This window comes from Macrotis lagotis, chromosome 8 (genome assembly GCF_037893015.1).
Source record: "Macrotis lagotis isolate mMagLag1 chromosome 8, bilby.v1.9.chrom.fasta, whole genome shotgun sequence".
In the NCBI taxonomy this organism is placed as follows: Eukaryota; Metazoa; Chordata; class Mammalia; order Peramelemorphia; family Peramelidae; genus Macrotis; species Macrotis lagotis.
The window spans coordinates 169,866,501-169,938,379 of record NC_133665.1 but is presented as its reverse complement, the minus strand read 5'-3'; the positions used below and the strand labels follow the sequence as shown (position 1 = coordinate 169,938,379).

General features: G+C 39.8%; 3 protein-coding genes across 4 annotated transcripts in view; 1 reads left to right on the top strand and 2 right to left on the bottom strand.

Annotated features, from left to right (window-relative positions):
- Positions 1-18,020, bottom strand: part of LOC141496577 (cadherin-related family member 3-like) — a 96,692-nt gene extending 78,672 nt beyond the window's left edge. Inside the window, exons 1-2 of the mRNA XM_074199056.1 lie at positions 17,914-18,020; positions 4,054-4,250 (exon numbers count right to left, since the gene is read on the bottom strand). Of these exons, the coding sequence (XP_074055157.1) occupies positions 4,054-4,250; positions 17,914-17,959 (243 nt within the window). The 5' untranslated portion in view covers positions 17,960-18,020. The remainder of the gene's footprint in view (positions 1-4,053; positions 4,251-17,913) is intronic.
- A 6,813-nt stretch (positions 18,021-24,833) lies between these two features.
- C8H3orf49 (chromosome 8 C3orf49 homolog) lies at positions 24,834-43,073 on the top strand. Its single transcript, XM_074199055.1, has 5 exons — positions 24,834-24,958; positions 29,394-29,716; positions 31,930-32,054; positions 40,315-40,428; positions 42,876-43,073. The coding sequence occupies exons 1-5, from the start codon at positions 24,834-24,836 to the stop codon at positions 43,071-43,073; spliced, it is 885 nt and encodes a 294-aa protein (XP_074055156.1).
- A 14,163-nt stretch (positions 43,074-57,236) lies between these two features.
- On the bottom strand, positions 57,237-63,711 carry THOC7 (THO complex subunit 7). 2 transcript variants are annotated; one of them, XM_074198826.1, is made up of 9 exons: positions 63,605-63,668; positions 62,638-62,772; positions 61,098-61,215; positions 59,972-60,099; positions 59,613-59,699; positions 58,706-58,763; positions 58,208-58,274; positions 57,782-57,851; positions 57,237-57,459 (listed from the first exon to the last, which is right to left on the bottom strand). In XM_074198826.1, the coding sequence occupies exons 4-9, from the start codon at positions 60,078-60,080 to the stop codon at positions 57,392-57,394; spliced, it is 459 nt and encodes a 152-aa protein (XP_074054927.1). In that variant the 5' UTR covers positions 60,081-60,099; positions 61,098-61,215; positions 62,638-62,772; positions 63,605-63,668; the 3' UTR covers positions 57,237-57,391. The 2 variants fall into 2 exon arrangements, with proteins under 2 accessions (XP_074054927.1, XP_074054926.1); XM_074198825.1 differs by lacking the exon at positions 62,638-62,772 and having other exon boundaries at positions 63,605-63,711.
- Between the last annotated feature and the right edge of the window lie 8,168 nt (positions 63,712-71,879).

The window sequence follows — 71,879 nt, the reverse complement described above, 5'->3', positions numbered from 1 at the left end:
TCTATTGTTTCTAGTTGTTCAGGGGCTGAAAATGCTGTTAACTGCCTTCAGAATTTGATACCCTATGGAAAAACCCCAGTCCTTTCATCATAATTTTAACTTTTTTTATCTAAAGTTAAATGGCATACTTAATGACATAAGGATTAGTCCAGTACACTGAACTATTCTACACTATCATTGCTTCTCCACCAGTAGATTTTGTAAAATTCCGCTATGTACAATGCTTCCATCAGTTATGAATATTGTACTAAACGGAATAGTGATACCAATAATAATAAAAACAACAAAACAACAGGAGCCAACATTTACTTAGATCAGAAGCTCCTTGACAGCCCGGACTAATGCTTTTTTTTAAATCCCCAGTGCTCGGTCCGGTACCTGAAACATTTGTTGTTGCTCTTTTTCAGTCATGTCTGACTCTTGGGGTTTTCTTAGCAAAGATCCTGGAGCAGTTTGCCACTGCCTTCTCCAGTTTATTTTATAGATGAGAAACTAAGATAAACAGGATTAAGTGACTTGCCCAGGGTCACACAGAGAGTAATTGTCTGAGGACAGATTTGAAATCAGGAAGATGAGTTATCCTAACTCCAGACCAGGCAGCTTATCCTCTATGCCACTTTGAATTGAATATAGCATTCTGTGGCAGATATTTTGTTAGAACTTTTCAGTTATTAACTCATTTGATCTTCACAACAACCCTGGGAGGTACCTGTAAGTGGGTAGATTATAAAGGGAGGAGAAAGCAAACCAGGATAATGACAGGCTGTGTTTACATATACCCTGCTGCTAGAATTATTTGATTGATTAATTGATTAATATGACTGATTATAAATCAAAATAGTTTAAAGGGTCAAATCAGTGTGTGCCTGTGTGTAGGTGTGTGTGTTTGTAGAAAGAATCAACTACATATGGACATACACCTATACAATAAGCCACTTTGGGTTGCTTTGATGCAGAAAGGTAAGATGGAGTAAGAGAAAAGCCTGAATCAATAAATAATTATTGTGGCAGCTAGGTGGTGAAGTGGATAGAGCACCGGCCCTGGAGTCCGAGTACCTGAGTTCAAATCTGACCTCAGACACTTAATAATTACCTAGCGGTGTGGCCTTGGGCAAGTCACTTAACCTCATTTGCCTTGCAAAAACCTAAAATAGATAAATAAATAAATGGATAACTATATTTATAAGCATCATTCAGGGAATTGTCTTAGGTACCAAAAAAATAAAAGCAATAACAAAATATGTCCATGTCCTTAAGAAGTCCATATTCTCTTGGGGGGAAGCTATGTATGCAGATACCTAAATATAAAATATAAACATAGTAATGTGGGGGGGGGGAGGAAGAACAATGACTTGGGGGATGAGGAAAGGCTTTATATAGAAGGTGGTATTCCCACTGAACCCTGAAATGACCTTAGTATTCTTAGAAGCAGAAATGAGAAATGGGTTTATTTCAAATATGGGGTACACGTAAATAACACAAAAGTCTAGAGATGGGAGATAGAATAAGATGTACAGGGAATGGAAAATGGACCATATGAGTTGGAATCTAGAATGGGGGAAAGCTGACATGTTCAATAAGCCTGAGAAGATAGACTGGAGTATGATTTTGAAGGATTTTAAATACCAAAGAGTTCGATTTTCAGAAAAAAAATAGAAGTTTACTGAGGTTTTTGGAAAATACTTTTTCATTATTTTGCATGTGGATTTTTAAATGTTTGAAAGAATCTGAAAGATGGTTGTTTTAGAAAATCAGAATGTCATCATTTTAATATAGAACCTGCTAATAAGTCTTGATTGAGAAATTCATTTTTAAATTTAAAACAAAAAAAATACAATGATGCAGTGATGGATGAGTCACAGCTCTTTAGTAGGCACACCCTACACATCATTATGTCCTCCCAATGCCCTCTCAAAAATTTTAATTGTAAATATCAGTCAGTCAGCTCTATCTTAATAGTACCAAATAACCAGTTTAACTGGTTATTTTCATTCAATTAACTAATAAAAACCCTCAAAGATTCAATGGATTAGGGAAATAGATATTTCTTCTAACAATACAGATTCCACCCTATTTATACTTGCCCATCCTAGGTTCTGGTTCATTCATGTGTTCACCCTAGAGAGCACACCCACTGTGTGCTGGTGGCCTTCCATAGGTTTTGTCCCATATACTACTGGAGGACAAGCAATGCTCTTCAGTTACTCTAGCCCCCACCATTCCAATGGTGCCAACTCATCTCCTTGTTCAATCATATATTTTTTTGGACACATCTTCTTCCCCAAATAATATAATATTTATTAAATGTTTTGCAAAACTTAAAGTGTTACATTAATATTAATTATTATTATGATTATTGTTGGGTATATATTTCTACCCATACTCATCCTGAGTCTCTCCATTACCTCCAATGGATATTCACTTTCAGTTCTCCAGAACCTATTGCTTTCCTCATCCAGTATCCATATAATCAGTGGTAATAGCCAACACTATCAATAGCTGAAATTTTTCTAGTATGTTGCAGTTAATGGAGTATTTTCTAAAATATTGTCCATTGGGGTCTGGTCTCACATTTAATCAAACAAATGATGATGTTTTCTTAGACTTCATCGCTCTTAAAGCAAATAATTTTTCATATTACATTTGACAATATTGATTAACCTCTCTCAAACACACTTTTCTAGAAAATTTGAATTCAATTATGGCCTCAAACACTTATAAGATGTGTGATCGGGGGAGAGTCATAATCTGTCTACCTCAGTCTCCTCAGCTATAAAATGGAGATAATATCACCTAGGGTAATTTTTGTAAAACACTTAGTCCGGCATAAGTTGAGGGGGGTTTTGGGGGGTTTTTTAGGGGGGTTTTTTGCAAGGCAAATGGGGTTAAGTGGCTTGCCCAAGGCCATACAGCTCAGGCAAATAGTAAGTGTCTGAGGCCAGATTTGAACACAGGTACTCCTAACTCCAGGGCCAGTGCTCTATCCTCTGTGCCACCTAGCCACCCCTCATAAGTTGGTTTTTAATAAAATTCTTTCATTCATCTCTTCTTTCTTACTTCTCTGACCATTCTTAATCAAGCTCCTTTAATAGCACATGATCCGCATCCTGCCTTCTAATTGGAGATATTCCCCAAAGTTCTATTTTGAGGCCTCTGCTCCTCTCGTTTTCTAATTTCTTTTTGTAGCATCTTTATGCTAATTTTACATAACCATTTCCAGTCTATTCAGCAAGCTTCAGTCCTAGGTCACCTATTACCTCTTGGACAAGGAGTTTTATATAGAGGAAGACAAAAGGGAGATGGATTCTCCCATAAAGAGCTGACAAATCCCAGTGATGCTCTAATCATTGGTCAATGAAGTCCAAAGTTGGTTGGGATTGATAGAATTCCTTTTATAGGGTCTGTGCTCATGACTATTCCTCATAGTTGTTTATTTCTTCTTGTTTCTTCTCTTTCACTAGGTGAAGAGGGTATACTAACCAACCTGCCCAAGCATCATCTATCCTCCAGTTCTGACATTAAGCAAAAAAAAAAAAAAATGGAAAATGGAAAAAATGAAACATACCAAAGAATCCCATTAAATGGGAAACTATACCATAGAGTCCAGGTATATATATATATATATATATATATATATATATATATATATATATATATATATATATATACTTAGAGATGATTAGATTAATGGCTTATTCAAATGAAAAAACTTTCAAAATACAAATATACCTAAAAATAGTAACCAGATTTCTGTCACCTTTTTACTGAAAAGTAAGGTTGTCTCTCTGGAATACAACCTTGACAAACCCTCTTTAGCTCTAAAATTCTTTGATATCAATTACTACCCAGACTCAAAGTGGACTCCCAAGTTGTTCCTGACTCACATGTGAATTAGGATGTTCAATTGTAATTTGGTAGGCTATTAAAATGCTCTCTGACATCCACAGAGTTTGGACATTATAATATACAGTAGAGGGTAGTGGAAAGAGAGGGTGGGGTTAAATACAAAGACTTATTGTTCCAAATAAATATAGGCTTGAGCTATGTACTTACTTCCCACTGATCTGCAGCTTTATGAGATACCAGAAATGGATGAACGACAGGGTTCGAATTAATAATAACAGGATCTCCGACCAGAGAGTCATGATGAGAAACAGCTGCAGTGATGGTGGTAACCAGAGTGCTCTCTGATGCATTTTCCAGAAGAGGCCTGGTCTTCTCTACAGTTAAATTCAAAACAGCTAGGCATCCTATGAGAAAGCACATTGTTTTTAAATTTTGCTTTATGTGAGGTCCATAACCCCTTGAAATAATATTTACAAGTTCTTAATATCAAATTGTATAAAATCTGCCTGTATCACTCCAGATATAAAGTTAAGGTGCCCATATTTCCTTATTCCCAAATCTCACGCAGACCCCACCATGGAGAATGGAGCAGAATAAGTCATGTGGCAGTTGTTTTTGCCATCCCCTCCCTGCACTCTGTAACCTATTCCATTCTAATTCTGTAGTCCTTCCAGCTCTCCCCACCCCAAAACAACCAGACATGGACATTCAGATTTTTTGGTTGAGTCTCATCATTCTCCCTAGTAATATGGTAGCATCAGGCTTTATGATCTGCACTGCTACAACATCCTCCAGATCTCCAAGTTTGCCATCTTCCCTGACCCCATGTTCTTCCAAACATTGGACCTTTCCATTTTCTATACAATTGAACTCTTTTATATATACGTTGCCTCCCCAAATTACACTACTTGAGAGTGGGCACCTTCCTGCTTTTCTATTTGCAATCTCAAAACTTAGTGTTGTACATGTTACAAGAAGAGTAAAGATCCAAAAACGATCCAGCAGTCATGAACAATGCCCTGAATCTAATAAGATGAAATGTAATAGGAATAAATAGACACCCTAAGTTGGATTTGAAGGATGAATTTCACAAATACGTGTGAAATAAAGAAAAATCCAGAGATTTGAAGGCATTGTAAGGTTGGGTAGCTCAAAAAACTAAGCAAGTCAACCTGTGACCTGGCTTTGAATACTTGTTTTGGTTCTCTGACCTGGGATTTGTTCCTTCATCTTAGGTGACACACAATCAGATTCAGGACGTTGTACTCTTTCTAACATCATTAGCTCAAAGCCCCCATTCTTGGTGCAGCCCCTGCCTTTGCTACCCATCAGTTTTCATATAACCTTTTAACATCCATTAACTTTTACAAAAGGATACTGACCTCTTTTTTCACATTTATGCATTCTATTTTAAATTTATGGAATAAAAGAAGCACTTCCATAACATGTTAAAATAAAAAAGATGATTGCACATGAAACTTCAAAACCATTGTATATAACTTGCTATATCTTTTAAATATATATAATAAAATTATCATATAAATTTCCTTTTTTATCTTTTTCCCCCTCCTCCTTCCCCTGCCCTAGACATGGCTACCATCAGATAAAAGTATATATTTACATACATATATATCTATATTATATGGGTGTGGATATTTTGCATACATATGTGTATAAAATATTCTAAACATACTTTTTATCAGTTCTTTCTCTAGATACAGATAACATCTTTCTTCATGTCTTTTATAGTTAATTTGAATATTTATAATAGCCAAAATTACTTATTCACTCAAAGTTGCTCTTGAAACAATAATGTTATTGATTGCAATGTTTTCTTGGTTTTACTCACTAGCAAGAACTCAACATCTCTAAGACATACTGGTCCATAAATACCTTAGTCTCTGGGGAGGTAGACTAAGACCTAACAGTCTCTTCCTAGCATTGTTCCCAGGTTTTCATCTAAATGCAGCACCCCTGCTGGAAGAATCCTCTTCTTAGCTACCACAGGACTTGGAGCCTCAAAGTTGGACTGAATTCAAAACCCATAATGAAGTCAATCCCCCAGACTCTGGGATTCACAACATTGTCACCTCCAAAATAATTTCACCTAACTTTTTTGCCAAGGCAAAGAACCAAAGGCTATACTCATAAGTCACATGTTGGCCTCAACAGGGTTCAAGCTTTTCCTGTCATAACATTTTCTATCACCAAAGACCATCAAATGGGAATAATCATGTCAAAGAAAAGTCTACCACACAAGAGAAAGAGGCTGAGGATAGAGTTTTTGAATCTCTTCTCTCCACCTCAACAATTATAGCCTATAAAGAATTTCCCATTCAATCTGTAGTTATTTTCTTGATCCATGAATACTTGGTCTTTGTCTATCCATGCTGCAATCTCCAAGGCATTTCCATTACACATCAGGACTCTCCTGGATATAGGACCCCCCAGTTCTACCAGGTGGGAAATTATGTCAGTTTGTGATGTTCATTGAGATTTATCTCAGTGGTCAATTTCCCCATTACACATGTAAACACAGACCATGTGTTATATGACAAGAATTCAAATTTATAGAATACCTTACAGTTTACAAAGCACCCTCCTCAGCATAGCCCTCTGGGGTAGATAAAAGTATTATCCTGTTCTATAAATGAAAAAAACTGAACTGTCATCCAGCTCTAAGAGTCTGTACAGCTCCAGGAACAAAGTAGAATGGAATAATTTGGGGAGTAATGAAATGCCTCTCCTGGAGATATTCAAGCAGAGATTACAGACTGTCTATTGACAAAAGCAGAGAAGGGAATGGAGTAGATAATCTCAGAGGTCCCTTCCAAGTCAGAGGGACTGAGATTTTTTGAAACATCAAAATCTTTTCAGATACTTATGTCCCACAAATTTTTTAATCTGCAAAAGGAGGATATTAAAATAAACTCAGATCAGTAAACTGACCCTTCCTATTTTTCTTTGGAAAGTTTGATGGTTCCAACTATGCCAGAGTTTTGATTTTTACCATAAAGGAAAGGTAAAACCTAAATATACATAGAAACAAAGAAAGGAAAGGCAAGAAGGGAGGGAGAGAAGGAAAAAGAGAAATAGAAACAAAAAGAGGGAGAAACAGAGACAAAGACAAAAAAGACAATGTGGGCCAACTCAGCTCAACTTTGGTCTTTGACTACATTCGAACTTTAAACATTGAATAATTTCCTAACCCTCAAGGGTTAGATGTAAGTGGTATGAAGCGATGTCATTTGGAGAGCTATTATTCATTCCCATTTCATACATCAGATCTAATAAGATCTATGATGAATTGAGGTTTAAAACAAGAGTCCTACATTTCCTATAAGAATAGATTATAGTTCTTCATTAAATTGATGTACATCCTATGATCCAATTTGCTTCTATTTTAAATATAGCAATCGGTACCAATTGAAGTCAGCCAAAGAGTCAACAAATATGAATTAAGCACCTACAAAAAGTGTCAGATAGTGTGCTATTGCAGCCTCCTAGCTGTTGAGAAGTAGAAAGTGAACTGAATTTGAAATCAGAGGACCTGGGTTCAAATCCTAGCTTTGCTACTCACTGCTTGTATGACTTAAGGGCAAGTCACCAAACCACCAAGGATCTCAGTTTCCTTAACTGTAAAATGAGGATGTTGGATTGCATTGGATGACCTATGATTTCCCTTCTGGTTCTAAATGTATGATCCCATGATCCTAGTTAATGGCAGAACCTTAATTGTAGTCAGTGGAAAATATTCTGATTCCTTGCTCTGACCCACAACAAACAAGATAGGGACCTCATCCCCACTTCTGCCACTACTCCTCTAGTGCACATTAAAGAAAGAATCCTTTGTTGATCACTGAATAAATAAGCATCATCAATGGAAAACACTCTATCTTATTACCTTCAACACAAAACAGGATTTATCCATGATTCCAAGGCAACACAGGTAACATTGTCATCCTCTCATCTTAGTAGGAGAAGCAAAAGTGAGTTAGAATTCTGAAATGTGATGTTAAGGTTGTTAAAGTGTCTTATTTGAATGTTCTTATCTAAGTGAAACAAGAGCTTTTGTGGAAAAGTCAGAGTTCCATTGTTGCTCATGACAACACAGTTGTTATCAAAGGCAGGATCTGAAACTGTCTCTTCCTGACTCAAAATCCATGCTTATCTCTATCCACTAAGCCAAAATGCTCATGTGAATCATATCTTCATATACTTGCTTGTATTATTAATTCTAGGCATAATCTTCACTAAGGCTCCAGTAAAAGCATAACATAGTAGATGGAGAGTTGGTCCTGGAACCAGGGAAACTTCTGGATTCATGATTGTTCCAGAAATAGGTTCTTCAGCTATTTCACTGAGAAAATTACATCAACAGGGCATTCTCATAGAGACTAGCCTCATTGACCAATTCCTCATTTCATATGTATGTATGTATGTATGTATGTATATATATGTATATATGTATATATATATATATATATATATATATGGATGAATATAAGCTGTTGTCCTGAATTGATTAGTCTTTTCTTAAGCAGCCAGAGTCCCTTCATTCTTAGAATGCCAATTAAAATGCTGGCACCAGATTGATTTTAACGCAGCACAGAACTCCTGTACCCAAGTAATCTACTAACCTCATCCTTCTGAACAATAGAGACTATAGAGAGATACCACTGTGCCCAGCATTTATTTTCTTCTTCAACCAAGAGTCAATTAATAGGGAGACAACTACACATATTGGAAAGTGCCTTGGTTTGGTCAAAAAATTGAATAATTCTGTGACCTTGGGCAAATCACTTAACTTCTGTAATCACATAATTTCAGATGAGTTTGCATGAGATAATCACTAAACTCCCTTTCACCTCAGACAGACAGACTCTGTGGGCTGACTCATCATGGTAAACTTTATAAGCCACTTATACCTTAGTGTTAATTAGATTCCCAGCTGAGTTTATGATGTGATAAGATTTCTAGGAGACAATGCTACTCACCTTGAGTGAACAAAAAGGAGGTGTGGTTTTAAAAAAAAGGAAAGAAAAGAAATAAAGGAATATTAGAAACCAGAGGATAAGCTCAGGGTCATGAGATTTAGAACGAAAAAAACTTTAAAGGTCATAATAGAATAAGATATTAGATCTGCCTGCCTGACTTAGAAATACTGTAATTGGTAACAGGGCCAGTTAAGAATGGCTTTTGTAAAACTTAAAAGTTCCATATAAAGATGAGTTGTCACATTGTTAAAGTCAAAGGTTATCCATAGTTGTACTCCCTAGTTATTGAAGTCAAGAGGCTTAAGAGGGAATAGAGGAAGCCTGGTGTTCTAAACCTCTACAGCACAAGGCAGGCAAGAATGCTATGACAGGAGATGCCTTAGTATCACCAAGCTCTTTTCTCTCCTCTTTCAAATTGGAGGGATGAAGAATGCTTATTGCCAAACTTTGATGTGGACAGATTATGGATTTGGGTCATTTGTACCTATACCATGGACAGCTACTTCAAATGGAGAATGACCTAGGCTCAAAATTTAATAGAAGCTTGAGGTTGGGTGGCATTTGAGAAACTGGGTATTGTTTTTTAAAGATGAATCATTTTTGTTCTTGTATCCCATATTTTCCATTTCCAAACATGTCCCTGCCCTCCCGCCCCAGAAAGCTATACTTTGTGGAATAAAAAAATAAAGAGAAAAGCAGTTCAGTAAAGCAAACCATTATCCTGAGACCATCAATTAAAACAATATACTATACAGGGCAGCTAGGTGGTGCAGTGGATAGAGCACCGGCCCTGCAGTCAGGAGGACCTGAGTTCAAATCCAATCTCAGACAATAATTACCTAGCTGTGTGGCCTTGGGCAAGCCACTTAACCCCATTGCCTAGCAAAAACTAAAAAAAAAAAGAAAAGAAAAAGAAAAGAAAACAATATACTGTAAAGGGACCATTATCTCTGCAAAAAAGGGAGGTTCATTTTCCTTCTTTTTTTAATTCATTGAGATGCTATGGTTTTAGATTACCTTCATATTTTTCTACATCTCCTTTCTATCTTCTCCTCTTGAGAACTAGACTTCACAGAATTTTATAAAAGATAAAAAGCAATGCAACAAAACTAACAAACCCAACCGAACTTGCCTGTAAATGTCATATACTAATATATTTGTTGTTATCCACAGAGTCCCCACATCTGGCAAAAGTGAAGTTTCATTTTCTTTTCCTTTTAAAACTTTTTTGGAAAGTTTTTGCTTTTGAATCACTTTCATTTCCTAAGATGCTTCTTCATCCTCCCCATTCTAAAGATCCCTCTCTTATGTCAAAGACCAACAAAGAGGGGGGAAAAAGCCAACACAGGCATCAACTAAGGTAGACCATTATATGAAATATTCCATAGCTTAACATCAGCTAGGTAACACACTGGACAAATTCATAGCTGGAGTGAGGAAGATCAGAGTTCAAATATGACCCCATAACTCTTACTAGCTGCATGATCCTGGGCACATCTCTTAGCCTCTGCTGCCTCCGTTTCCTCAACTGTAAAATGGGCATAATAAATGGCAACCTACCTACCAGGGTAATTCTGGGGATGAAATGAGATTCTGCAAAGGACTTAGAAAAATGCTTAGTGTATATAGTAAGTGTTGTTTCCGTTCCTTTCCTTTCCTGGCTCTCTTTTTCTCCTTTGCATTTAGGAATATGATATGAAGTTGGGATTTCATTCTGACAAGCTAAAGGGTAATAGAATGTCATCAAAGGGTATAAAATCATAGAAGATATGGCTAAGGGTGAATGTAATATTTTCATACAACATTATAATTCTAGGACTAAAGACATTACTTTAAGTCCAAAATAGGGAGTAGTTTGAGGATACATAAAAATGAGATAAGATTTTAAAAAGTGTTTTGCAAACCCTAAAGCACTATATAAGTGCTAGATAGTATTACTTTAATATACTTAGCTGCCTACATACACATGCAAAAAATATAAAGCAGTACCTTCTCAAATCTCTTCTTTGAGGTCAAACTTGGTTATTAATCATTTCACAGTAGTCCACTTGTGTTATGGATGTTCTTTGAATTTATGAAGAATCTACATATAGTAGGGGTCAGCTAGGTGGCACAGTGGATAGAGCACCAGCCCTGGAATCAGGAGTACCTGGGTTCAAATCTGGCCTCAGACAATAATAATTATCTAGCTGTGTGGCCTTGGGCAAGTCACTTAACCCCATTGCCTTGCAAAAAAAAAAAAAAGAATCTACTATATGATGGTCATTGTGCTAAGCAACTATGGATTCAGGCCTTGATTTCCAGGAACTCACAGTCTAATGAGAACATAACTTACAAAAAAGATATATGTAAAATAAATTGAAGTTAACAAAGAGGGAAGGCATTGAGAGGAGAAAGACTTCCTGTTAGAAGATTGAACTATAAAAAGCCAAGGAAGTCAGAAGGTAGAGATGAAAAGGGAGAGAGCATCAGACATGGGGGATAGACAGTGAAAATGAACAAAATCTGGAGATGGAATGTGTTTATTGAGGAAAAGCAAGGAAGTCACTATCATTGGATGGCAGAGAATGTTAAGAAGACTGGAAAGTAGGAAGGGGCCAAGTTGTGGAGGGGTTTTAAAAGCCAAATAGAATTTTGCAATTTATCTTGGAGGTAAGAGGGATCCACTGGACTTGATTTTTCCCCCTTTTACATCATTATATCTTTTGGATATATCATTTTTCTGCTTCTCCACAAGAGTTCTTTTAAGTCTCTTCTCTATGTGCTTCATACTCATTATCACTTATGGTACATATAAAACTGAGCAGTGTAAATAATACTCTTTTAATATCAATTTCTCCTCATTAATTCAGTAATTCATCATCATTCTATAAGACTAATAATAATAATTATTATTATTATATTTGTAAAATAAACAGGAGAAGGAAATGGAACACTACTTCAGTATCTTTGCCAAGAAAACACCAAATGGCATCATAGTCATAAATGACTAAAACTGGCTTAGCAGCAACAGAGTAATTACTAATATTTTATAGATATTCAAGGTTTATAAATCACTTTACATACATTATCTCACCTTATCTATGCCCAGGAAAAACTAAAGTCAAAATGATATGATGGAATAGGACTATGGAAAAGAAGGGTAGAAAGGAGAGAGAGAGAGAGAGAGAGAGAGAGAGAGAGAGAGAGAAAGAGAGAGAATTAAGCTCTTACTTTGTGCTCAGCACAATGTTAATCATTTGTGGATAGAAATACTAGTAAAATGATCTCTACCTTAAAGAAATTTACATTCCATGCAAATTAAAGTTTCTCTGAGGTACCACCTCACACCCCTCAGACTGGCCAATAGGACCAGAAAGGACAATGATCAATGTTGGAAGGGATGTGGGAAATCTGGGACACTAATACATTGTTGGTGGAGCTGTGAACTCATCCAGCCTTTCTGGAGAGCAGTCTGGAACTATGACCAAAGGGTCAAAAAAATGTGCATACCCTTTGACCCAGCAATACCATTACTGGGCCTATACCTTGAAGAGATGATGAAAAAGGGTTAAAAACATTACTTGTACAAAAATATTCATAGCAGCCCTGTTTGTGGTGGCAAAGAACTGGAAATCAAGTAAATGTCCTTCAATTGGGGAATGGCTTAATATGCTGTGCTCTATGTATGTCATGGAACACTATTGTTCTATTAGAAACCAGGAGGGATGGGAATTCAGGGAAGCCTGGAGGGATTTGCATGAACTGATGCTGAGTGAGATGAACAGAACCAGAAAAAAACACTGTACACCCTAACAGCAACATGGGGGTGATGTTCAACCTTGAAGGACTTGCTTGTTCCATCAGTGCAACAATCAGGGACTATCTGCAGTGGAGAATACCATCTGTATCCAGAGAAAGAATTGTGGAGTTTGAACAAACACCAAAGACTATTACTTTTAATTTAGAAAAAAACTGATATCTTATTGTCTGATCTCTTATACTTTGTGTTTCTTCCTTAAGGATATGGTTTCTCTCATCACATTTAATTTGGATCAATGTGTACCATGGAAACAATGTAAAGACTGACAAATTGCCTTCTGTGAGGAGTGGGGGGAGGGAAGTAAGATTAGGGGGAAGGAAAATGGTAAAACTCAAATAAAATCTTTATAAAAATAAAAAAAAGAAATTTACATTCCAGGTGAGGTAAGACAATTAAAAAGATGCTAGAAGGGGAATCAGGGAGGCAACATGGTTTGGAAATGGCCAGAAAATGGTGTAGAGACCTGGTTGTGGGCAAGATAAGGTGAAAGCTCACCTGTCAGAAGGCAGAATATCAAGGGCAGAATCCAAGGCTGAGGTTGAGGGTAGATGACTGATGATGACCAGAGTGAAAGCACCAAGATGCAGAGATGGCTACTCAATTTAATTCTAGTCAGAAAGGATGATTTAAATACCTACTATTCACAAAGCTGTTAGGTAATAAGGTTGCAAAGGCAAAATAAAAAGTAATTCTTTCTCCCTCCCAAAGAGCTCACATTTTACCTGAGGAAACAAATATTTATAATCACTTTATGAGCTATATCCATTTGAAAGCAGGTGCTGATTATAAACAGGTGTTATCTATTCATTAAAAACGATCCAGGGGCGGCTAGGTGGCTGTAGTGGATTAAAGCACCAGCCCTGGAGTCAGGAGTACCTGGGTTCAAATCCAGCCTCAGACACTTACTAATTACCTAGCTGTGTGACCTTGGGCAAACCACTTAACCCCATTTGCCTTGCAAAAACTAAAAAAAATAAAAATAAAAAAATCCAATAGAATCTACTTGCAAAATGTTTAAATGTGATGTATTATAACCCTGTTTGGCCACAACCAGCTCCAGATGTTTTAGAAGGGGAATTCCTGAGAAGGAATGTGAAGGCTTCTGAGATTGCTTTTTAGATTCTGAGAGAAACAGTCCCACCTCCATCCTCCTCCCCAAAACAAGGGATGTCAGATCAAGAGTTGGAGAGTTCCGAGTCTGTCTTCATCTGGGGCCATGTAAACTTCCCAATGTCAAGTATGTATCCTGGCCTGTGGATTTGTGCTCAATTCAGAGAAGACGACGGGGGTCATTGTGGAGGAGAAAATCTGAACTCTTCAATATTGATCTGTCTCCTTCTTGACCAGTGTTTTTCTCCCAGAAATCTCCACAAAGCAGTCTCAGAAGCCTCCAGTCAGCCCTATCCAAGAATCCAAAACATTCATAGCTGAATGACTCTGAGAGCACTGTCACCGTCTCAATATCAAACTACAGTAAATTTAACGTGTTTTAAAGCAATACAATTTGACTTCTCTGGGACTAAGTTTGCTTACCTATAAAATAAAAGGCTAGAAAAAATGACTCCCCTTGCCCCCCCTAGGGCTCTTCATATTTCAAAATGCCATTGTAATTCATACTGCACTCTAGTTCAAAGTTTCCTTCCCTTCCCTCCTCCCATCCCATTAGAGTTATTCCACAATAATTGTGACTTTTCTCTGTCTTTGATGAAAATCTCTTAGCTGTCAAGACTGTACAAAAGAATCTGGTTAGGTCTTCTCAAATGCATTCTTATGAGCTGAGAAACTTGGGAATACCTTGATATTTCAGTAAGAGAACATAACAGTCCAATTACCTCAAACATAATAAGATTCTCCAAAAATAAGTTGATTTTTTTCTGAACAAATAAACTCAGTGTTCCTATTATACCTTTCCCACAAAGTTTGTTTTGTTCTAGACTTTACACTTTGTCTAATTATATTAGTGAAGCCAAATCAAAGGAATGAGAGAAACCCAGCAGTACCATACACAAAAATTGGGGAGGGGGGGCAAGGAACCAAAGTCAGGGCATGAAAGATAGCCAGTTGCTCTGTAGAATGACAGAGATGATATTTAATTGGACAAGGTGGTAGGTTGTCTCAGGTGTGTACAGTAAAGGTTTTATTAAAATATCTGGGCTGAATGCCCAGATAACTTTACATACTATTATTTTGCTGAAAGAATAAATTCATATAATCGGTAAACAGGAGCAGATCAAATTAGAGCAATGGTTTAGTTCCTCCCAAAAATAGACAAGGAAATTCACTGCCAAAAGAATTGTAAAGTGATTCATCTGGGGGAAAAAAGCTAGAATTCTGCTACCCATTTCATACTCCATGAGATTTATACTCCAAGGAGTTAAATATGACAGTAAGGGGGGGAGGGGAATACATGTATTTCAAAATATTCAGATCAGCTTTATTTGTAACACTAAAAAACTGGAAATAGGATGTGTCCAAAGTTTGGGGACTGGTTGGATGAACTCTGGTAAGAGAATGTAATGGAATAACATGATCCCATGAGGAATGGTACATATGAAGAGTTCAAAGGAAAATAGGGAAGCTTCTGGGAAGTTCAGAATTAAACTGTGTAGATGAATATGTATAATATATACATAAATACACATTGATAGATGGATGGATGGATGGATAGATATAAAGGGCCATTCCAGCATTGGCAAGCATTGACCAGGCATGTCCAGAATGAACACACTAAAAACTATATACCATACTGCATACACACCTGGTATGACATGCCCAGCAAAAACAACCTTACACAGGGTGGCTAGGTGGTACAGTGGATATAGCACAAGCCCTGGAGTCAGGAGGACCTGAGTTCAAATCCAACCTCATACACTTAATAATTACCTAGCTGTGTGGCCTTGGGCAAATCATTTAACTGTACTGCCTAGCAAAAAAAAAAAAAAAAACCACAAGAGCTGAACCACAGCAGCTGTAGGGATACTCTCCAGGATATGAGAAGAGTGAGAAAGAATTTTTTTAAAAAGCACGTAGGAAAACAGGGATAAGGGCAGAATGACAGCAGAGAAGAAACTGAGGCAAGTCATTGACTCCTGAAAGAAAACTGAGACCGAAGCTATTAGTTATACTCACTTCTTCAAGATCTGAGCAAACTTCCCCCCAAAAAAATCTGCTCCTTCCCTCATTTACCTCCTTCCCTCACCTTCCTCTCTCTATACCTCAATAGTCCTTTAATGTTATTTTTCAGTCATTTTAGTCATATCCAATTCTCTGTGAATCTATTTGGACTTTTCTTGGCAAAGAAAACAGAGAAGAAGGAGGAAGAGGAGGAGGAGGAGGAGGAGGGGGAGGGAGGAGAAATTCCAGTAACTGGAAATTAAGGCAAACAACAGGATTAAATGATTTTTCTTCTTTTTTTTTTTTTTTAGGTTTCTTTGGCAAGGCAAACGGGGTTAAGTGCTTGCCCAAGGCCACACAGCTAGGTAATTATTAAGTGTCTGAGACCGGATTTGAACCCGGGTACCCCTGACTCCAAGGCCAGTGCTTTATCCACTATGCCACCTAGCTGCCCTTAAATGATTTTTCTAGGTCAGACAGCTAGTAAATTTCTAAGACTGGATTTGAACTCAGGAATATAGATATCTTCCTGAGTCCAAGTAAAACACTTTGTCATCTTCCTTCTTCTCCATTTCCTTCTTCTCCCTTCCTTTCTTCTTTCTTCTTTCTTTCTTCTCCTCCTCCTCCTCCTTCTTCTCCTCCTCCTCCTCCTTCTCCTTCTCCTCCTCCTCCTTCTCCTTCTCCTCCTCCTCCTTCTTCTTCTCCTCCTCCTCCTTCTACTTCTCCTCCTCCTCCTCCTTCTCCTTCTTCTCCTCCTCCTCCTTCTTTTCCTTCTCTTTGTTCTTCTTTTTCTCCTTCTTCTCCTTTTCTCCTTCTCCTTTCTCATTTTTCCTTCTCCCACCGCCACTGCTGCTGCTATTGCCAAAATACCGCACTTACTAATTTTCCCTAAACATTTGTTCCATACTTATTTTTTCCTCAAATATAATGAGGCCAGGGATTAACTAGAGCTAAACAAATATTGATTGAATGTTGCAGATTTTCCTAATGGGGTTATAGGAATTTTATTATTAATTTTCATCTGCTATAAACTTCATAAACTATCACATGGCCCTGAAGGCTGTTCTACTGCTCTTAGGCTGTAAAGTGAGCTAATTCCTGTAACAAGATGTGGCTGATTAACTTTCTGGAGAGAAAAGGGCGTGAGGAAACGAAGAACAAGAAAAGCTCACCCCCTATACCACCTCACAGGGAAGAGTCAGGAAAGACCTGGAGAGGAATCAGCTCGACCCCAGCCCTTCAGGGAAGTGGGGGAACAAAGAATGGAATTCAGGGCCTATTCCAGCTTCCACCATGACCCACAATAGAGTGGCACAGACAAGAAAACCATGACCACAAAACTGAAACCAAATACAAGGAAGCCAGTACTTGAGGGAAAAGTTAAAGGTTACATCCTTCCTTTCTTTTTAGCAATCCATAAACTAAAATAAATAAATGAAAATTAAATCAACATGTATTGTTCATTGGATTTGCTTAACTGGTATTTGAATGTTTGCTGGAAAGTATTTATATGTTGTTTCATGACAAAATATGTTAATGATTTCTTCAAATAAGTTTAAGAAAATATTTGGAATTTTTGTTTAATATTTTTTACAATATGGTCAATGATGATTTGATTTTAACTGTCTTAGACATTTAAATGTTCAACCAAGTAGAACATAAGCTCCTTAAGGGCAGAAACTATTTTAGATTCTTCACTATCTGCCTTTCCAGTGCCTAACACAATACTTTGAAGAAAATTGAATCAAATCACTTGGAATTGATAATAGCATACTCTTCCCAAACTTTTTTATTTCTTAAAATTACTCTCTTATTTTAACCCTATACTGTAGGCTAAATGATGCCAAAGGAATAATTCAGTCAATTCAGTAAAAAAAAAAGTATCAAAGGAATTGCTTAACTATGCAGAAAAACAGGAGGCTGACTGATTTTTCGGTTTGCTGAGAGACCCCCCCCATGTCATTAAAAATTTCAAGTTAATGAATCAAAACCATTTTTTCCACATCTTTTTTAAAATTCTGTCAATTCAGAGATGAACACTTGAAAGTAATTTTCTAAATCAATTCTACCAATTTTACAAAAAACTTGAACCAATTGGATTTAAAATTATTCCAAAGGCATCAAAAATCAGAAAACAAAGTTATAGATACTAACCTGGGACAGCAAGTAATAAAAATAGAAAATAGGCAATGGTCATCATTTTAGGGATGGTTTCTTCTCCAGGAGCAACCCTGGGTTCTGAACTGACTCCCAGCAAGTGATATCCTCTCCTGTGGGAGCTTATGAAATTGTTTCCATGGGAAACATTCTGGTTTCTAGGTGCTCTCTGTAAACTTGGCCATAATACAGTATTTGCAAAGTCATCTCTGACTGTTTCTTGAAAAATGACACCCTCATTTCTCAAGAGAGAAAGAGAGAAAAGCAAACAATGCAGGGATTTGTGTTGTTACAGTGAACAGGACAAAGTGACCAACCGATTCCTGCAAAGTCTCCTTTGCCTAGTGTTTCCTCAGGAACTTTTGGCAAACATGGATTCTGGGAAATTCTCAGGAGATGATGGGACCCTTCTTTACTTTAGAGGAGAGTTTGGTTTAAAAGGAAAATCCCTCCAAGGTAGCAATCAGATGATTAGATTTTTCTAAATTTAATTTATCGACCATTTTTCCAGAATACACATCTACACAAAAGCAATTTAAAAAAAAAAGCACCATGACTCTCCCGACCCAAAGTCATGGATCTGCTTCCATCCTTAGCAGCCAAGCTGGTTGGCTGCCAGGGAAGCTTGTGTTGGCAACAGGTGTTGCTCCTATAGAAATCTGATCTCTGCTTTGCATCTCTGGCTTTTTGCAAGCCAATTAAAGGGAGCTGGTACCGAGTGGGCTCACTGTTCAATCAAATGGTGAAACTCTGGGTCAAATCCAGATGACCCCATCTCAGTAGTTGGAAAGATGGTGGAAAGAGAATTCATTTTCTCTAAATCGAGGACTCGTAATGTGGGGGGGGGGGGGAGGGCTGAGAACAGATTTCAGGGGCTCCAGGAACTTGGATGGGAGAAAAAAATTTTCATTTCTATTTTCATGGGTACCTGGGTGATACAGCAGATAGAGAGCCAGGTCCAGAGTCAGAACGACCTGAGGTTGTGGGTAACTAGATGGTGCAGGTGACAGAGCACAGACTCTAGAGTCAGGAGGACCTGAGTTCAAATCCAGCCTCAGACACTTGATACTTAACCATTGTGTGACCTTAGGCAAGTTACTTAATCCTATTACCTCACCAAAAAAAAAAAAAAATTGGGGGCAACTAAGTGGTGCAGTGCATAGAGCACAAGTCCTGAACTCAGGAGGACCTGAGTTCAAATGTGACACACTTAATGCTTCACTGTGTGACCTTGGGCAACTCACTTAACTCCACTGACTTGCAAAAAAACAAAATAAAAAAGAAAGACCTCATTTCAGATCTAGCCTCAAATATTTACTAGCTAAGTGATCCTGGATAAGTCACTTGATCCTATTTGCTTCAGTTTCTTTAGTCATATAAAGAACAGAAGTAAAGAGCAAACATTTCAGTGTCTTTACCAGGAAAATCTCCACTGGAGTCATGAGGAGTCTGAAATGATTGAACAAAACTTTCATGGTTTCCTTTACAATTTTCATGTTATATTTTGTTTCCAAAAGAATATTCTTCGGAGAAAGATACATGGATTTCAAGAAATCACCAAAGGGGTCCGTGTCACAAAAAGGGTGAAAAATTATTGATCTAGAGCTAGAAGACAAGATTTCAAATCCCACCACTGACTCTTACCTTTACTTTGGAAAAGTAACAACACAGACTGACGCACCTTTATTATTATTATTATTATTATTAATATTATTATTATTTTGGGGGGTGCAGGGCAAATGGGGCTGGGTGGCCTGCCTGGAGCCACATAGCAGGGTGACCGTTGGGTATCTGAGGCTGGATTTGGCCCCGGGTGCTCCGGGCTCAAGGGCCAGTGCTCTGTCTGCCACCCAACTGCCCCTACTATTATTACTATTTTGTTTTATTTGGGGTCTTTTTTTTTCTTTTTTTTTTTGGTTTTTGCAGGGCAATGGGGTTGGGGTGGCTTGCATGTCACACGGCTGGGTGATTGTTGGGTGTATGGGGCCAGATATGGGCTCAGGTGCTCCTGGCTCCAGGGCTGGTGCTCCATCCATTGTGCCACCTGGCCATACCTACAATTATTACAATTTTTTTATTTTAATTTTAATTTTTTCTCTCCCTTTACTTTATCGCTCAAGCAAGTCTATATTTTTGGGGGAGAGGGGGTATTTTGTTTACTCTTAAACAAGAATATTTTATTAATGTATAAAAACATTTGTACAAAATGAGAATAAATAAATATTTAAAAAAAAGAAAAGTAACTTAGATTCCTTCAATCTCATTTTTCTCATCTGTAAAAATGAGGGGATGGGACTGGATGACTTTCAATGTCCTTTCCGATTTTTAATCTATAAAGATCTTATAACTAGATTAGCCACTCACTTGTCACTTCCCTTTACTGGATTACAACTTTCTTATCTACAAAATGAGAAAAGTGAATTAGAGAACTCTAAGTTTCTAACTTGTTCTAAATTTCTAGTCCTATCATCAATTTACTAAGCAACTTACTAAGGGTCTAGTATCAGGAAAACTCATGTTCCCGAGTTCAAATCTGACCTCAGACCTTTACTAGCTATGTGACTCTGGGTGAATCACTTCACCCTGGTTGCCTCAGTTCCCTCATCTGTAAAATGAGCTGAAGAAGGAAATGACAAACCACTCCTGTGCCTTGCCCAGAAAACTCCAAATGCAGTCCCAGAGTTAGACGTGACTAAACCTACTGAAAAACTACAACATAAATCATCTGATGCTTCCTTACCACAGGTAGTTAGACTTGTAACAGACCCTGCTCTGTATTTTTTCCTCAAATCCTGAGTTAATACAAAAATAAAATATATAAAATATATCTTTCTTCATGGTGCTTATAACCTAGTAGGGGTGATTAGATGCTGCCTGATGGACCAGATCTCCATGACCAAAGCATAGCAATAATAATATAATAGTTGGCATTTTTTAACTAGCACATTAAATTCTGCATCCATTATCAGATCAGCAGCTAGATGTGGTGAAATCAAGAGAGAGAGGTTGGATTTCAGTCTCTCACATTTACTACGTGTGAAACCATGGACATGAGGTTTAATTTCCCCAAGCCTCACTTTTCTCATCTGTAAAATGAGGATAACAATGCTATCTTCTCATTTCACCCCCACTACACCCCATGAAATAGGGACTACAGCTATTTTTCTATATTCCCCAATTTGCAGAAGAAAAAAATTAAGGCTCAGAGAACTTAAGCGGCTTGCCCAGGGTTCTAGGACCAATGAGTATCAGAAGTGAAATGTGAGCCCAATGCCAATTGCTGAGTTAAGATGATCTGAATTCAAATTTAACCTCAGACACTTATATAGCTGAGTGATGCTGGGAAAGGTAGCTGGGTGGCTCAGGGGACACTGACCTTGATATCAGGACAGGAGTTTGAATCCGGCCTCAGACACTTGACTCTTACTACTGTGTGATCTTGAGCAAGTCCCTTAACCCTGACTGCCTCATCCAGGACCATCTCCATTCATCCTGATTCACATCTGGTCACTGGATCCAGACGGCTCTGGAGGAGAAAGTGAGGCTGGTGACTTAGCACAGCCTCCCTCACTCAAATCCAGGTCATGTGTTTGTCAGAGTATCACCTCCCTGATGCCATGATCTTCTTCAAAAATGAAGGACAAAAGCATTATTATTATCATTATTATTATTATTATTATTAATGATTATTATGGGCAAATCACTTAACCTATCTCTGCCTGATGTTTTGTCCTTTGTTCTGGAAGAAGACCGGGACATCAGGGAGGCGATACTATGACAAGCACATGGATTAGATTTGAATGAGGGGGGATTGTGCCAAGTCCCCAGTCTCACTTTCTCCTTCAGAGGCCAGAGATGGGTCAGGATAACTGGAGATGGCACTGAATTCAAGGCGGTCAGAGTTAAGTGACTTGCCCAAGGTCACTCAGCCAGTAAGTAGTAAGTGTCTAAGGTTGGATTCAAACTCCCATACTCCTGACTCCAAAGTCAGTACTCTATAAAATAATAATAATAATAATGCTTACCTTCCAGGATAGGTGTGAAGATCAACTTTTACAAACATACATACACACATGTGTGTATATTTAAACACATATTATACATACACATTTCACTTGTTATCTATAATATGTAAATCCCTATATAAATTCTTATTCTTCTTCTTATTATTATAATAAAACTAAAGAAAAACCAAAACTACCTCATGTTAAACAAAACAGAAGAAATTTCTCTAGGAATTTTCAGGAGGCAAATCCATCTTTCTTCAACCTATATCCAGTGTACTCCAACTCCAAGGGTTGTTGTGTCTCCCAGACTTTTTAATCACTTCCTCTGTTCCATAAAATTTTTGAATTCAAACTGGAAAAAGCATTTCCCCACATCTCTGAATCCTGTGACTTTTCCACAAATGAAAGAATCAGTCCCTTTTTGGGGGAATATCAGAACCAGAATTCAGGATAATGATCTATTTTTATAGGATTCCTGCCTTTTAAATTGTCACAAATAATTGAAAATTGAGGATAAAGGGGAAAGAAAACCAAGAGTTTGCTTCCACCTAGTGGTCATATTCAATATTTTCCTTGGTAGTAGTATTGATTCAAGAAATGTGAACTAGAAATGGGGAGATATCACAAAGATTAGCTTAAAACAAACACATATGTTTGAGGGCAGGTGTGACCTTGTGATGACAGTAATCACAGACCAACTACAAAGCATGATCCTCAGAGTAGTGTCATTAGAGGACTCTGCAGAAAGAGCAAGAACATGTTTGGGGAAGGCTAATAGCTATGTCTTTGTAAGCACAAATTAGGATTGCACCCAAGGGACACATGCATTGAGGGAGAAGATCAGACTATTTGAGTGCCTTCCCTGTGGGAGTTCTCTCTAAATTGGTTTTGATTTTTTATTTATTTAAGGCAACGGGGTTAAGTGACTTGCCTAAGGTCACACAGCTAGGTAATTATTAAATGTCTGAGATTAGATTTGAACTCAAGTCCTCCTGACTCCAAGGGTGGTACTCTATTCACTGTGTCACCTAGCTGCCCCATGTAAATTCTTTTTTTAAGGCAAAAGAATGTTTGACTTTCAAACAACATGGTCAGGCCATTGGAATTGCTCTGTTTTGTTTTGTTTTTTTAGGATTTTGCAAGACAGATGGGGTTAAGTGGCTTGCACAAGGCCACACAGCTAGGTAAGGAATTGCTCTCTGTAGTAGAGTCTGAATACTTGGGACTTCAGTTCAAGAAAGACCCTCAGGGTGTGCTACCTTATCTAGCCAGATGATCCTCAGAATCTTCCTAAAATAATTCAAATGGAAGAAAATATATTTTCTGGTATGGCATTGGTATACCGTCTAAGTTTCACAAGTATAGAATAATGGGGTCAGCTCAATGACTCTCTGGATCTTCAATTTTGGAAGCAACCCCAAAATACTTCTCTTTCCAAACTTCCCAAATATTGAATTAGCTCTGGCAATGTGTTCATCAACCTCATTAACCTTGAAAAGTATACCACAAATGTTAGTGAATGTCCATATTCAAAATATTTCCATTTGCTGTATCCAACTGGTAGAGAAGTTATGTTTCCTTTGGGTTAATTATTAGGTCAAAATTAGGCTACATTAAATGTGCTATCATTTGTAAGCAAAAAGTTATAAACTGACTTTAGAGAAACATGGAGAGATTTATATAAATGAGTGAAGTGAATAGAACCAAGAGAACATTGTACACATAATAACAATATTGTGAGACAATCAACCATGAGAGATGAAGCTCCTCTTAGTGATTCAGAGATCATGACCATCCCTGAGAGAACTGCTATGGACACCATTCACATTCAGTGGAAAAAACATCTGAATGCATAATTTGTTCACTTTTTCAAACTTCTTTTATGTTTTCCTTCCTTTCTCATGTTTCTTTTTCTTTCCCCTTAGTTATAATTCCTCTTTCACAACATGACTACCATGTAAGTATGTTCAACTATAATGTACATTTACAACTTTTGCCCAACTGTCATCATGGGAAGGGGGTGAGAGAAGAGAGAGCAGTAGAAAAATGTGAAACTCATAAATTTGCAAATGGATGAATGTGGAAAAACAACCATTGTATGTAATTGGAAAAATTAAATTTATAAAACCACACATCAACTCTCCCTCCACTTTAGTCTTTGCCATCAGTGACCTTGATGCCATTTTCATCCTCATTGAAGATATCTGACAAAATCACTGAAAACATCATGCTAAAAGTCATAGGAGCAAGAACACAGTAGCCCTGCTTCATGCCCTTGGCAACTGGGAATGTGCAAGACTATTGTCCATTATTGAGAGCCCATGCATGTTCACCATCGTGAAACTGTAAAGTCGTATGTCCTCCACATACCAAACTCACATTCCTATCTTTACTATGTATTTTCATCAGCAACAAAACTATGTGTTTTAGTCAACAGAAAGGCCTCTCTGACTCCCATCACTGAAATTTATAGTTCATTTAACTTCAAGGACTTAAATATCTAAATTATTATTCAGGTAGAATGATAAGAAATTACTAATTTCTACAATTATTTTAATATTTATCTAAATGAAAATAAATTAAAAACCATGGGACAGAGGTCACCATTTTTCTACCTTCATTTGTGGAAAAATTTACAACACATGCTTAGAAAGGAACCAAGGAATGTCCCATGTCTCTAACAAATGCATCAGTAGCACCCAGTGGGAATGCCAAATACAGTCCCTCCCCAGAAATAAAGTGTGCAGCACTTACAAGGGAACCAGAGGAGAGTCTATGAAATTCCTAAACTGTTTAGACAAAGACAAGTCAGAAGATGGAATGGGTTTCTCCATCCCTCTGCTAAAAAATATATATATAATATCAGTTTCAGAAAGCTAGTGTGTCTTAAATGAAGTGATTTCAGTAGCAATGTATCCATTCCAGAAGCATTTTTCTGAATCCTTTAAAACTGCTCCTAGGAAAGGATGGCAGCCTAGGAGTTTTCCTCCAACCAAACGAAAATATGGCTCCCTCAAAAGGAAAGGAATTGAAAGGTAAGTAATCCGAATTCTTTTCTCTTAAAACTAACAAATATATATGTTTTCTTCACCCTTTCATTATGTTGTATAGATTATGAATCATACTTATTAGAAGAGACATAGCTTCTTTTATTACATGATAGCTCTTTAATAATGAGGTTGAAAAATGTATTTTTTTAATTATTTTTTATTTTTTCCAGTTACCTTCAAAGATAATTTTCAACATTCAGCCTTTTGCAAGTTTTGGTGTTCCATATTTTTCTACCTCCTTCCCTTCCCTTCCCCTTCCCTATGGCAGCAAACAATCTGATATAGATTATACATGAATAATTGTGTTTAACAGAAGAAAAATATATTCTAATTAAGGAAGTAAAAATATCTTCTAAATTTCAGGAAGTAAAGAGCCCTATGTTAACAATCCAATGGATCTGTGATCCCATTCATATATGTAACAAGGAGAGTAAGACAAGTCCAAGACAGAGAGAGAGAGAGACAGAGACAGAGACAGGGAGATAGAGACAGAGGAGGCAGAAACCAAGGCAGAGAGAGAGAGAGAGAGAGAGAGAGAGAGAGAGACTGAGGGAGGGAAAGAGGTGGGGGGAACTGGGGAAGAGAGAGAGAGAGAGAGACAAAGAAGAAGGAGGAAAGGATGGAGAAGGGAAAGGGGAGACAGAGAGAAAAAGAGGGAGAGGAAAAGGGAAAAAGAGAACTAGGAGGAGAGAGAAGGAGAGGGAGGAGGGAAAGGGAGGGGGAGGGGGAGGAATCTAGGCAGTGAAAATAATGTTAACTTGAAAGCTAAGAGAATCTGGATTCAGATCCTGCTTCTGATACCTCCCTTTTCCAGGCAGTTAAACCAGTTCCCTTCATGTTCTAAATCTGTGAGCCTTTAACTATCTGAAATAGGGTCTCAGGCCTTATGAGGAAAACCACATCATTTCCTCCCTCAATGAAAACTCTGGTTTTCATTCAATGGTTGGAAATGAAGAAAAAAATATTGTCATTGAGATTATATGGAGCTCACAAGATTCTGAGTCAAAGACTTTTACCATTTCAGCAACTCTGAATAGTCATCTTTCAATGTAACACTATGACCAAATGCTTTTCGATTAGTTTTTCTGAAAAATTTAACTCTGCGTATGTTGAAATATATAGTACCCATCATTCATCTTGTACCATCTACCTAATATTTCAAAATTCTATCTTGTAATTTATATTTTTTACCAAGTTCCAAGACATGGATGATAGACATAAGCATCATAAGTGGTCAATGAGAATGTCAAACTGGGTCCCTCCACTGGAATAATGCTTGTAACGCTTTCAAGTTTCTCCCCAAATACTGCATTTGACCTTGAAAAGTTAGTCTGGTCATCCTAAACAATCTGCTGTCTTCCCATCTCTAAAGGCTGCTCCTTGACCCTCTTATGAGCCCTTCATGAGGGAGATTTTAAATAAGTAAGATTTTTTTTTCATGAGGCCTGAAGACGTAAGGAAGCAACAATTAACTTTTATGAGATTTTGTCCATAAATATTTTACAGTTTTCATTGCTTTGCTAAGAAATAGCAATGTGTTCCTTGGGACAAATATTATTGCAAATAAAATCAGCTAACTACTGAGCAAGATATTAAAATAGGAAATGCAAATTTAAGAATAGTAGCATTAAAATTGCTTTTGGAAAATGATGACACCAATTTTTTTTCCTCCTCAGATCTTCAAGCAAAAAATTCAGATAGAGTCCCCCTTCCCTTTTTGAACTGAAAAACTCAGAAGTTGCCAGTGAAGGATGCAGTCCCCTACTTACCTAGCCACTCTTACAACCCAAGTAGAGTCTGGTAGGCCTCTAAAAAGATAAGAGTAGGCACCTGGTAGCAATTGTCTTGTTTTCAAATGCATTTGCACTTTCTCCATGCAGACCTAAACCTCATGAGCAATTGAGTTCAAATAAAAAGACTTAGATGAAATAATAATAGCTAGCATGTATATCATGTTTTAAAGTTTACAAAGCACTTTATATGTTATCTTCTTTGATACTCAAATCCCCATTTTACAGATAAAGAAGTTGAGGCTGGGAGAGATTAGAGGACATATCCAGGGTCACTTAACCAAGAAATGTATGAGACAGGATTTGAAGTGAAATCTTCCTACCACAAGTCAAGTTCTCTCTTCACTCTGCCACCTAAAACTACCTCATTTTCACCTAGTTGAAATGGGTGATAGAGTTAGACCCTAAAGGTCCCTGAATCAACCATCCCAGTTTACAGACAAAGCAACTGAGAAGAAACCAACATTGTAGAGTTGCAGGAGGTCAGGGAGATGGTACTTGTAGGTAAGATGATTTTGTCCTTCATTTTCAAAGAAGATCATGTTATCAGGGAGGTGATGCCAAGCCATGCACAGGAATTGGATTTGAGTGAGGGAATGCTGTGCTAAGTCACCAGTCTCACTTTCTCCTCCGGAGCCATATGGTTCCAGTAGCCAGTTATGGATCAGGAAGACTGGAGATAACCCTGGACTCGAGGCAATCAAGGTTAAGTGACCCATGCAGATGACTCTAATTATTCTTTGACCAATCAGCAAAATATGTGAATAAGGCCAACTCTACTACCATGATTTTGTTCTCTTATTGGGTTTCCATGTCTCTGGCCTCATTGTGGAGATTAGAAGTCAAAAGAATTGGATTTGAAGGCTAATTTTTCAATGAGTGGTCTTCGATTAAAGTCATTGGCAGGTCTATCTATCTCTCTATCTCTCTCTGTATATTGCATGTGTTCACATTGTTTCCTACCAATAGAATATAAGTTCCTTGAGACTATATGATTTTTGTCTCTGTATTCCACTAGCACATGGTGAGCTGTTAATAAATAATGAATGAATGAATGAATAAGCGATAAAAAAAAAGTATTTTGTAAACTTGAAAGTGTTATATATTTCGGTTACTATTGTGCTACTATATAATATTTGAAAAAGATATTTGCAAGGCATTTGCCTGGTCCATAGTAGACACCATATAAATTCTTTTTATTTAAATTTAATTAATTAATTTTAATTTTTGTACAAATGCTGTTTTTATAATTACTAAAATGTTCTTGTTTAAGAGTAAACATTCACACCCAATTTGGATCAAGGTACAACATGGGAACAAAGTCAAGACTGACAGAGTGCTATCTGTGGGGTGGGGTGGGGGGAGGGAAGCAAGATTGGGGGAAAATTGTAAAACTCAAATGATATCTTTAATAAAAATAAATTTTTAAAAAAGAGTAAACATAACCCCTCCCCCCCAAAGAATATAGACCCTCATGAGAAATAAAGTAAAGGAAAGAGAAAAGAAATGTTCTTCAGTCTGTGTTCCAACACCACCAGCTTTGTTGCGGGTGGATCATATTCTTTAGGATAAGTCCATCCCAAAAGCTATTTCCATATTTTTTCACCATTGCTGTTGCTGATTGCAACTTCCTCCATTCACACCTCCCCATTACCATATATTATATTTTCTCTCTCCTTTCACTCTGTCCCTCTTCTAAAATGTGCTGTCAGGTAGCTGAGTGGCTCAGCAGACTGATCACCGGCCCTGGGGCCGAGAGGCCCTGAGCCCTAAGGCCCAGCAACCACCCCACCTTGTGGTCCCGGACAGGCCACCCAATTCCAGCCCCTTACAGGAAGTAAAAAAGAAAATGTGTTCTATCTGACCACTCTCCCCCATGATCCATCCTGTCCTCCATCACTCACATCCCCACCCTTCCCCCTGTCCCCCTTCTCTCCTTTTTACTCTAGATGTCTATACCCCACTGAGTGTAACACCATATAAATTCTTATTCCTTCCCTTCCACCATTATCACTCACTGATGCTTTTCCTACTAAGTTGAGAGAAAGGAGAGGCATACAGGGAGAAATTTAAGTAATATCTTTAAATATATCAATAAAAATTTATTCTAAATATATTATCACTAAAGCATGTAAGGGGCATGAGCCAAATCACTTTGCCCCAGAAAACCACGGTTTTCTCCTTGGGCACGTGAAGGTGCCAGCCCAGATGTTTCCTTCAAGGTTTTCTAGCTCTGTTGGGAGGATCAAATAAGATAACTTGTATAAATTTCTTTGAAATCCTTAAAGCATCTTATAAACATTAGCTAGCTCTCTGTCCTGACATTTTACTTTTCTGAATCCTGTAGGTCCTAACTGGATGGCTGCCATGCCTATAACTGAACACATGCCATGGTCTTTGTAATACCAAACGGTTGCTTTTAAAAAAAAATCTATCCACCTGGTTATCTACAAATGTTCAATTGACTGACAAAATTGGCCTTTTATCCCCCTGGAGTCAGGAGTTAATTCAGTGGGCCATTTGTATGGGCACTGGGTTTATGTGGTCAGCCCTTGAAAAGTTGTCTTCATGATTTTTCAAATTTTATTTGTCTAAAGGATCTTAATTACAGTTCTCTTCTTTTTGCTAAGGTGGCATAGAGCTGTATCTACCAACTTAGTTAAGCAAAATCTACTGGTCCCCAAAGAGGAATCTTCCAGTGGGAGTGACCTAGAATCACACCAAAGTCCAGAAAAGAAGAAGAATTATTTTATGAAGAAAATAAAGACTGCTTTCAGGAGAACGCTGCCTGAGCACTACAGAATCAAAGTAGCAAGGTCCCAGAAGAGTCGGTCCCCAAACCACAAGCAAACTCTCTTTTCAAACACTCAGAGTCTCCTTCCTAGAATTGCCAAGGAGCTGCCATCTCCTAAATTATTTGCCAAGCCCCAAATAGGAAATCTTCCACAAAATGGTAATTAATGGAATGCATATTTGCATATAGAATGAGGAGGATGGGATGGAGGAAGGAGGTGAGGCAAGGAAATGAAGTGGAAGAAATGGTAGATTGGGAATTAAAAGATCAAAGTCACTGCTCTGCTCACTTGCCACCAATACAGTCATGGACAAGTCTCATTCCCTTGCTTGCATCTCAGTTTCTTCATTTGTATGAGGAAGGAACTGATTTAGCTGACCCCTAATGTCTCTTCCAGGAAATGAGAAAGGAAGAAAGAAGGAAGGAAGGAGGGATGAAGAGAATAAGGCAGGGAGGAGGGAGAAAAACAGGAAGAGAGGAAGGAAGGAAAGAAGGAAGGAAGGAAGGAAGGAAGGAAGGAAGGATGAAGAGAATAAGGCAGGGAGGAGGGAGAAAAACCGGAAGAGAGGAAGGAAGGAAGGAAGAAAGGAAAGGAGTGAGGAAGGAAGGAAGGAAGGAAGGATGGAAAGAATAAGGCAGGGAGGAGGGAGAAAAACCGGAAGAGAGGAAGGAAGGAAGGAAGGAAGGAAGGAAGGAAGGAAGGAAGGAAGGAAGGAAGGAAGGAAGGAAGGAAAGGAGTGAGGAAGGAAGGAAGGAATGAAGGAAGGAAGGAAGGAAGGAAGGAAGGAAGGAAGGAAGGAAGGAAGGAGGGAGGGAGGGAGGAAGAGAATAAGGCAGGGAGGAGGGAGAAAAACAGGAAGAGAGGAAGGAAGGAAAGGAGAGAGGAAGGAGGGAGGGAAGAAAAGAAAGAAATCCCTTATAGTATCTTAGTCTATACAAGGAATCTACACCAAGTAAATTCAAAACTCTGTTTATCTGTCTTTCTGTCTATGTCTGTGCCAGTGTCTGTGTGTGACTATGTGTTTTATAAATGAATCTGGTATTTTTCAGTTCACTGATTATTTTTCAAACAAATCCATCTACTTTAAAAAAAAAAGCAGTCACTAACACAGGCATCCAAGCATCTTGTAGTAACTTGGCATGGGCTGACCTGTACATTTCTATTGATAAAACGACACCAAAGAAAATCCACTATTAATCTGACTTACCTAAACATAGAGCACAGGGGGGTTCAGGAGGCGAGGGTTCAAGAACAAAGGGAGAGCTGATTTCTTCTCTGACTTCCAAATCTCTGAATAGCTTTAGTTTCTTGTTCTTGGTGAGTATTATTGAAACCATTCTCCCTACTGCATCAATAACAATTTACTGCCTAAAATCCATCTCAATCACCTAGAAATACTCATGACATATTCTTGTCCTCTCTGTATGATGTTATAAGATTTAGGATCAGGTTATATCTCTAAGACATGACTCTACTCCATTCTGAACCAGTTTTCACAGAGCTTTGGTGACCAAAAAATAAGGGCATATGAAAGAAGAAAAGACTAATTCAGGAAAATCTACCTCCACCAAAGAGGTCCTCGTTACTGATTTCTGAAGTGGTTATTCCCATCAGTAAGACTCTTAATCTTCTCTCTCAAACCTTGCTCTCATAACTCTCTAGAATGAAAAAGTGGTCATGGGTTTTCTTCGAAGACAAAGAAGCTTTTGAACACAAACTTGATAATAAAACTATCTTGATTTATCATGGAAGAATCAAGCTTGGGGCAGCTAGGTGGCACAGTGGATAGAGCATGGGCCCTGGAGTCAGGAGTACCTGAGTTCAAATCCGGCCTCAGACACTTAATAATTACCTAGCTGTGTGGCCTTGGGCAAGCCACTTAACCCCATTGCCTTCAAAAACTAAAAAAAAAAAAAAAAAAAAAAGAATCAAGCTTGATAAAATTTAGAGTGATTCTTCCTATGAAGTTTGACTGCTCTGATGAATTTTTTTGTCCACCGTAACCCTCAAAGACTGTCTACTAAGGTGTGGAGAGGTTTTAATCTTCACTGATTGGACTTGTCCACATTCATGAAACCAGAGATTCATATAGGATCATAGGAAATGACATGAGATATGATATTATCTAATCTAACCCCCTTATTTTAAGAGAGATCAGTGAAGTTAAGTGACTTGTCTAAGATTACAGTAGAGTAACAGAGGTAACAGAGTAACAGAGTCACAATTTGAACTCTGACTCTCCGACTCCAAATCCAATACTCTTTTGATTAGTTCATGGCTTGTGGATATATTAGTGAATAGATAAAAGTGTTTGATATGAATGAAATATTCGTATTTGTGATTTTATCCACTTTTTCTCCCCTTCTTAAAGCAACTATTCAACTGGATGTTGTAGAAGCAGAAACTGAAGAGATTACCGGTAGAAATACCCTCCTTAGAGCCAGAAGGACAACAAGAAGACTCTCTGTGACCTCCCTACCTTCTGGGCTTCAAAAGGTACAATGATTCCATAATAACAAAAGTTAAAGTTATAAGTAATGACAGAGGCCATCTAGACCAGTTCACACCCAAAACTGAATCTCTATCCTTGCAGACCAGAAAAAGGAATCAGCCTCTGCTGGAGGGCAGTTAGGTGACTCTGGTAAAACACTGGACTGGAGTTCAAATCTAGCCTGCCACTTGCCATTTACTAGCTGTGTGACCTAGAGCAAGTCATTGAACCCTGATGGCTTCACATCCAGGCCCATCTCCAATTGTCCTGATCCACATCTGGCCACTGGACCCAGATGACTCTGGAGGAGAAAGTGAGGCTGGTGACTTAGCACAGTCCCCTCCCCATTCAAATCCAATCCATGTGCTTGTCATAGCATCACCTCTCTGATGTCATGGTCTTTTTCTAGAATGAAGGACAAGCAGCAGCATCTCTGACAGGAGAACCCATAGCTCATTTCATTTTGCTGCAACTCTAATCATTGGAATATTTATGAGGAAATCAAACCTACATTTGAATCTTTGAACTTCCTGCCCATTTCCCCGATTTTGTCTTCTGAAACCAACAAAACAAGTTCAATTTTTTTGTCTGTTCTGACTCTGCTCTTTTCCAAATTACATTCTTGAAGGGAGGGAGTTTCTTGGCCTCAAGCTTCCCTTCCATCATTTCTACCCTAACAACAAGTTCCTTTCTGTTGGTGAAAATCAGATCCATAATAAAATACCCCCCTTGTTGGTTCCGCCACCATTTTGAAGAATGGTATTGTCATTAAAGTAAGTCTAGAATTAATTGGTCTTTTGTCAGAGAGCTCTAGCAGATAGCTAGATAATGAAGTCTCTCATCACTATTTTTTTTTATCATGGCTTCTTGCCAGATTGCTATTGCCTATTACTGGGGTATCTATATCTAGACATTTGAGGCCATTGAGTTTTAGTACTGGCTCCTTTCTTAGTATTTTTTTCCTACTGTGAATTTGAGTGGCTTAATTTTAATTATTTTTTCTTCTTTTTTAGATATGCTAGGATTCACATAGGAAGGTTTTTTCTCACTCATCCTTTTTCATTTAAAGCCTTTTCATTTGACTTTTAAGACCACCAGAAAATATTTTCTTACCAGCCTCTGTTAGGAGTATTCTGTCCCTGACCTGGAATCTATGATTTCTCTGTTTTAACTATAGGCCAAAAGCTAAAATACCCATTCTCAGGAAGAAGCTTCTTTGTCAACTGTTGAATTGCCAAATGAATGTTTTTTTTCTTTTGCATTCTTTGCTTCCAATGAGCAACAGTGAGGAAAAACAAGCAAGCAAACAAACAAACAAAAGCCACCTGTCCCCTATAGTCTTCAGTGGGTTGCACAAGACGTCATCCAATTTGGTAATATTTTTAATTATCCTTCTGACTACCATTTGTGCCCACATGAATCCCTAGAAATGAATGGCAGCCATTCATTTTGATGTGGTTTGCAGATTTCTGTAATGTTTTAGATACGTGCCCTCAACAGACAGCAGAAATATCCATTGTTGTTATCAAGGTGACAATACTCCCATGTGAGACATTCATCTGCAGTCACTCTTCTTAACTTCATTCGCTTCTCTGATCCTTACTAGATGGTCTCTCATTCGGCACACTTTGTGGCTCCACTTTATCATTCTTTGAATTATGTTGTTCCTGCTCAAAGCATCCAATTCCTTCTTTTTTCAAGATGAGCCTCAAATCTGTTTTTAAGTTCTAAATATAACCTTTCTTCTCCATATATCATTCTTCCACACCCTAAACTCCTAACAAAGGTCAGATTTCTTCTTGTTTGCCTCATGTTCCTTTTATTCCCCTCAAATAATCCCCATTTTTATATCCCCTTCAAGATGTAAGAAATGTGGAGTCCCTTTATCTCCTCCATCTACAATTAGAATACAAATAACAGATACTTGACTGCTTCAGAAATACAAACACTACTCATTCAGTATGAGTCACTACAACATTCTTCCTGCTCTCCTTATAGACTGTGATTTTCAGTCTTGTTTTCTTTTTTTTTAACTACTTATGGTTGTTTACACTTCATCTCAAGTTCTTTTAATAATCTCTCAGGTAATTATCACCTCACAATGTGATATTATGTCCTCACAATTTCTATCTTTAGTCTGAAAGAAAACTCTATAAGCATGTCCCACCTCTCTTCCATCCAATTTTCTCTCCACTTTAACAACCATCAATCTACTCCACCCATGTTTTAACTTCCATTTTTTTCCATTTACCTTTTCTTACTTGCCTTACCTTGCCAACTGTCTTCTCCATTACTTTCTCCTTGAGCTTTTTTGTAATACATTTAATCCTTTCTTCCTTCTTTCAAAGAATCTGGATCTATAATATTTACCTGAATCAACAAATTTGAATAGAAAGAGCACTCATTAGCTATCTGTTCCAATTCATTAATGAAAGGAATTCTCATTAGACCTCTTAGAAACAGAGCATTATCCTTTTGGAAAACTCTGGTTGTTGGAAATGTTTTACCTGACATCAAGTCTAAACTTTGCTTTAGATTATCCACTATTCCTGGTTCTGTCATTTGAGAACAGAACAAATCTAAAAAAAAAAAAATTCAATTCCTTCTCACATTCCTTCAAATGTTTGACATAGGAATCATATCCCCTTTGAGTGTTGTCTTCTCCAGGCTAAATAGAATCCACTTTCTTAGATTAGAGGCAAACTGGTAGCAGAGTGGATAGAACCCTGGGCCTGGTCAAGGAAGACCTGAATTCAAATGTGGTCTCAAATGCTTCATTATTAGAAGATTGAACAAGTCATTTTAGCACTATCTACTTCTGTTCCCTCATTTGAAAAATGATGATAATATTTGCACCTACCTCCCATGGTTGTTTTAAGATCAAAGGAGATAAATATTTGTAAAGCACTTAAGAGTACCCTGAGTCACTATAGATGCTTCATAAATGCTTATTTCCTCTCCTTCCTCCATGAGGTCAAAATTATTTTCATAAGAATACCAAGACATTATTTGCCCATTAAACTACTCCTCCCTTTTCCACCCACATATATGGGTAAAGGCAAATGTTGCTCATATATGTCAATCAAAATAACTTATTAAAGCAAACTGAATGCAGAATCAGACATGAGAATCCAACTGTCTTCTCTTAAGCCAGACATTAAAGTGTTTTGCAAAAATATGTAAAAACAATGTAATTTTCAGTCATTTTTTTTTTGCTTGGGAAAATAAAGATTTTTTTTCATAAAAATATATTATTTCTGTTCAGACAAATTTTTATTTGTTATTTTAAATGAATAAATATCTTTAAGTTTGATCATCTTTCTTTTTTTTGGTTTTTTTTTTGCAAGTTAATGGGGTTAAAGTGACTTGTCCAAGGTCACATAGCTAGGTAACTATTAAGTACCTGAGGTCACATTTGAACTCAGGTCCCCCTTGCTTCCAGGGCTGGGGGCTCTATCTACTATGCTACCTAGCTGCTCCTATCTTTCCCTTCTAATTTAGCAAATACCAATAGATAGAATTTGCATAAACCAAAGCTCTTTGGGATCCTCAATAATGTTGAAGAGTATAAAGGGGTTCTTAGGCTAAGTTGGTTGAGACCTACTACCCTAAGGCATACCCCTCCGGAGCCCCAAAAACTACCTTTGAGGTTACATTTACCCACTTGCCATAATACCATCCTCTTTATTGCCTAGGTTGGGATATTTGAGTGTGAACATTTGAGCATGGATTTTACTATGGTTATCCATACTGAATTTCATCTATGCACACATCAACAACTACTCTTCCTTCATTCTAGCTACTCTTATGGTATTTAGCTTGGACTCCTATTCTTTTCAGTTTAAAGCTTTTCTGATTAGATTTGCAAAACACCTGACAAATACATCCTTTCCTCCTTTCCTTGGTAACTCTTCTATGTACTTGATCAGGAAATTGTTCTAATTTTTAAATCATGGTCCAGAAGCTGAAATCCATTCTCAGCTTCCTCCTTATCTTATCCAGCTGTTTAGTTCCCAAATGAATTCCTTTTTTCTATGTCCCTTTTCTTTAATGGACAACAGTGAGGAAATCACAATCTATTTCCCTTTGGTCTTCAATTTCTTATCTAAGACTTCTTAATCTTTGGCAATGGTTCCTTCTGGCTACACTATTTGCATCCATATGACTCCTCAAATGTGAATGATTATCCAGTCTTGATAAGTTTGAGGATGTTCTCTATTACGCTTTAGATACATGTCCCAGGAAGACCACATCTTAGCTGTGATCAACTCAGATCAACCAGTAGTTGCCAGAGCAGGAAATCACCGATGTCTCTTACTCTTCTCTTCCTCTGGCACAAATTGGATGATGCCTGATATGATATAGCTTCTGGGGTTCTACAGGATGGTTCTTGAAAGCCTCTTCCTACTCAGAGCACCTGGTTGTCTTCTCCTGAAAAAGAGCCTTCAATTTCTCATCACCTCAATGATATCCTTTCTTTCCTCCTCTTTTTCTTCAGCCAACTGACAAAAGAATATAGTCGGTCTTCTTTTTTTCAGTTTGCCTCGTTTCCCCCCACTCCCATTTTTTTTTTCAAATTGAAATCTTGCTCTTGTTTCATTTAAGAACACTTCATTCTCTTGAACATCCTGGAGTGTGAAGAAGCATCTTCTCCTCCAACTGGAAAATAAACCTATACTTAGAACACTGATAACAGTCACTGTCTGCAACAGAAATCCAACAATCACATTCTGGAGGCAAATCATTGGAAAATTTCCTCTTCTTTTCATTCTGGATGAGATTTTTCAGTCTTGTTTCAAAAATAAATATTTGTTGATTTAATATCATTAAATATATTATAATGCTATTTTAAAATTCATGTTTATTCCTCAACCACGAGCACTTAATTAAAACTTTTAACAATCAAAAAACATTTTTGATAACTTGACATTATCATTTGATTTCCTTTCCTTAGTCTCAGAACCTGAGCTTTGTCCAACTTCTCTTCAATGTTCTTTCACTCTCCCTTTCATTTCATCAATTTGCCCATCTCACCAATTTAAGCTGCCAACTTATGTTGCCCTCTGATTGTTTTACTTATTTTGCTTATTTACTTTGCCTTGTCTTACCAGTTCCCTTTTCCCTTATAAGTCTTTACCTTCTTTATTACTTTTATAATTGCCCTTGATTCTGCTCTTCTATCATTCCAGAAATAAAATGGAGACCAATATCTTTCTGTTTCTCTCAAATTTCTCCAAATGCCTTCTCTTCTTATTCAATCTCCGGTCTCCTTCACAAGTCCAAACTTCTCCAAACCATTCACACAATAGTCTTTTTCCATTTATTCAGTTCATGTTTTCATATCTTCTTCCCATCCTTCTTCCAAGACCTTCTTCAATTAAAACCAGAAATGATCAATGTAACCTTAGAATAAAATTGTTTCCAAAGACTTTTTGGATCTGGAGCCATCTAACATGCCATTTCAGGAGTTTCTTTAACCAAAAGATTATTCTTTCTCAAATGTCAAGTAAAACTAAAGATGGCATTTGCCTTTTTCTTTAATCTGCTATGTCAAACTATAGATTCAGGTTATATTCAATAACCCTATTTCCTAGTTCCCTTTCATAGGACTTCATGGGTCACCATCTTCAAGTTGAAACTAAATAATCTTAAAAATTTGGGGTGTTCAGGGAAAACCAACACCTCTGGGTGCTTTTCAGGGCTACTCATCTACCTTTAGTGTGTCCCTGTTACTCAATTCATACCTGTGGATCTGAGAAGTTGTAGCATGTAAAGAAGCTACATCCCAGCAAAATTGTCTGAGTTTGTGGGCTAAACTAGGTTGAGGGTAATTTATAGACCTCAATTCACAGAGGAAAAAAAAATGGATGGGAACAATTTGTTCCAATGGTCATGAAGCTAAAGGAAGTAGGCATTGTGGAGTAGTTAGAACTTGGTCAGACATGGAATGCCATTGCCAATCAAACAGACTTTTGTCTTGCCACTGAACTTGGATGACTTTGGAAAGAGAAAGTGAGGTAGATGACTTCATGAAACTCTGACTCAGTTAAATCCAATTTGCCCCCATGATATCATTGATCCTCTTTGGAAATGAAATATGGCCAACAAGAGCAACACACTTCTACCTAATTTTCAGGTAAAATTAACATCAGAGAAAGAGAGTTGGTAAACTTAAGCCATGATAGCTCAGGTGCTTTATATCATCGCGTTTGCGAGTGAATATGAATAAAAATAGGTTGAAGGAGTTAGGAGAGCTTTAACTTAAAGAAGAGAAGCCCAGGGTGAGGAGGGGGCAGGGAGAGAGACATGAGAGCTGCCTTCAAAATGCAAAGGTCTGTCATATGAAACAGAAATTCTTTTTTTTTTCTTAATGGTCCCAAGAAGGCAAAATTAGGAGCAATGAGGAAAGTTACAGAGAGGTAAATTTAGGCTTGGAGTAAAAACAAATTTCTTCTTGGAGGGCCCCCAAAACAGAAGGGGTCAAACTAAGCAGCTAGAGCTGTGCCCTTCATTTATTGACGATTATCTAGACAAAGCTGCTCATCGGTCAGGTTATTGTCAAAAGGATTCCAGTTCAAATGTAGGCTAGACAAGGTGTCCTCTGAAGTCCCTTCCACTTCCAATAATTTGGAGAATTTGCAGAGGCAACCTAGGCTAGAGGTAGAATATACAATTGGAATCAGGGAGCTTGATAGATAGGAGGTAGGCAAATAGGTAGGTAGGCAGGCAGGTGAATGCATAGGTAGATGGGGGAAGAGAAACAGAGACAGAGACAGAGACAGAGAAAGTGAGTGAGAGGTAGGAAGAGAAAATAAGAGACAGAGACAGTGAGAGAAAGTTTGTCATGGATTTTCTAGATGCTTACTACTGACCACACATTCTAGGGATACAAATGCATGCAAATAAACAAGATAGCATCCCCTCTCAAGGATCTTACAATCTAATAGTGGAAAATAAAATACAGAAAGGAGTTGGGAAACGTGGATCAGGAGAGACTGAAATATACTGGGAGTGCTCATGAAATGGTGGTCCCAGTTAGAATCTCAATTAAGAGGCCTCTTGAGGAGATGTAGAAGAAACAAGCCTATATGTTGTGTGACCCTGGACAAGTCACTTAACCTCTAGGTACCTCCATCAAATCCCTAGTACTTTTTTACATTCATAGAAAAGTTGTCATGTGAGTTTTAATGCTGAAACTCCCCATTGCAGAGGAAATCACAGTTTCTTCCTATTTGCATATAGATTTCCTACTGTGGAACTCTATGGGTTTCTAAGTATGTGTGAATTGGAGTGGAGAAGTGGGGCAATTTTCTGGATAATTCCACAGCCCAAATCAATTATGCCTCACTCATCTGGATATTTTAGGTTAGAAGGATTTGTCTTGAAATATCCAGATGTGGTAATCACTTCAATTTTCTACATTGCTCCATGTGTGGACTACGCATGAGGAAATAGGTCTTCAAATAGGTCTCCATGATCAGAGGGCTCTCATGCTTAGGTTGGAAATTTTGCTTCCTCTGCTACATTTGTTCAAATTCCATTTGTAAACACATTCAGCCAAGTCCATGGAGGGGTGTGGGGTTTGGACAACCACCACCAACTGGGGGCAGGACTTACACAAAGGTGTGTGCTCTGATTATTTAGTGCAGAAGGAACAGTGAAAGGAAAATTAAACCAGAGCTCATTAGCCAGGAGCCATGACCTTGGAATGATTTCCCATGGCAATCTCATAGGGCAAATACTTTAACTAGCAAACCAGGTTGTGGGGAAGGAAGTACAATGCATGGGGAGAAAAAGCCCAGGGCTTTCTTTTCATGTTCCCAGACTCTTCAGCTATCAGAATAAAGGAATGTGCAGACCGGTGTGCCCAAATTAATGGTTTGATCCAGTAATAATGAGCTTTAGGAGGCACTGGTCCATGGAAGCTCAGATCGCTTACTGAGCTCAGTGGTTCCAGAGGCAATTTTCCCTCTTCTACTTCTATCTGACCTGTTTTTTCTCGATACTGTAGATTCTTTCTGAGCCAGGCCCTCTCGTTTCTCTGCATCCTACAGATCTCTTCAAAGTAAGCTCTTTACACAAAGCACATCCACAGGGTGTAGAGAGAAAAATATGCCTATGTACGACTGTCAGTCAAGTGTTTTTAGATGTTCATAGTTCATAAGCAAATCCATTTTGTGAATTATTGTTCTTTGGGAAATTCTTATTTAAGCATCAGTAGCAGGCTCTCCCTACCTGATCGGTTTTTCCAATTTTTTTCACCAGGTCTCATATTTATCAAAGAAGAGACGACACTTCCCAGTGCTTAGAAAAAAGAAAGCTAACATGGAAAACATTCTTTGTGGCTCTGACTTGACAATAGGAAAACTTCAGATGCAGGTAGCAGACTCTGCTTCTTGCTTGGCTTTTGTATTTTGGGTGATGGGGGCAAATGGTATGTGAAGCCTAAAAAATATGGATATGATAGACATCCAACAAAAGGGAAATGTTTAAAGAAATTTTTGTATATTCCTATTAATCAGAATGCAATCAAGATGGATACATATGAGGAATACAGAAGAGCCTGGAAAGACATTTATAAAATTATGCAAAGTGTATGTGATGAGGGATGAGGGCAGAAATAGAATCCATTATGTACATATACATATATATATGTATATATATATGTATATATATATATATATATATACTTTCTACTATCAAATAAGGAAAAATGATTGAGAATCAAGCACATAAAAAACAAACAAGCATTTATGAAGTGACTCATGCACCAAGCACCCTGCCTTCAGCACATTTCCATCTCATCAGGAAGATAACATGGACACATATATGAAAAAAGAGTCATATTGGAATTGGAAAGGATCTTAGAGCTTTCATCTTTGGGTGAAGAAACTGAGGTCCAGAAAGATGAAGTCACTTCAAGGGTCATTCAAAAGTAAGATTCAAATCAAGGTCTTGCCGATTCCAAGGCCACAGTGCTAATTACTACACCACTGAGCCTTCAGTGTCATTTGGAGAGGACAGGAGGATCTTAGGAGCATAGGGGGATCAGGAAAGATCTCATCAGGGAGGCAGCAATTGAATTGATTCTTGAATGAAAACAAGATTTCTAAGGAGCAGAAGAAATGGGAAAGAATGGACCGAGAATCCCAGGCTCGAACAAGGGGGGATGAGGGGAGTAATACAACAGGTTTTGCACTGAAATGAATTAATTTTAAATTTGAATAGTAACGAAGTCCATTTAGTTGTTTATTTGTTGTTAGTAAATGCTGAGGTTCTAATGTCCAAATTGTGAAATGGGGCTGTTGTTACAATGATGTGGGTATGGTGCAGAGCCTTCCAATAATGCAGATCAGAAAAGTCACCCACTAATATCCTTTGTAATTGATGTCTTCAGTCCATTATCTCTTCTACTCATCCATTTCTCTGAATAAAGAACCCTGTACTTGGAGGATGGAATACAATAGTTTAAATTCTGCCTCCAACACTTACTAACTAAATGACCCTGGCAAGTCACTGAATCTCTCTCAGTCTCAGTCTTGTCATCTATATAACGGGTATTACAGGAACACCTATCTCACAGGATTCTTGTGAGAATCAAATGGGTCGCTCTCTCTCTCTCCCTCAGCTCCAATGCCCCTCATCTCTAGGCAGATGACTTCAGGTCTCTCCAAATCAGAAAACACTGCAAATGCTAGCTATTAGTATTATTATCTCTATGATTATTGTTATTCCAATGTGTTACAGGCTATTCACACTCACCATGTGCCTCTTCGTAGGCCTCTGAATAGAATTGTGTCTTTTCAAGCTTAAAGTCTTACAATGACACCAATAGGATATTGGAATTAAGAAGTTATGCCTTGATTATAGGAAACTTAAACATCTAACCTTTTTCTGAGGATCTCCTACGTCTCTGGATGTAGGATTAGATTGATTACAAGAAGTAAGAAGGCAATAGGGTGGCTAGATGGCGCAGTGGATAAAGCACCGGCCTTGGAGTCAGGAGTACCTGGGTTCAAATCCGGTCTCAGACACTTAATGATTACCTAGATGTGTGGCCTTGGGCAAGCCACTTAACCCTGTTTGTCTTGCAAAAACCTAAAAAAAAAAAAAAAAAAAAAAGAATTAAGAAGGCATAGACCTAAATGGCATGGCAGCTGAAATAACCAGGCCCAACACAATTGGTTTTAGGATTGAGTGAATTCAATTAAAAATTAATGCAGATGGGGCAGCTAGGTGGTGCAGTGGATAAAGCACCGGCCCTGGAGTCAGGAGTACCTGGGTTCAAATCCGGTCTCAGACACTTAATGATTACCTAGATGTGTGGCCTTGAGCAAGCCACTTAACCCCATTTGCCTTGCAAAAAAAAAAAAAAAACTAAAAAAAATTAATGCAGACACAGGGACTTTTTTTAAAATTTTAGGGATATCTAGGAGGTGCAGTAGATAGAGCACTGGCCCTAGACCTCAGACATTTTTAATACTTACTTAGCTGTGTGACCCTGGGCAAGTCACTTAGGCCCCATTGCCTTGCAAAAATTAAAAATAAACTTAGATAAAGGAGATTTTAGATTTAGATTTTAGATAAAAATTTAGATAAAGGGAGAATTTTTAATCTAAAAGGAAAATGTATGTGTGTGTGTGTGTGTGTGTGTGTGTGTTGTCAAGGACTTGAATGATGGGGACTACTATAATTAGGTTAATACTCCTGGATGTGAAAATGCTTGCCAAACTTCTTGACTCTTATTTCTCCAAAAGCATCTTCTGCTTCTATGTGCGCAATGCATTCTAAGCTACAGTCTTATTTATCTGTATCTGTCCACTTAGGTGGATGACCTCCTAGAAACGGTAGCAGAAAAATCCATGAAACTACTGGCTCAACGACACGCAGAACTCCAACAGTGTGAATTTCTCGGAGATGAGATTCTTCAGTCATCCAAGCAATTCCAAAGGGTATCCAAGAGAACCATGAGGAAATATAAATTGAAGAATGTGTGTTTTCCATGTGCTTGTTGTTGCTACTGAGTCCATTTCAAGCTGTATGAGCAGCTAGGTGATACCATGGACAGAGTCAGGAAAACTCATCTTCCTGAGTCCAGCTCCGGCATATACTAGCTGTATGATCCTGGGCAAATCGCTTCACTTTGTTCACCTCTGTTTCTTCATTTATAAAATGAGCCGGAGAAAAAGATATCAAATTCCTGCAGTATCTCTGCCAAGAAAACCCCAAACAGAGTCATGAAGAGTTAGATGAAATAACAATATAGTAGAAAGATTGCTACAGCTCTAACAATGTTCATCACTACCCTCCTGAAGTTTCTGTGGTTCCCTATTGCCTCTAAGATCAATTATAAATAGCTCTGGTTGGCATTTAAATCTGATCACAACTTGGCTCCAATCTCTTTTTCCATATGGATTTTACATTAGCCCTCCTACCTCTCTCTCCCCCCAAATATTCCACAAACTGCTATTCCCTTATACAACATTCTACTTCTGATCTATTAGTCAGTTTGAATGCCAAATCTAGGATTCTGTCCCTTTCTACCTCTGCCACCTGTAGTGAATAGAGCATTGAATTTGAGTCAGGAAAACACAAGGACTTAGATTTAAATTCTGCCATAGGCACTCTCTTTGGAAAGAGCCCTGGGTAAGTCTTTAATTTTGTTCCTATTTCAGAATATTCATCTATAAAATGATGAGTTTGAAATTACTGTTCTCTGAGGTCCTTTCCAGCTCTATAATTTATGATCCTGGGATTCCAAGTTCCTTTAGAGGCCCACCTTAGGTTCAACCTCCGATGCAGATTATGCTTTTCCTGATCCCTTAGCTGCTAGTGATTAACAAAATACTTTGTATATATTTGTGAATCCTCTCTTGGATGTAGATTATATTCTGAAAATGTTAGTTTTAGAGAGTTTCCTAGGGACTTGGGAGGTTAATTGATTTACCTGCCTTGTTCTGAGGCAGGATTTGAACCTGGGTCCTCTATTCATTATACCATGCTGCCTTTCCCTGTCATTTTGAAATGGACCTTGTTCTGTACCCAAGCCTATTCATTCTTTCTTTCATTCTCTCTCTCTTTCTCTATCTCTGCCTCTCTCTTTGCCTATGTCTCTCTCTCTCTCTTTGCTTCTCTCTGTCTCTATCTCTGTCTCTCTCCCCTACTCTTTCTCTCATTTCTCAATTCCAATGACCCTCGTCTCTATTTTTTTGGGCGATTTTTTTGCAAGGCAATGGGGTTAAGTGACTTGCCCAAGGCCACACAGCTAGGTAATTATTAAGTGTCTGAGGTTGGATTTGAACTCAGGTCTTTCTGATTCCAGGACCATGGAAATGATTCTCATCTCTAAGCAGTTGATTCCAGGTTTACATACCCAGCTCTAGAATCTCTTTTGAAGTTTGGTCCCACACCATGAATTACATTATTGAACTTTTCCAATCAGACGCTTCATAGTCATCTCATGCTCAACATGTTGAGTTCTAAATTCCTTATCTTCCCCTCTCTGACCCTCCCCCAGCATCCTTCTTCTGAAGTTTCCCATTTCTGTCCATGCTACTATCATCACCTGATTTTTGGAACCTCAGAGCCATGATCTATTCTCTTCTGCCATTACTTTTTGTATCTAATTGGCTGTTGATTTCTCATTTCAATGTTGGTAGCTAAGTAGCTTAGTGGATCAAGGGCTGGACCTGGAACTAGAAAGATCTGTGTTCATATGTGACCCCTAACTTTTTAGACACTAACTTTGTGATTCAGGAAAATCATGTTCAGTTCTGTCTTTGTCAGTTTGTTTTTCTGTAAATTGGGGATCAAAAGAACATCTAATTGCTAGGGTTGTGGTGAGAACAAAATGAGATGTTTGTACTTTGGAAACCTTAAAATGCCATATAAATGATAGCTATGCTTATCATCATCACCACCATCATCATCATCACCACCATCATCATCACCACCACAATCATCATCATCCTACTTCCACAATATCTCTCAAATCTGTCCCCTTCTTTCCACTTACCTGACCAATATTCTAGTTCAGCCCTCATTACCGCTCATCTAATAATTTCATCAGCCTCCAAAGGCTTCCCAGTCACCCATCTCTCTGTTCAATTTGTTCGCCATCAAATTTATATCCATAAAGCAAAAGATTGATCATATCTCTCTTCTGCTCATGGACCTCCAACTTCCTCTTGCTTCTGAAAGGAAAAGCAAACTTTGCCATTTAAAGTCCTTCACCAACCGACTCTGGTCTAACAAGTCAAATTGATGACCCATTCATTATTCTCCTACACGCCTGCATTCCAATTCAGCTGACTCATTGGTTATTTATCCATCTCCATCCTCCCTGCCTTTTTTTTTTTAGTTTGTCCAGCATATCCAGAAGCTCCTCTACTCCCCTCCACCTCTTAGAAGCTGTGACTTTCTTCAGAACTCACCTCCTGTCACCTCAAACAGAAAGACTCCAATTGTTGGTTCCCTCCCCACCTTGAAATCACTTTGCATTCTGTACATAGTTTGTATTTTTCTGTGTCCCACCTCCTTTAGAAACAAGCTTCCAAAGGCAAAGCATGCTTCATTTTAGTCTTTGTACTAGCACCCAGAATTGGACCTCGTAGAGAATATTAAATAAATGATTAAAGAATTAGAGAGGGAAATTGTCATATGGATATAAATTCCTTTACTAACCTTTGGAAAGCCTTTTATACAACTTTTTCCTTATATCCTTTTAGATTCGGTTGATCTAGCTGGTGATAGAACTTGGAATTTAAATTCTACACATTAGCAGATTTCCATTGTTATAATCTTTGATCTAAGCATTAATCATGATATCTTAGATTTAGATCTGGAAGGTGCCTCAGAGGACATCTAATCCCAAATTCTTTTACATATGAGGAAACAAAGGCCTAGAAGTGTCAGTGACTTCCCAAACATCACCAAAAAATGTGTCAGAAGCAACATTTTAGCCTTAGTGTTCAGACTGGGAATCTGAAGGCAACTTATGCCAGGAAGGCTGGAAGAAGGAAACATTTTACCCTTATGCAGAGAAAAAAAATGATGCTTTTTATACTAGTAATCCTATACTAACTTCAAGTTTATTCTCCATAATAAAAAAAATTGTATTCACACATAAATTAACAAAATAAAAATAAATGGCAATGTCATTGGGTTGTGTGTTATCATTGTGTTACTTATAGAGGCAAAACCATTCACCAACTTTCATGGATCAGTTCACTGTGACCCTTGTCCTCAAGGATTTTTCCATCTCCAGAGGACCAGAATCTTGAAATGTTATTCCAATTCTGTAAACATGCAGATAATGCCAAGCTTGTGGTCCTGTGTTCCAAAAGTTTCTACCTGAATGTGCATTTTTTTGTTACAAAAAAGGGTTTAATTGAAGGATGAAAAATGGAAGGGGATAGGTTGAAATCATTAGGAAGTCAAAAGTCAAATTTTAAATAACTCATAACATTTAAAAGGAGGGAAATTTTCTTTTTTCTTCTTTTCAAATTTATTTATTTTGAATTTTACAATTTTTCCCCTAATCTTGCTTCCCTCCCCCTACCCCCACAGAAGGCAGTCTGTTAGTCTTTATATTATTTCCATGGTATACATTGATCTAATGTGATGAGAGAGAAATCAGATCCTTAAGGGAAAAAAATAAAGTATAAGAGATAGCAAAATTACAAAATAAGATAATGGGCTTTTTTTTTTAATTAAAGGTTAAAACTTCACAATTGTTTCTCTGGATACAGATGGTATTCCCTCATTGCAGACAGCCCAAAATTGTGAGCAAGTCCATTAAGGTTGATCATCGCTCCCATGTTGCTATTAGGGTATACAATGTTCTTCTGATTATGCTCATCTCACAAGGAGGGAAATTTTCTAAGTGAGATTTTGGGAACTAAAGACATTTTCCCATAGAAACAATATTATTAATAGTGATTAGGTCCCATACCTCAAAAGCTTATAGAGCTCATTATGTTATTTTTCAATATTGGTTGTACCCGCATGACTTTGATCCTGAAGAAGGAATAAGCAAATTCCTTGACTCCCCAATGTGTCTTTCAACACCGCCCCCCCCCACCCCCCGCCACCATCACTAAGCAACCTCTCTTGCTTTGTGGTTTTGTGGTTATATTTCACCAAACCAAATACTGGTGGCTGCTATTTTTTTCCTCCCCCTCCCTCAAAAGGTCTTTAGGTCGTGATTCCTCCTCCTCCTCCTCCTCCTCCTCCTCCTCCTCCTCCTCCTCCTCCTCCTCCTCTTCTTCTTCTTCTTCTTCTTCTCTCTCTATCTCTCTCTCTCTCTCTCTGATCAAGCAGCTCAGTATGGACTCAGTCATCTTCATTACTCCAACAATTGACCTGTCAGCAGGGAGCTTGACATGGCACATCCATGGTTCCTCAAACACCTTAGATCCCTAATTTCTTAGTCTCCTCACCTCTCATGACTATTTCCTTTACTCTATTTTAGCTCCAAGCAGTGAAAACACATCTTTAAGTTTGTCAACACTCACAATTGTAACAAAAGAACTTTGACTTTCTTCAATTTGACCATGACTTCCCATCATTTTATTTCACCCTATACCTCAGGCCTTATCTTTACTATGCCCCCTGTCACCCTTCAGTATTCCCCAAAGCTTCTACCATTGTACTTATTTCACTTTTTCTTTTCCATGGTTCGAGCCTATAGTTAAACAGGCCATTATTACACTAAACTCTAGCCTTAATTGCCTTGTTCCCATGCTTTAAGGTCTCTTGGATCTTTTCAGACTTCACTATACCAACTCCTCTGCTCTTACCCACATGCTGTTGAACTGTGCTGAAGGAAGTCATTCTTCCATCTTGAGTATGTGATGATGTTTGCCCTTCATTCTGGAAGAATACCAGGATATCAGGGAGGTGACACCATGACAGGCACATGAATTGGACTTGAGTGGGGCATCCCTCACCCATGCTGTGCTAATCACCAGTCTCACTTTCTCCTCCAGAGTCATCTGGGTCCAGTGGATAATGTGATGAGAGAGAAATCAGCTCAGGATGACTGGAAATGGCTCTGGATTCAAGGCACTCAAGGTTAAGTGATTTGCCCAGGGTCACACAGCTAGTGTCAAGTGTCTGAGGTCAGATTTGAACTCATCCTTCTGACTCCAAGGCAAGTGCTCTAACCACTGCACCACCTAACTGCCCTTGTGTATGTCCACAACACATATATGTACTGCTTCTCAGATGAAGCCCTGCTCTAGAAGACGACCTTTTATTCTTCCCCATTACTGCTCCTTTCCCACACCCACTCAGTCTAGGGTGCCTCATATTTTTAGAGAAAATGGAGAGCATTTGTCATGTTCTCTAATCTCAGTACCCCTTGACATTATTCCCCCATTTTCTAATCCTTTAATCCAGTCTCTGACGAAGAAATGGGTTTTTTCCTCACCAAGGTCAACCTCTATATTTGCCCTTGATCCTACCCACTCCTTTTTTTACCAGAAGATTGCTCCCACAATCATCCTCTAAATATCTCATCTTTTTCTTTCCACCTATTCCTTTCCTAATGCCTACAGACATGTCCATCTTTTTTCTACATTTAAAAAATTCTCACTTGATCCTATCATTTCCTCAATCTCTCAAAAAATCCAAGAAAAAATTTCAAAAATTCCAAGAAAAAGTTTCTTTCATTGTTTCTATCTCTTCTCTTTTCATCCATTTTTTTCAACTCTTTGAAGTCTTCAGCCTTAATCATTCAACTGAGATTACATTCTCTATTAATATCAATGACAGAGAGAGAGAGAGAGAGAGAGAGAGAGAGAGAGAGAATAGTAGATAGATAGGTAGAAAGGATTGTTTTATGAACAGAATCTCTGTAACCTTGGGATTTTCTAATCTAGGCTAGATTCCCTATCAGAAGACAAACCAATGTCAGCCCTCCCCCCCACTTTTCTTCTCAGTTTCAAAGGTGGGGGATCGAGCAGAGTTCCTCTGGAGGAGCTGGATCTTAAGACAGGTACTAGGGACAAACCTTCAGTTTTCTCTTGTGCTTTTGTCAAGGGCAAATGGAAACATTTATAGGAGTGACAAGAGATCACTTTTAAGATCAGAGTTTTCAGGTATTTGTTTAAAATGATTTTATCTTACTTATCAAAGTGCTTTCTTTGTTCTGTAGATTTTTCTCCTCCAGGTAGGTTAGAGAGTTAAAAGGATTTACATAAAGTGCACCACCTATTATCTTGCTTGTATGTGATCCATTAAATTAAATCCATTTTAAATAAACAGCAGAAAAGGGATTAGCCTCTAAATCAAGGTATTTTGACATTTTTTTTTGGTAAAATGAACCACCAATGAAGTCTATGGACCCTTTTTTCATCTAAAAACATAAAATACCAAGGATTACAAAGGAAATCAATTATATCCAAGTAGTTATCAAAATTTTTAAAAACTAGGGCCACTAGGTGGTGCAGTGGATAGAGCACTGGCCTGGAGTCAGGAGGACCTGAGTTCAAATCCAATCTCAGACACTTGATAATTACCTAGCCGTGTGACCTTGGGCAAGCCACTTAACCCCATTGCCTTGAAAAATCTGAAAAAAAACCCCCATCAAGTTTACAGATCCTTGGTTACTACTTTCAAATAAAATAACTTTGTGAGCAAATATCAGTTTGGCAACTTGTTAGGACTATTGTCCTGAACCTTCTTAACTGCTGGAACTCTAGCCCACAAAATTTCCTTTCTATTGTATTTGTATGTACTCTTATTTTCTCTTTGGAAATAATCTGAGCTCCTTGAGAGCAAGGTCTATTGAATTTCTGTCTTTGTACACTTAGCAAAGAATATAGTTTCTTGTGCTTAGCAGGGTATTAACAGACACTTTTCATGAATTGGTTCATAACAGAGAATTCTAGATAAGGTAAGTAGGGAGTAAAGTGAGACAGACATTCCCCAGAAAAAGTGGGCCAGATAAGGGAGTCTTCAGATTACCCAAGTAAGTGACTGAATAAATGAATTTAACCATTGGAAGGGCAGATGCTAGGCCATGGCAGTGAAGCCTCCCAGGGTGGAAGTTCCAAAGATGAAAGAGTTAAAACTACCAGGATGTGATCTTATGATCTGTAGGTCAAAAGTTCTCCAGTTATCTGAAAAAGATGCCTAAGGAGTATAGAGTAAAATGAAGCATCTTTGGGCTAATTGAGCAGCAGCAAACAGAACCAGGGAGATGCTGGAGCCAGCTCCAATCAGATGAAGAGAATCAATCGTTAAAATTTCAATGTGAGCATTCAGTTCATAAATACTATAAATCAGGATCAGATTTATTGTTTATTATTATTATTATTATTATTATCTAGACTTAAGAAAGTGACAGGGAACATGTTAATAATGCAGATTAAACTTAAAGGTGTGGCCTGCATATAGTTTCCCTGCCAGTGAGCTGATTGTTAAACATTTACCAGTAGGCCTCAGAAGAAGTAATAGCTCCCTTTGAACTTTATCAGTAGTTGCTCCCTTAACAAATAATAAGGTACAAAGGTAAATGATAGCAGCTTCTCGAACATAAAGAGAAAGAAAACAAAATAGAAAATATCTTGAGGTTCAAAAGAACAGGTTTTTTTTTTTTGTTCCCTGCTCCCCTCTCCTTTAATATTATGGATCCATTGATTGTTCTATTGCTTAAGTCTTTTTTTTAAGAAAGAGGGTTAGTCCCACTCCACACCCAGCAAATTATCAAAGGTGAAAAAATGTGAATAGTCAGTGACTCAGGGGGTGGAGAAAGACAGAACTTTATTAAGACACTGTGGTAGAGCTGCAAATTGATGTAACCATTCTAGAAAGCAAAGTGGAATTATGGTAAGAAGGGGAAGGAAGAGAAAGAAAAGGAAAAAGAAAGAAAAGAGGACCTTATCTAGAATTCTCTGTTATGAACCAATTCACAAAAAGTGTCTGTTAATACCCTGCTAAGCACAAGAAACTACATTCTTTGCTAAGTGTACAAAGACAGAAATGCAATAGACCTTGCTCTCAAGAAGCTCAGATTATTTCCAAAGAGAAAAAGGCAAAGAGGAGCAGAACTTTTAAGTTCCCTCATTGTGGGCAACAGATTTTGTTTTTCAAGAAATAATATCCCAGCTCATCTGAAAGTTGGAATATTTTACTTTTATCTTAAAATAGATTTGGGAGCTAGATGGAGCAATGGATAGAGGGCTGTGCCTGGACTCAGGAAGTTTAAATGCAGCCTCATATACCTTTTGAGTATGTGATGCACAGCTTCCTCATCTGTAAAATGGGGTTAATAATACTTCAGCTATCTCTCAGAATGGTTATGAAGACCAAATGAGATCACATGTTTAAAGTGTCTGGAACTCTATAGAAATGTTAACTATCATCAGCATCAATATTGGGCGACACCTGGGGAGGTTTTCTCCTTTCTCCATCTTTGTTTGCTGTTTTCCCTCTGGTTCCATCTCCTATGGTTGTTTTCCATAAACCTCAGAAGTCCCTCAGATGCCCTGACATATCGGGCCTAGATACCTTGGGGCAGTCTCCAGGAAGTCCCCATCAGTTCAACCCCATTACAATCCCAGCCCTGTAATAACCTTGCTTCTAATAAAGATGACTCCGGGATTTATGAGGGTAACTAGGTGGCTCAGGAGATAGAGGCCTGGACCTAAAGTGAAGAGACCAAGCTCAAATCCAGTCTCAAACACTTTCTAGCTGTATAAGCCTGGACAAATATTTTACCCGATTAGCCTCAGTTTCTTCATCTGTAAAATGATCTGGACAAGGAGGGGAGGGGAAGAGAGGGGAGAGGAAGGGAGGGGAGGGGAGGAGAGGAAGGAAAAAAGGAAGGAAAGAAGGAAAAGAAAAAAGGGCCATTAAAACATTTTTTTTTTGCAAGGCAAATGGGGTTGAGTGGCTTGCCCAAGGCCACACGGCTAGGTAATTATTAAGTGTCTGAGGCCGGATTTGAACCCAGGTACTCCTGACTCCAAGGCGGGTGCTTTATCCACTACGCCACCCAGCCACCCCCCATTAAAACATTTTTAAGTGTAGAGAAGATACTAAAAAGACAGAAGGAATCATATACAAGCAGATAACTTTGAAATTTATATATTGAATTTATTATATGCTTAAAAGTAGGGAATTATCTATAATAAGGATTTGCAGTTTCATGTATCAACTGCTTTTTCTATATTGAAATATTTATTTTATTTGAGGTTAATATAATAAAAAATAAAAAAAACAGAATAGAAACGTAAATTCAGAACTAGAATGAGGGTTCCAGGGAAATACAACATTTCCAGGTTAACTTCTTGTCATCTAGGATGTAAGCTGTGATGTATTTCGAGCAATAACCTTCCTTGGTCCACTGTGGACCTCTATAGCAACTTATAACTTTTCTTTTTTTTTAAAGTTTTTGCAAGGAAATGGGGTTAAGTGGCTTGCCCAAGGCCACACAGCTAGGTAATTATGAAGTGTCTGAGGTCAGATTTGAACTCAGGTACTCCTGACTCTAGGGCCAGTGCTCTATCCCCTGTGCCATCTAGCCGCCCCCAACTTTTCTTATAAAAGTAGAGATGTAGAAAGAAAAATGGAAAGGAGTTAGATTATCTAGTGCAGAAGTGTCCGACACTCCCCAATGTAGGAGGAAATCAGATTAAAATATAATTGGGAAATATTCAACAAAATAAATAAAAATATAGCAGAACAAAGATATTGTGAAATTGTGGTTTTCTAAGTCATTATGGGGTTACAGGGATCCTTAAGTACAATTTAGTGACCTTTTCTATTTGAGTTTGAGCCCCTAGATCTAGTTCTTTCATTAATATGAAATGAAGTTCTATTAAGCTAGTGACTTTACCAAGGTCCTCAACATCACAGCTTGGATTCAAACCTAAATTCCCTTTGTTTCAAATTTATCACATTTTTCACTGTATCATTCTGTTTCCCACTCTATTCTGGAAATTGGAGGTGGGGAATTGTTGGTATAAATGTGTATATATTGGTATAAATACATTAGTATAAATGATTTCTTAAAAATTATTTCTTCTGCTTGGCAAGCCCTTTCTTTTTTTTTTCTCCTTGGACCTTTGAGAATGAGTCACCAAAAGGTTCAGCAGATCAGAATTCTCAAGCTAGAAAGTATCTCAGGGACCATGTAGTCCAAGCCCCTTCATTTTACCAATGAGAAAACTGAGGTCTAAGGAGTTTAAGTGACTTGCCAAAGTCAGACTGGGGGCAAGTCTAGAAGGTAGAATTTGAACCAGGTCCTGAGTTTAGATCCACTGTCTTTGGGACTGGGTTCAGATTGATCACATTTCAGAGAAAAAGAAGAAAGAGAGATTCAACTAGTGTTTGACCATGGGAGTTCAGAGACAGGCGGTTGGGAGAAGGCAGTATGAGGTCATGAGATGAGAGCAGAGATTCATGGTAGAAGAAATATCCAGACTCCTTTCCCCCAAGCAAGTTAGGTTAGCTTTTCCTTAAAAGGCACTGAAACCATTCTCATTGACTCACTGGCTAAGACTCCTGAAGACGAGATATCTAGGAGGGGTACCAGTCTCTTTCTGAGTTGGTGGATAACTGCCAACTCTGGCAACGAAGCCCCATTTAGCTGAAAAAATTGGTTATCCTCAGGACAGATGCTACTGAATAGACTTCTTTTACTACAGCTAAGTAAATCTTCACTTGCTAATAATAATGATAATATTGATGTTTGTCCTTCATTCTGGAAGACTATGACTTTAGGGAGGTGATACCATGACAAGCATATGAATTGGATTTGAGTGAGGGGGGGCTGTGCTAAGTCACCTGCCTCACTTTCTCCTCCAGAGCCATCTGGATCCAGTGGCCAGATATAAATCAGTAGGACTGGGTGGTCCTGGATGTGAGGCAATTGGAATTAAGTGACTTGCCCAGGGTTTCAATGAGCTAATTAATTTCAAGTGTTTGAGGTTGGATTCGAACTCCTGTCCTCCTGACTCCATGGCCAGTACTCTGTCCACTGTGCCACCTAGCTACCCTAAATTTTCCATTGCTACCCCTTGGATGGATGGAGGACTAAGCCTATGATATACAAGATACCATGCTAAATATTTTACAAATATCATCTTACGTCATCTTTGCAACTACCTTTAGAGGTGGGTATTATTTTCCTCATTTTACAGTTGAGGTAACTGAGGTAAATTTAAATAAGGTGACTCAACCAGGGTCACTTTACTTCAGATCTTTCTGAAACCAGGAACAGGAGCACGGGATCCACTGGGTCACCCAGCCCAGCCACTACTGATGAATGAATCTGGAACTCTCACTTGTACCATTAACCACCATAAACTATGAGGGATTGGTCTGAGTCAGGTTCAACCCAGAACAATTGACATCACAGCCATTTAGAATTGGAAATGACTCCATGAAAATGAGGATAGGTGGTGCAGAGGAAGGAGAGCCCAGATTAGCTTTTGGTGAAGCCTCCCAGATGGTGTTTTACTGACACTGGGTGTCACCCCTAATCCAGGAAGATTAAACTGCCTTACTTCAGTTTGGGGACACTTAGATGAATATGCAACATCCTGAAGAAGTAAATTTTGAAGATAATGATTTTAAACCATCTCTTCGACACACCAGTTGTGTCTTCCAGCCTGGAAACCAATATGTTCTCCAAGTTGCATTAGATGATTTCCTCAAAACTCAGTTTATCTTTAGAGTAAATATTTATTTGCCAGGAGAAATTAATTTTGGTGGTGGGGGTGGTTGAGAAGGAATTAACAGCTACTGAAGAATGAGACCACCTTCTTCATGCTGAGACTGGATTCCTTTATATTGCTCAGTCATCATCATCATCATCATCAAATTTCCTTGGATGAAACCTCTTGAATTAAGACCACTCCCATGTATTTTTTTAAAGTGACAATGCAGGTACTTGGAAGTATCTTGGTGTTAGTTGTAACTAAACTATCTCTAAGAATACACTTTATATTGTTGATAACACAAAGTATACTTTATGTGAGTCTATAGAAAGTATGTGTATATATATTCAGACAAGTGAGAGAGAGAAAGAGAGAGAGAGAGAGAGAGAGAGAGCTCAGCAAAAGGAAGCCCAACAGTGACAAAATAAAAACTAAGAACTCTTGAATTTTAGTAATCTAATAACTGCCCGCAAGGGAGTTGTGGTTCAGGTGTATCTAATTCTTCATGACCTCATTTTGGGCTTTCTTGGCAAAGATACTGGTGTTTTTCCTTCTCCGGCTAATCTTATAGCCAAGGAAACTGAGGCAGAAAGGATGAAGTGACTTACCCAGGGTCACACAGCTAGGAAGTGTCTAAAGTCAATTTGAACTCAGGAAGATGAGTCTTCCTGACCCAGGCCTGGCATTCCATCCACTGTGGCACCTAGAGACATTTCTGGAATGGGACAGGACAAATGAACCAATTGTACTCCAGTTAATTGGCTGAGGCCAGGCAGGGGTGCTGCATCAGTTTTCAGTCTCCAGCTCAGTCCTGAACTGTGAGCTGGAATTCTCTCTCCCTGGAGCTTTCAGCCGTGAATCACTTCCTCCAAGGCAGATATAGCAACAACTTGCATTTGAACTACATCTCTGGTTGCATCTTTTTGTTTCCTGTCTCCTACTGTGGATGGTCACTTGGTGTGAGAGGGTGGGTCAGTTAGCAAGAGGAAGAGTGTCCTACTGGAGGTAAGCCCACTGAAGAGGAAGCCAAGCTCACGACAGGTCAGAATCCTCTGGTGCATGTGGCAGTTCTTGATTTCAACTACAGTAGAAAAGGGTGTGATGAAGGAGGGCCCAGTGACCCTTCCACAGGAAGCCTCTTTCCAGTGGGGCAGTCAGGTCCCAGGAGGCTATACTTGGTCCTGGCAGGCACAGGCTACAGTTGTGGTCAGTGGGCAATTGAGTGGGCTCTGGCCCATCTGTAGATGCCAATAGTTCACTAGCCAATGACTACTGTTCATCTCTTCCTCAGGGAGGGCCTTTGTTTTTTATCACACACACACACACACACACACACACACACACGTTACCAGGGACCATCTCTGCTGTCAGCCTGCCTCATGTTCTCCACTCTGCATTTTAAAGATGCATCAGAATCTGGCACCACCCACCACATGGACCTGCCTGTTGAGGTTGTACCCTGGGCTTGGGGTTTTGAGAAACTTAAGGACTCCTGGTCGTCTTTCTCCTCTAATCTTTCCCTAAGTGATCTTCCTTTTGTTAACTGTTGAATGACCAGTCCCATTTCCCTCTCACTCCACTGAACATATACAACAGCCCTGAGCAAGACTGGGAACGATTGGGGATGGGAGAGAGGAGGAAATGAAGACTGCCTATAAGCCTCTGGTGGGCAGTCACTCACCTGGACATTTGGATCCTCAGTGCCTAATACAAACTGGCTGTCTTGGGGTGAGTGGAGGAGCAGTGACCAGGACCTATCAGCAGAGGCAAGAAACACCAAGAGAAAGCTGACAGTCAACTGCCAGAGGACAGCAATCAGCACCCCTCAGTGTTCAATACTCCCATATTCTTCCTCCAGAATGTTTCCTGTTTAGAGTCCCAACTGTCCAAAGTGGGGTAAGCAGTCAATTTTCTTCTGGGGCTTTCTAAGACCACTATGAATAGGTCCTTATTGGATTCAAAGTATCATGTGCTTATTGGACGTTCAATCCCCTCAAGCTGTCTGCTCATTTAGGAGACCAGAAAGGATTCCAGTCTCATTTAAACCAGAGTTACAGCTTTTATCAGAAATATTTTACAATCTTAATGACTAAATTTGTTTCATTTTTATTAACAGGGAACAAACTCATTTCTCTAAATTAGAAACTAATTATTTGTATATGTGTTTTTCCCCATAGATAGAAGAAGTGTGACCAAAATTGTGGTCACATGCTGGTCTGGGAGTCAGGAAAACTTGATGAGAATCTCCTTGATCACGAGGGCAAACCAACCCTGCTCTGTCCTGTGGACAGCTCCTGAGAACTGAGAATACCGACATTCCAGGAAGAGGAAGAAGACCCTGTTCATCACAGACGCATTTGTATATAAATATGAGTATGTTTCATGTGTATATTCTAGAAGTGTTTCCTTGTAAAATACAACTTGTGAAAACCAATTTCAATTTTTTCAATTACCAAACAGACATTAAAACACAAACTGAAAACACTGGAGTAAAAAAAAAATTTCATAAAACCAAACTTCATTAAAATAGTTTCTTTGGCTAGTTGGGCATGTCAAAAAAATAAAAATTGATCATCCATAGTCTGTTAGTTTCACCAAAGTAACAACAACTGAACATGTGGAAGGAAACTAAGACGATGCTATTCAGGTCTCTTCATGGTAGTCGGATTGGCCTAGGGTTTTGTCTCTGTTCCCCTGCCTGCTTCCTGAGCCTCTTCCACTTCTGAGAGTTTTTCATCATCTGAAATTGAGAAGTACAGATAAAACTAGTTAGTGCCAGTATGGAGCAGGATGAAATCCATCTAAAATGCAAATTAAAAATCTAATGAATCTTGACCCCTTCTCAGGAACCTTAGCTAGCAAGCACCTTCCCTATTGCTGGTGGAAGAGTTCTAACTTTTGCTTTCATGAAAAGGTGGTTGCCGCTTTCCCCAGACAGGCAGGACCCCAGGTTTATACAATGTGCTAAACTAACTTTCTGGAAAGGAGTTTTGGCTTTTTATAGAAACAGGTTGGCAATACGTCAAGATAAAATGCCACTGGTTTTCAAAGAAGACACTTACTTTCTAATGTTTGCTGAAGTTCATGAATAGTGCTCAGAAGAACATGGAACTGCTTTCGCCTTAACTCCAGCTTGATTTAAAAGAAAGAAAGGATTTCCATTTAAGGTGATTTACAAATAGAAGCATATTCACAAAAGGTAGTTCACCTCACTGTTTCCACCTTCACCTCTCCCAGGTTTCCTTTTCCCTCTCACCCAACTAACCCCCTCCAGCCCTTAATGAGATTCCAATAAGAGGGCTTGGTCAAGTCTCCTGAACATCCTCCTACCTCTCCTCTCCTCTGTCACATTGTCGTGTCCCCCCCCCCCCCCCCCCCTTTAGAATGGAGCTTTGGGGAAGGCAAGGATTGGTTTGGGCCCAGCAATCAGTACAGAGCCTGGCCCTGACAGACTGACAGATATTCAATTAACAGACACACCAACATACCTTATCTTCAACATTTTCTTTTATATGAGAAAGATGCTGTAATTCTTTCCCCAAAGCATCGAGCTCCCTGAAAAAAAGACTAAAATGAGCAGTGTACATTTTGCCTATTTTTGAAAAAGAATCAGTATCAAATAAATGATTTTTTTTTAGTCAACCCTTGGTAAGGACACAGTGCTTGTGCACAGTATCAGAGACAATCTGGCTGCCGTGACTGAAGAGCCGACCCCATTGCTGGATAGTTCTGAAGTGCTCGTGTGTGTGTTTCAGGTAATGGAATAACAGGTATAATAGGACCCCCTGGTTTCTCTCTGGCTTATTTTCTTTCACTCTCAATCAATCCACTACAAGTTTTCTATAAGTCACAAGATCTTCTTTTAGTGATGTGAAATAAAAGCATGATTCAGAATTGCAAAAGAGAGAGAAAAAGAGAAAGTGACAGCTTTTACCTTGAAGGGGACACATGTATTAATTACAAGGAAAGTAAAACACTAAACTTACTTTAATGTTTCATGTCTGTCTGGATGGTGCTGTATGACTTTTGCCAAAGCATCGTATTCTGAAAGACAGAAAACCACTGCTATTTACCAAAGGCTTGGTTTTACCTAGTCTGGATCACTGAACCTTTGTGTAAAATGAAAAGAATACTTGTGCTCTCGGTTCTCTCTCTCAGGGATGAGGGTGAGAATCAGCTGAGACGAGACACCACATACTGATCCAGATGTAGATTAACCTTCTTTCAATGCTCAGTTACATTAAAAAAAAGATTCCACCTTTAATCAACACAAATTCTTTTGGTTTGCCTGGCCCCTAAGTCTCCTCTGGTAAGCCCAGAAGCACCTTTCTTCCATCTTTCTGCCTAAAGGGAGGCAGTGTCTGCTTATTGCTGCAGTCCCTTCCAATAGAAACTGCCAGAGCAGTCATTTGTTTGGATGTGGTATTCTCTGTATTACTTTCCAGCGTAGGATTCAAGGACTGTTCCCTTTAGAGTTGCAGTCTTCTCTGGTGGCTGGTCTAGATTTGGATCCATATGGTAGGTGCTATGTGTCAAGGGTCAGTTCCATTGCTCTTTAAGAGGCGAATCAAGTTTTCTTTTGCACTTGGTGCAGGACCTCCATCATTTGCAAAAAGATCAATTACTGTATAAGGGGCATTACAAGGAATGAAGTAGGATTTTTTTTCAAAATACATTTGAATAAAAGACAAAGATTATAAATAACATTTAAACCTGATAAAAAAAAGTCATTCCAACCAGCAAAGATGTTGAGAATGACTTTTTTTTATCAGGTTTAAATGTTGAGAGATATTTTTAAGTTTCAGACATTCCCCCCCCTTTTTTTTTGTAATTCATCATCCTTTATACTACAGGTCTCCTCTAAGAACACATTATATCAGACAGGATTCTTACCCTGGCGATTTTTCCGGATTCGTTTTGCTTGAAGGATCTGCTTTTTGCACTCAGCAATTTTTTCATGTGCTCCAGTTATGCTATTTTCTATATTAAAAATGAAAAACAATGAAAAAGATATGGCTGCAACTTCATTGATAATAATGTTTTGCTCAGTCAACCTGAAATGTTTACCTAAATTTCTAACTGTCAATAAAATGTCACCATTTTAAAAAGAGCTATTTTCTCTAAAATACCATACAGGAATCTTTCTGAACCAAAGATCTTTAGATAACATTCTTGCAGATTTAAAACCCCCATCTTAAAAGACTGATAAAGCAAGAATATCTCTAAATATAAATCACTTTTATTATACTTACCAATGTCTTTGTAAATTTTTTCATAATTTTCCATTTCTCTGAGATTCATATCATATACAAGCAGGGTTTTTCCCATTGAAAATTCACATTGAGACAATGTACTCAGCATACGCTGGTATTGGCTATAGCTAAAAGGAATGAAAAGCAAAAATGCTTAAAATAGAAAAAAGTTGTTAAATATGTGGCTGTCAATAATGAAAATCTTACTGCTCTATTTTAGTGAAAAATACTGTTATCATACCAATGAATATATACTAGGTTGAGTTCATTTAAAACATACTTAGAGTTACTGGCATTTTTCTTTTCCCATGCCTACTTTTATTGAGAATGAACAATTCACAAACTTAAGTTTAGGGTCATATTATACTTTAATAGGCGATTTTTCAGTAGAGTTGAATAAGTAATTTTAAAATAAACCAACAAACACTTATGAAATGAAATATATAACTTTGCTGTTGGTATTCATTTCACCTTATGTTTGGTTTGGTTTTTTTTTTTTTGGTTTATTTAGAAAGCTAATGTAGATATTACAAGAAACTTTGCTAAGTTTTCATTAATTTGAACGTGTAGCCAATTTTTGATTATCTTAATAATGGGATATCACAATTGTGAAAATATAACTAAAATCCAACATTCACACATTCTTCCCTCATCACATCTTTGGAACCAAATAAGCAATCTGAACTCAGTCTTTTTATCTCCCTTTCATAAACTCCAAGAATTAAGTGTATAAAATTGTTGAATTCCAGAGATGGAAGAGGTCTCTGATGTTGTCAATTAGTCCAACACAATTCACAAGATGAATTCCCTCTAAAACCGAACCCACAAAGTTGATCATTGGGCCTTTGCTTGGAGGCCTCAGGGAGCTCATTCCTCTTTGCTCAAGTATTAATTATGAGGAAGTTTCTCTTTACAACAAGTCAAAAGGAAGCATTTTTGAACATCCGCTTAGTGGTAACCTTGGCCCATTTTAGACGAAACAGGGCACTAATGTCTGAAAAAAAAAACCTAAAAGTTGACTGATTTTGACAGATGTCCATTTATAACTAAATTGAGAATGAGCAAAACATGCACACACCCAATCAAATGGGGAAAATGGCACATAATCAACATTAAAATGACATACCCTTCTTCCTGAGATCCAGCATTGCACCATTTAATGAAACTCTTCACTAACAAGTTGATTCTCCGATCATCACCAGCACCATCACCATCGATTAAGAGACGCTTTCTAATAACTTCATCTAAAACAAAGAAAATCATGGATATTAAAATGATAGATCAATTATAATTGTATTCTGTTCAGGTGCAACAATGATTAAAACAACCAAATCTGTCAACAGTAATTTACTCCTGCTAAAATTCCTAAGAAATTTCCAGGTACTGATAAGAAAATTACTATAAGCCTAGAGTGGGAAAAAAAAATCAGTCCAAACCTCTCATTTTACAAATGCAAATGAGAGCAGATAAAATGAAGGTTGCCCCAAACCCCACAGGTGAAAACAGTGAACTCTCATCCTTGAGTCCCACTGAAAGAGCTAAGCATCACAGGTGCTCCTGGAGGTCTCTGGAAGCCTGAGGCAATGAGCCCATGTGAATGTGGGTGTTTGTGGGTGTGCTTGCAAGAGCAGTGCAAGCAAGGGGAGAAAAAAAGCTTTATTTAGTGTTTTCAATATATAAACTTCAATTTATCATTCCCAAATCTCTAAAGTTTCAATTTCATTGAGCCTCTTAGTTGGTCTTTCTGGCAAATTCTCTTCCCCTTGTTAGACTGAGCTTAAAAAGAAGGAAAGGAAAAACAAAGAGTAAGGACCACTGAAAGGGCCTCTCCCCAGAGTTATGATGTTCTAGCTTAGCTGAAAAAGGATGGATTCCTGCCTGATAAATCATTCCCCAAATGTTTGACAATAGTTTCAGAGCCCAAGTAGAAGGTATTTTTAATCCCAAGAACAAGAGATATAAAACAGTAGTAGAGTATTGAACTTAAGTCTGAAAGACCTGTGTTCACTTGATACTTCGCTGTGAAACCAAAGGCAAGTTGTTTTAACTTCCTAGTTATGTCATAAAGGACATGGGGATTATATTCAAATGACCTACATTATGGGGTGACCCAGAAAGGACCCCATAGTTTAAGAGCTTTACACATGAGAGTTAGTTCCTGGAGGCAGTAGGGTGCCAATGAAAAGACAGGGAAGACCAGTGGGACTGGGAGACAAATGTGTAAATGGATCTGAAGATAGGAAAGGCTGCAAGCAGGAGGCCTAGATTTGGTTGTCCAGCAGACAACTTGGTAGTGATTAGGCCCGGATACAAAGATTTAGGGGTGATTTATCTAGATAATAAGGGAACCCCTGAGCACAGAGGGGATTCCTGAATGAAGGCTGGTAGGAAGCAGGTAGGAAAGGAACACAGAAGCTGAGGAACAGTCAGCAGGGAGGAGTAATAACATTCATTGCTGACATTTGCTTAGCATTTACTAGGTGCTATTATCTCATCTGATGAGCAAGCCTGGGAGGTAGGTGATAGCATCATCCCCATTTCATAGGAGAAAACTGAGGCAGAGTGAGCAGTCATTTGCCCAGGGTCACACAGTCACATCTGCACTTGAGTGTTCTCTCCGCGGCACCATCACCACCTCCCTGCCACAATACCGTGGTCAACAGTACCCCAAACTACGAGGCCGGACAGGAGTCCTGGGTTGGGAGGGCGAGTCCCTGGGCTTCATCTCCAGGCTCTGCTACTTCCTACTTGGCTGACTGTGAATAAGTCATTCGATTCAGGCCAGCTCTCGGTTTCCTCATCTGTGAAAGGAGGGAGTCGGACCTTGAGGGCCGGGGTCGGCGGGCATACAGGGTCCCTCACCAGGGTGCAGGGCCTGAGATGACGGACAAAATGAAAGCGATAAATCTCTAGGATTCCAATCTAATCTGATCTGGAAAAGGAGGCTAGCTTCAGAGTGGCAGCTGGGGTGCCAGGGCCCCGCGGGCTGTGGGCACCTGAGAGTGTCAGGCAGGAAGGAAGGAGACTGAGGGCACAGGGAAGGAGACTAAAGGGAAAAGGCTGAAAAAAAGCACAATGGATTTTTTTTTAGTTTTTTGGCAAAGCAAACGGGGTGCAGTGGCTTGCCCAAGGCCACAGGGCTAGGCAATTGTTAAGTGTCTGAGACCGAACTTGAACCCAGGTGCTCCTGACTCCGGGGCCACCGAGCCGCCCCCAAATGGCCTTTAAACGGAACAATTTAGGAAAATGGAGAATTCTGCTCCGTCCACTCCGATTCCCCGGGGGCGGCCGGGCGGCCCTGGGTCCAAACCCGGCCGCAGGCCCTTCACAGTGACCCGGCCGCGCGGCCTCGGGCGAGTCCCTGAACCCCGCGGCCTCGCAGCACCCCAAAGCCGTGAAAGGACGCGGCAGCGGCCTGGCCGGGCCCGAGTGTCCGCCCGGGCCCGTGTGTCCGCCCCGCCGGCCGCCCCGGCCCGTGTGTCCGCTCCGCCCGCCGCCCCGCCGGCCGCCCGGGCCCGGGCCGCCCTCCCTCCGCGGTCACGATTCAAACACAGACTAAACATGAAGCTGAAAAACTTGAAGCAGTCAGTTGCGGGGGTCCCGGCGCCCCCCGCCCGCCCCGCGCCCCCTCACCGTCCGTCACGGCCCCCATGCTGGCCTCGGCGGCGGCGCGGCCCGCGCTCCCACAATGCAGCCGGGCGCAGGCCGGGGCGGGGCCTGCCGCTGCCCCGCCCCCGGGGAGGGGAGGGCGGGGCGGAGCCCGGCGCGCCCCGGCCCCGCCCCCGGCCCCGCCCCCGGCCCGCCCCGCGCCGCAGGACGCGCCGCTTCCGCCCGCCAGGTGAGAGCCGCCGCGGGGCCGGGCCGGGCGGGAGGGGCGCGGCGGCGCGCGCCCCCGCGGCGCGGCCCCGAGCGGGAGGGGGACGGGCCCGCGGGGCCTCGGGCCCCCCTTCCGGGGCCGGGGCGGGCGGGGAGGGGCGGGAGGCGAAGGTCACCGCGGGGGGCTTGGGCGTGCCGGGGAGGGCGGGGGAGCGCCGGCGCGCGCGCGCCGAGGCAGGGGGCGGGGCCCCGGAGCCCCGCCCCCGCCGCTACCTGCGAAGTTGGCGCGGGAAGCGGCCGGGCCGGGCCGGGCCGCGGGGGACAGCTACCGGGCCCGGCCCCGGCCCCGGCCCGGCCCCGCCGCCCGCTGCCCAGCCCCGGCCCCGGCCCCGGCCCCGGCCCCCACACTCCAGCCCGAAGACCGGCCGAAAAGCCCCCCGGCCCGGGGCGCACCGAGGCATAGGGGCCGCCCTTGAACCCAGACCCCCGCCCAGCAAAGCCAGACCGGGGGAGGCGGCCCCAGCGCGCCCTGCACAGCCGCCTCTTCCCGGAGCTTTCCCCCCGGGTTTCCATTGGAATGCTTATTGTCAGGAAGGCGGAGGAGATTTCGGACAGATGAAGCCCCTTCGGGGGCCTGACCTTGGGGCCGGGGCCCTCGGGTGGCCCCCGGCCCGCCCGCTGCGCAGAACCTGGGCCTGGCCGGGCCTGGGCGGCGCTGGCCTCGCCGGCACCTGAGTCCGCAGGGGTTCATCTGCCGGGATTATCTCCGCCTCTGCAATGCCCGAGCCTTCCCTAAGCCGCAGTCCGGGAGGTCCCGAAGGGAGAGAACCCCCTTTCTGCCTCCATCACCCGCTCCTGTGAAACGAAGGAAGAAAAGGGGCCTGATGCATTTTGGGGGCCCAGACCCGTTTTCACGGCAGCCCCCATCCCTGGTGGAGGCGGTTGCTCAGGTGGTGCTGGCAGGAGAGAGGCCTAACCTGGCCTCCGACACGCACCACCTGTTTGCCTCAGTTTCCTCATCTGTAAAGGCGGTTAATGATTCAGCGCCTATCCGTAGCGCTGTAAGCGTAAAGTGAGATGTGCAAAGTGATTATAAACCTTCAAGTTGGCCAGTTTATTGTTACTATTAAAGAACCAGATTTTTAACTATTTGCTTCACCCATTTAGAGTAAAAGAACAGATCTCAGGTGACAACATACAACAATTTTATGCCTCCCCACCTTCCCAGCACATTACTTGCTGTGGGACCAGACATACTGTATTTAGCCAAGGTCACAAAGCAATTTACAGTCTTGATTTCTTTTTATCTAAGAGAAACTAGAACTCAGGCCTAAAGGAATCCCTTGGACCCTCCAAAGACATCCTGCCATTAAAGAACACACATAGAGAGGAGTCAACTCTAAGGCTGAACCAAGCTGAATTCTTTCCAAACATCTGATCCCCTTATCCCTAGTTGGATTACATCTTGAGCTAACAGCCTCCCCGAGAATCCAAACGGCTTGCTGCTTATAGCAGCGAGGCTCTGGAAGCATCTCACCCAGGGGCACCGTGCCTGGTGGGTCGTGTCCAAATCCTGTTGTGTGTCACAGGGGCCTGCCGGCCCGCACACACTGGGAACCCTGGCTCCCAAGGCTCTGTGGTCTGGAGGACAGTGGGCGCCGCCGCCAATTTGTTCCTTAGCTAAGCCACAGTTCACCTGGCCTCTGTCACCTCTTCAAACTTCAGGTCTGGGCTAGGTTAACAGGCGAGCTTGCTCAGGGACCAGCCTGGGGCCGGAGGGCCCTCTCATGACGGTCAGGCCACTTGGAATGGGAACTGAGGAGTTCATAACTGGATTGTAGTTATTACTTCTGATTTTCCAAGCTTCTCTAATTTTATTCAGCCAGGTGTGACCAGGTGTTCCATTTTGTTTTTCTAAAGTTAAAACATATATATCCAGGCAGTTGTCTTTGGAAATTTCTTGTAATTGTTCTAGTCCTGCTTATTTAAATGATACTCCTTTGGGGAAAAGTGAGACTGAATATTACCATGAAGAAATTTCTGTCCTTTCCTTCCTTTTCTGCATGATACATTTAATCAAATAAAATACACAAAAGTACTTCTTGTGTGTCCCCCCCCCAAGAGATTTTGTTTGTGTATTTGTGTGTGTGTGTGTGTAATTTCATCCAACAGAGTTACCTCCTAGGTCCTTTTCCTTTGGGGCCAAGTTTCACCTCTCCCACCCTTCCCCCATCTCTCTTAGCCACGGTGTATATAGAATACAGATACTAGGAAAGAAAACAGATCATGTTTTGCCCTTCTCTCTCGGACTCTCTCTCTCTCTCTCTCTCTCTCTCTCTCTCTCTCTCTCTCTCTCTCTCTCTCTCTCCCCCCCCTTTCTCTTAAACTACTTAAGATTTTTTTTTTATACAATGATATAGTTTTATTGGCTTTCTTTTTGGCCTGGACTTTTAAGTGCAATATTGAAAAGAAAACTACATTAGAAACTATTTCAAAGTGCAAGGTTTGAGTTTTCTGTGTTTAATAATTTTGCACATCAGGAGTGAGCTATCTTAGATAAATTATTTAGAGATTCACAGGATTTATTTATTAAATTAGTTTATTTTAGGCAAAATTTTCCTTATTGCCATTCCACCCCAAGCCCAAATTCAGAACCAAAGAAAAACCAAAACTCATTGAAAGCACATACAATCCATCAAAACATAATTCCTTATTGGCCATATTGAAAGACTGTTTCATTCTTCATTCTGAGTGCTTTTCTCTCTTAAGAAGAACATGTTTCATCCTGAGCACTCTAGAATTGGAAACACAAAGAATTAAAGAGTTCTTAGCATTTTATCACTAACTTCAAAATTACAAATTCTGTTCCTGAAATTTAAATGTAATCACTTAAAAAACATTTTGGGGTCTCAGTTTCTTCATCTCGTAAAATCATAAAGCTGAGCTATTACAGTTACATTTGGCAAAAAAAAATTGTCAAGATTCAATTTTTCTTTCTTGAGGCCTTTACTTCCTGAGATTTTTTGCTGTGCTCCATTTTGCCTAAATATGGAATATGCTTCCTTGTGACATCTTTTAAATGTTTTCCTATTATTTATGGTCATGCTAATGTGAAATATTATCCAGTAGCTTAAAATTCTTAAATTTCAAAAGAAAAAAATCTCATTAATTTCTTACATTTGCATTGATAGAAAAATGTTCCTCTTATCTTTTATTCTTATACAGTGTTTTGATGTAGAGTTTGTTCAAAAATCTGTACTCATGGAAATGAAAAAAATTTTGTTGTCTTGTTACTACTCATAAGTTTGTCGTTTTTGGTTTTCTTTGCTTGTTTGTTTATTAATTGTGATGGAGGTCAGAAGGTCTGGGGCAGAAGTTATGAAAGGATGAAAAGGAGATTTGAGTCTTGAATAAGTGAAAGGGATTTTATAATTTTTGCTGATTTGAACTAACTGCCTGGAACGAACTTCTACCCAAGGATGCACCTGCATCCTTGTGGTTTAACTATAATTATTTGCAAGATTTTCAGAGTTTCACTTATATTATTTTAGCATTTTTTTTCCCTTTTTGAAGTTTTGGTTCATTTAAAAATTGTCATAGTAAGAACATTGGACTAACAGTGACAAAGGAAAAATTTCTTTCTTTGAACTCATCCATTTATGTTTTATCCTCTTGGATGCTAATATTGGACTTCTCAGTTCATCACATGAAGTTTTAAGAAATCTTTGGATTGGAAACCGAAGGCCAAAAAAAAAGTGAAATTGTGTCCGTTGGGCCCTTGCTACAGCACGTGGCCAAGGTTCTGCCAGGGTTGTTTGGAGGTGCAGAGGAATGATTTACTGATACTGCCAGAGTCTTAGCTCCTTAATAGCTTGAGAATTCATGATTGGGTTTGGGTCATGTCCTGTAGGACAGTTTTTAAAATTTTGTACCCATGTTGTGGCATAAAGTGCTTGGGCAGAAACAATCCTGTGAAACTGAGAATGCCAAACAGCAATTATTAGCCTCATTTTACAGCTAAGGAGACAGAGGCATGGAAGAATTAAATAATATCTGCCCAGACAGTATCGGAAGTAACGGCTCTTTCTTCAATGACCAGGCACTTTCCATTGTGTTCTTTTGTGGCCCAAGTTTTAAAAGTGATAATATATTGAGATGGTCATTGATCTGTCATCAGAGGTGTGGAAGATGCCTTTATCTAATGCAGAAGGAAGGCAGAAGTAGGTTAAATTCATTAATTCATTAAAACATAGGTAAAATCACCTTATAAAACTGAAGTCAATTTTTGATTCTGCCCACAGGGATTCTTACAGATAGATGGGTGGCACCCTTTTTTATTTGATTTTTGATACCACAGAGAATCTTTGCTATGGAATAATGGAGTTCTTAAAGATACATGCTCTTAAATTTATTAAGCCCCTGTTGTGTACTAGACAGTGTGCCAGATGCTGTGGGTTGGGTGCAAAGACAAAAATCAAGTAGTCCCTGCTTTTACCCAGGGGTCTTTAATCATATAAGAATAAAAACAAGTGACATCCTCTCAAGAAGGAAGGGCATCAGCAGCTGGGAGAACCAGAAAGGGCTTCACAAATTCAAGACCTTGTAGCCAGACTTCTCATTTTACAGATGGGAAAACCAGGGCCCAAGGAGGTCGTCCTCCTGGGATGTTGAATAGCTTGACACCTTGGGCTCTGGACTTCCCAACCCTGGGTTTGTCCAGCCATTTCATGCCATTGGCCAAAATGTCAGCCAGTGTGATAAATGCACACTGGGCTCTGAAAGTCTTGGAAGAGACCTTGGAAGCCTCCAGCCCAGTCCTCATATTTTACAGATGAGGAAACTGAGGCCCAGAGTTTTGACTCTAAATTCATAGTTCATCCTATTGATACTTTTAAAAGGCAAATTTGCTGAATTCAGTTTCTTCATGGCTCAAAGTAGAGATCACAGAGGTACTACTGAGCCAGGTGCTGTTTGCTCTGTCCCCCCCCCCCCCCCCCCCCCCAGGGACAACGTCTGTCCTTTGTTATTAGGAGAGAAAATGAGGGCAGGCAACAGCATTGGAGCCATTTTAGTTTGACCCCACATTTTACAGAGACGGAAACCCAGGACAAAGTGTGGGACTGGCTCCAGGTCTCCCTGCTTGTTGGGGTCAAACCCAGGAGCCCAGCCTAGGAGCCCTGGCTCCCCATTCCAGCCCTGTTCTTCCTTCCTCTGCTGCCTCCTCCTACGACCTGAAGCTCATTTCAGCCTGTCCTCCCCCTGCTTTAAAATAATACGAATCATTTCCCTTTAGATAGTGCTTTACAGTTCTCAGAAAGGTTCCCATACACTGAGTCTTCCATCAGGGAATTGAGGCAGGAGAGTCTCAGAGGAAATGGAGAAGGAGCTAAGAGACTTTGGACTGGCTCAGGGTTACCAGGTGTGCAGGATCCTAAGATGTGAACCCGAAGCCGGCAGGACCTATAGTTGTCAACTAGGCTGGGGAAGGAGCAGGCCCAGAGAGATTGTGACTTGCTCAAGGTCACACAGGCAGCAAGTGGCAGAGCTGGGATTTGAACCCGGCTCCTGTGACTCTTGGTTCACTGAGATCCTTCTGTGACACGCCAAGGGGGCAGAGCTTGGATCAGAAGGCAGGTCTTCAGGTACTAGCAGGCAAGGACGGTCTATTCAACTCTTATCAGAACCAAGGCCCCAGGGCTATTGGCCTTCCTCCTTTTGTCCAGTCTCCAGGGCCCAGACTGGCAGGTTGTGATCGCTCTTTCAGAGGTAGCCCGGCCTCAGCTGGGTGATTACCAACCACCTTCACCCAAGCCCCTTCTTGAAAAACAAAATCCCTCAAATGTCTAATTTGAGAGCTGAGACCACAAGGACCCTTTGGTGTGTTCCAGGCCTTGTTGCCCAGGGATGTGGACAGAAGAATAAGGTGCCTGCCCTCAAGGAGCCCTCCTCCTCGGGAGGTGGCCGCCGGAGGGCCTCCTGGCTCGGGATATTTCCATTGTAAAAGCCCTCTTTGCTTGGACTTTGCACCCTTTGTCAGTGCCAAGTCTTTGGTGGAAAGAGGGGGCGCAGAGGCAGATGGACGTCAGGTGACTGGGGGGGGGGGGTCCTGGGCTTAGGGGCCCGAGCTGCTCTATCCCTGTTGGAGGTGCTTTCTTTCCACTTCCTACCTGTCCCTCGCCGCTTCAGCTCCGTGGGCTGCCCTGCCCTGCTGGGGGAGGTTGAGGCCACCCCCCCCAGCACATGTCTTTGGAGCTGAGTCTTGAAAGAAGGGCATCAGGGGTGTTCAGAGGCAGGGGTGAAGAGGAAGTGCATTCCAGGCTGGGTGACTGATGGGAAGTGAAGCGCTGGCTGTGAGGAGGGCATGGTCCTGGGCATGGTCCTGGGCCTGGCGTGGTTGGGGGGCTTACTGTGAGAGGGTGAGGAAGCTGCGCATGTATGGAACCCAAGCTGTCTTCTGGGCCTCCTGGTCCATTCCACTCATCATGGTAGCCGGCAGCTCGTTAAAGAGCACCTTCCCCTCTGCCACAAGTTAAGGTGAATGCTTTTGAGCTCCAAGTCTAACATCTTGTTTCAGGTGCGTATGTGGCATCATCACGTAGACACCTTTTAGTTTTACTGTGATCCTTGGGTGGTGCCTTGTGATTGACTCTGATAGGTAGGATGTAGGGTGTTTTAATAGCTGGTTCTTGGGGGCAAGAGGGGGATGGTGGCTACTAGAGTGCCGGGCTTGGGGATAGGACGCCCAGGGTTTGAATCCTGGAATGGCTTCTGTTTCATCTTCCGTAAAATGGGCATAACCCCCCCCCCCCCCCCAGGGTTGTTGAGCGGCTTCGATGACACGATACATGTTGAGCATCTGCCAACACATTGACCTTACTCTTTTCTGGCCTGGGAGCTGGGCAGTCTGGAGTGCATTGCCTACTTACTTTTACTAGCTTCTCAGCTAGTAAAGAGGTTTATGATTTCAAAGATTCCCCAGTAAGGTTTTTCAATGTAAGAAATTGCTTTCTTTCTCTCTCTCCAACTATCACAGGTAATGAAATTAGACATGCTTGTTGTGAATCACTGATCTAATATTCAGATATTTCCTTAGAAGCCTGAGAATGAGAAATCAGGATGTGCAAACAGATTATGACTAGTGTGGTGGGCCGGAGGTCCCAGGGTATAGCATTCCTATATCCCTGCAGCTAACAGCCAGGAACCATTGACTTGCGTCCCACAGATCTGGGGTCAGGGATTAATCTGTGGTAGGGACAGTGGAAAGTTTTTATCTGCTGCCACTTGAGGTGGAAGGAACACAAGTCTATTTTATCTGTGGCGTCTTGGGTATATAACTGCATCTGATAACTTCAAGACAGTGTCCTACAAAAGGAAGCCATTCTATTCTTTATTTTTATGAGATGTAATCTTATTTGAAAATGAATTTTCATCTTAAAGAGTCTAAAAACTTTCAGCTCAAGGTTATCATATGTAGTAAGAGATTTAAAAGACCAAACATTCATTTTTAAGCCCTGAATGACATAGTAATTGCTATTTTAACAACTGCCATTTATTTATCACTTTTCCATGTGCTGTCTCATTTGATTCAAACAGCAGTACTGTACTTAATAATGAAAACAGAGCATTGTAAATCTACTCTGAACACTCTTAGCATGAGTGAAATTTGTAAAGATAGCATTAGATTTGGAATTTCAAGAAAATATTAAAATTGCACTACCCAGGCAAACACAAAACCTAGATTATCTAATTCAAGAATAGTCTTGATGTTTGAAAACTGAACATAAGAATAATGATAGATGGCAGCAAGAGGAAACCAAATGGAATTAGTGTTCATTTTGATGCAGAGACCTGGCCTAGATTGTTGATGGATTCACACTTCCCAGAAGAGGTTCTGAGTGAAGGTGCAAGGAGAGATCCGGCTTGGAATTGGAATCACATGAAGGAAGAAGTTATATAGCACATTGTCTGTAACCTGCAGAATCTGCCTCCTTTTCTTTGTCTCTGCTCCTCGGTGATTTAGCTGGCAGCTCTGGAAGGCCTGCAAGGTGCAGATATATTTGGAATACCCTACTTATTGGCGTGAGATGCAGAC

Coding starts and splice junctions, on each gene's coding strand:
- C8H3orf49 (XM_074199055.1), top strand. CDS start 24,834: ATGTATCCATTCCAGAAGCATTTTTCTGAATCCTTTAAAACTGCTCCT. Junction 24,959..29,393: donor AAAAGGAAAGGAATTGAAAG/GTAAGTAATCCG, acceptor CTTTTTGCTAAG/GTGGCATAGAGCTGTATCTA. Junction 32,055..40,314: donor TACCTTCTGGGCTTCAAAAG/GTACAATGATTC, acceptor TTTTTTCACCAG/GTCTCATATTTATCAAAGAA.
- THOC7 (XM_074198825.1), bottom strand. Junction 58,275..58,705: donor GACAGACATGAAACATTAAA/GTAAGTTTAGTG, acceptor TCTTTTTTTCAG/GGAGCTCGATGCTTTGGGGA. Junction 57,460..57,781: donor ACTTCAGCAAACATTAGAAA/GTAAGTGTCTTC, acceptor TCTCAATTTCAG/ATGATGAAAAACTCTCAGAA.